General features: G+C 45.1%; 1 protein-coding gene and 1 non-coding gene across 2 annotated transcripts; one reads left to right on the top strand and one right to left on the bottom strand.

Annotated features, from left to right (window-relative positions):
* Window positions 1-893: 893 nt before the first annotated feature.
* Window positions 894-27,478, top strand: HHIPL2 (HHIP like 2). Its single transcript, XM_021677269.2, has 9 exons — window positions 894-1,274; window positions 5,604-6,256; window positions 7,620-7,763; window positions 9,746-10,077; window positions 11,162-11,288; window positions 16,619-16,764; window positions 22,215-22,296; window positions 25,939-26,021; window positions 26,855-27,478. The coding sequence occupies exons 1-9, from the start codon at window positions 954-956 to the stop codon at window positions 27,139-27,141; spliced, it is 2,175 nt and encodes a 724-aa protein (XP_021532944.2). The 5' UTR covers window positions 894-953; the 3' UTR covers window positions 27,142-27,478.
* Window positions 27,479-33,809: 6,331 nt separating this feature from the next.
* TRNAT-UGU (transfer RNA threonine (anticodon UGU)) lies at window positions 33,810-33,882 on the bottom strand. The gene has a single exon. It is a non-coding gene; the product is annotated as a tRNA-Thr (tRNA).
* Between the last annotated feature and the right edge of the window lie 27,066 nt (window positions 33,883-60,948).

The raw sequence follows: 60,948 nt of genomic DNA, 5'->3' as shown, positions 1-60,948 counted from the left end.
ACAGGTGTGCACCACCATGCCTGGTTAATTCTCTTTTTATAATTGTAGAGATGGGGTCTCACAATGTTTCTAGTCTGGTCTCAACCTCCTGGGCTCAAGTGATCCTCCTGCCTCAGGCTCCCAAAGTGCTGGGATTACAGGCACGAGCCACCACACCCAGTCCCTACTGCCATATTGATCCTGGACTTTTCAGCCTCCATGACTGTGACCAATACATTTCTATTATTTGTAAGTTACACTCTGTGGTGTTTTGTTACAGCAGCATGGACTAAGACCCCTCCTCCTTCTTTTCCTTCACTGTGTCCTCCCTCTTTCCCCTCCTTGGTCCTTACTATGGATGCAAGATTCATGAAATGCCCTCTCTTCCTACCATTCCAAATACACACCTTGCCAGATCGGAGGGGCTATGCAGCATACTCTGCCTCCTGCCATGGTCCCTCCGTGTCCCCCACCCCCTTGGTGCCCTTCAGCACTGTAGGAACGCTTGAAGCTTTCCTTCCAGGGAGTATGAAGTCTGGGATGATGTAATATATGGTGTTCTCATGGTGACTCTGGGCCCTCAGCCTGTGAAGAAGCAGTAAAAAAGTGTAAATTTCCGGGCCTCCCCACACACAGCAGGAATTCTCTGCAGTTTTAAGGAATCGAAGCACCTCTGCCATTGACACCACTGCACTTTTGGCTAAGCAAACGTGTGACCCCATAACACTAGCAGCCTAGAGTGGGGCTTCATGTTTAGATGGGTTGAGGAAGGGGGAAGGGACACCTCTCAGTGTTTTCAAAGGGAGCCCACAGAAGGGACACTGCTCAGAAACCACCTCAGCGGGAGAGGAGGGAAAGAGGAGGAAGGAAGGGAAAACGGGGTGGAGTGGGGGGAGGAAGAGAGGGAGGACCTTGGGCAGAGCGGGTAAGCCAACCTGAGCAAACACAGCAGCCCGAGTGTTCCCAAGGCCAAAATGCTGAGAACGTCCACTCCTAGTCTGCGTGGTGGTCTGCGTTACTGGGCCCCCTGGCTCTCTTCTGGCATTCTCTGCCTCTGCCTCACATTCTTGTTGGGCCAGGTGGGCTTGCTGCAGGGACACCCCCAGTGCCTGGATTATGGGCCCCCTTTCCGGCCCCTTCTGCACCTTGAGTTTTGTTCTGACTATGAGTCCTTCGGCTGCTGTGACCAGCACAAGGACCGCCGCATCGCTGCCCGGTATTGGGACATCATGGAATACTTCGATCTGAAGAGACATGAGCTGTGTGGAGATTACATTAAAGACATCCTTTGCCAGGTAGTAAAAGTGCCTGCCAGTCCCAGGGTTTTGTGTGCTGGGCTGCATGGTGTGGGTCCTGAGGGGAGGGGTGATTTGGGAGCCCAGCCCTTTAGAAATTCACGTGCCGGGTGCTTCACTTTGGAGCTGCCAGCTTTGGACAGGCACACTGATGTGAAGGTGTGCTGAATCTGATCTCTATGGGTTCCCCAAAGCTCTCCCTCTGGGATTCTGCTGGCCCTGATTCTTCCCCAGCCTCCAGGAGAATGAGAGGGATATTCTTCCTGGAGTTCTCAGAGTAGCCATTATTTGCCACGCTCCCTCTGCGGTGCATGGAAAATAATTATTTGCATCCTCTGCCATGCTCAGTTAGGCACTTATCCCCATGGCATTTACCAAATGCATAAGCGGGGGGTGGTAGCATCTGCTGGGGTTCAGTCCTTTCTCATCTGGGTGACTTGTGCCAGATCATCTCTGGTGTGACAGTGGCAGCGGCAGGGGTTGGGGACTCTCCCCAGAGTTCTGCCTGCCTAACACTCTAGAGCTGGGAGAGAGAGATACAAGCTGCTGAGTAGCAGTGACTCACAGTTTCTGCTTCTCCTGGCTGCTCAACAGCCAAAATCCACATCCCTGGGAGGCATCGTTTTGGTTGAGCTCAGCCTGAAAACAAGATGGGCGCAGGCTGCACACACAGACTTTGTAGGAAGAGGGTGTTTGGGGGTGAATGGGGAGAGGTCAGCATTTGGAAAGCTGATGAAAGAGGTGGCATGGGGAGGACCCCTCTAATGATGATGGGGAGGAGAGACAGGAAGTCCAGGCAGCCTTTTGATCTGACACCCTCCTGGGCTTCTCAGCGCAATGCCTTGGTTATCCACAGGCATCTCCTCATGACTCCTGGTGCCACTGTTCCTGAACTTGCTGACCACCGTAACTCCCACACAGGGTGCGGAGTGGTTAACCAAGCTTCCCAGAGGCCAGGAGAGCCTGGCTCAGAAGGTTCAGCCACCTGGGTGGCACTGCCTGGGGCTGTACTCTCAGGTACCACCCCTCTACTGTTTCCTGGAGAATTAACTCTAGGATACCCATTAGGGTAGAAGCTGAGCTTTTATGAACAGCACTGAGAATGTTTATTTCTGAGATCTACCCCGGTAAAATCGTCTACACCTGACAGAATGTTTATTTCTGAGATCTCCCCCGGTAAAATCGTCTACACCTGACAGAATGTTTATTTCTGAGATCTCCCCCGGTAAAATCGTCTACACCTGACCCTTCCCTCCTGAGTGAGGCTTCAGAAAGTCAAAGTCAGCAGCTCTGTTGTTTTAGGGATTTGAGGAATAAGAACACTTTCAGCCAAACAATCTTTCACGTGTTTATTTGTTCACATTCTAATCCTTTAAATGGTATGCAAACTCCTACACAATCTGCCCCCCACCTCCTTCTTCTCCAACTTCTTCCCCTCCCACCATTCCTCTCACTCTGCTGCAGCCACACTGGCTTTTGCACTTGCTGGTGGCTCTGAGTAGAACACTTTCCACACTTGCCTATGTGGCTTGCTCCTTTATCTAGGTCTCTTCCTTTCTTGACAATCCTGTGTTAAATAGCACCCCTAACCATCTTGAAATACGCTCAATTTATTTACTTTACTTTTCTCCATAGCATTTATCCTCAACTGACAATCTGTAGAGTTTTCTTATTTTCTTTTTTTAATTTTCTGTCTTCACCACTAGATTATATGCTCCATGGGGGGGGGGTGCAGTCTATAATAATGTTTATCAAATAATAAATAAATAAATATCAAATGATAAATATTATCAAATAATAAATAAAGGTCTTCTTTCTTCCTTGACACTTGTAGAATCCTTGCTGGGTACAATGATTCTGCAGGTAGTTGTTACGATCCTCATTTTACTGGTGAGGGTTCAAGAGTTTTAGTTGACTTACCCAAGGTAAAACAGTCCTGGGGCATAGAGCTAGACGCTTAGGCTCCAAGTCTTGTGCCCTTTAGATTACACCGTGCTAAAGTATAGGAACAGCAGCACTGACTTGTTTACAACAGTTTTCTGAGCTCCCCCAAATATGCTCCATTAGAAGACAGATTTTGTGCATTTCACTCACTGCTGCATCCCAGTCAACGCAGAGAACAGTGCCTGGCATGTAAGAGAGACTCAACAGGACAGTCACAGAGGACTCTTTTTTTTTTTTTGAGACAGAGTCTTGCTCTGTTGCCCAGGATCGAGTACAGTGGCACATCTTGGCTCACTGCAACCTCTGCCTCCCAGGTTCAAGGGATTCTCCTGCCTCAGCCTCCCGAGTACCTGGGACTACAGGTGTGCACCACCATTCCTGGCTAATTTTTCTGTATTTTTAGTAGTGACAGGGTTTTACCATGTTGGCCAGGCCGGTTTCGAACTCCTGACCTCAGGTGATCTACCCGCCTCAGTCCTTCAAACTGCTGAGATTACAGGTGTGAGCCACTGCACCTGGCTAGAGACTCTATGGGCTTTGATTTTTCTTCCCTTTAAAGTGGGAAGTATCTGCTTAGTTACTGAGCTAATTGAGTAGAAGCAACTTTGCAAACTCTAAATGGCTGCATGATAGTGTGCCATATTGTGGTTGTCTTTCCACAGCCCCCTTCTATTCTCTAGTATTGCATCCTTATTTCAGTCTCCCCTCTCTCTATTTCCCACTCTCTGAGAGTGCACAGAATCAGTGAGGGGACACTTCAGAGTGGGTCATGTTGCCTCGATAGCTGCTGTGATAAGTGTCTTAAATGGAAACAGCCGTAGGGGAGCCTCCGTGAATCTCTGGGCTCCTTCTTCTCCTCTGCGCAATGACTGAAAGCTGGCTCTGAAATCTACAGTTAGGGGAAATAAGAGAACAGGGAACTCCCATATACATGAAAAATGCTGCTGGTCCTTTTGTGAAGTGATGGGAGCACAGAGGTGAAGGAGATGACTCTGCACAGGCTGGCTGGCTCAGGAGAGTCCTTAGTGATCAGAAGGGGGCTCCTGAGCTGGTGGGTGAACTCTGCTCTAATGCATGGCTCCAAACAACACCCTTTGAATTGGATTTTGTTTTCTTCTTTTCCTTTTTTTTTAAGACGAAGCTTCACTCTTGTTACCCAGGCTGGAGTGCAATGGCGTGATCTCGGCTCACTGCAACCTCTGCCTCCCAGGTTCAAGCGATTCCGCTGTCTCAGCCTCCTGAGTATCTGGGATTATAGGCGCCCGCCAGAACATCCAGCTAATTTTTGTATTTTTAGTAGAGACGGTGTTTTATCATATTGGTCAGGCTGATCTCAAACTCCTGACTTCAGGTGATCTGCCTGCCTCGGCCTCCCAAAGTGCTGGGTGGGATTATAGGCATGAGCCACTGTGCCTAGCCTTGAACTGGACTTTCTTACCTTCTTAATCTCAGTTGCCTCTTTCATCACTACTGGGAGTCACTCGTCTACTCACAATACTCTATTTTCCTCCTAAAAAATGTTATAGTCTAGGGAGGTCCGAGTAGCAGATACTCCTTTGGGCAAATAGTCCTCATATGTCTGCGTAAGGAACAGCCATATATCCCTATTGCCACAATTCAAATGTGTATAGGTTCCAGCATAGTACTTTGCATATATTAAACACTGAAATATTTTAAATAAATAATTGAAGAAATTGCTAGCCACTTAATCTTTGACAGTGATACATCCAATGTCCATTTTGATAATTGTATTTTTCATTGTAAAATATTCCAAAAATATGGAAAAGCACAGAAAAAATAAATAATACTGTATGTCCAACAACCAGATTTGAACAAATGTGAATTTTTTTTTACAAATTGTATCAGATTTGTATAAAGAAATAAAATCTTGGTAGATACAGCATCCATAAGAAAAGGAGGCTGGGCTGGCGCAGTGGCTCTGTCTGTAATCCCAGCACTTTGAGAGATGGAGGAGGCAGGAGAATCACTTGAGCCAGGGAGTTTGAGATCAGCCTGAGCAACATGGTGAGGCTGTCTCTATGAAAAACAAAACAAAAATTAAAAAATAAAAAGAGTGAGAAATTTAGTAACATCCTTTTGAAAAAAAACATTCATGCATCATTTAATAAAACTTTAAATGTCAAAAACTAAGCTGAAATGTTAGAGACAGTGAATATGAGAGATTATCCCCCCTTTCTGACTTCCAGGAGCATAAACTGGGCAGAAAATCACCGAGAAGAGATTTAGCAGCCGTTGGTAACAAAAACTCCAGAATCCTGATTTTCTTCCCCCAGGGCCATTTTTCCTTTCTGCTTGCTTAAAACTTGAGAGAAGCGCGGGTGTGGCAGGTCTGATGCTGAGCCTGAGCTCCGCGTTCTTTTCTAGGAGTGCTCGCCCTACGCAGCCCACCTCTATGACGCCGAGAACCCTCAGACGCCCCTCCGGAATCTCCCCGGCCTCTGCTCTGATTACTGCTCCGCCTTCCATTCTAACTGCCACTCCGCCATCTCCCTGCTGACCAGCGACCGCGGCCTCCAGGAGTCCCCTGGAACTGATGGCGCCCGCTTCTGCCACCTCCTGGACCTTCCTGACAAGGACTATTGCTTCCCCAACGTCCTGAGGAACGACTATCTCAACCGCAACCTGGGCGTGGTGGCCCAGGACCCCCGCGGCTGCCTGCAGCTCTGCCTGAGCGAGGTGGCCAACGGGCTCAGGAACCCTGTCTCCATGGTCCATGCTGGGGACGGCACCCATCGCTTCTTTGTTGCCGAGCAGGTAGGAGTGGTGTGGGTCTATCTCCCTGATGGCAGTCGCCTGGAGCAACCCTTTCTGGACCTCAAGAACGTCGTGTTGACCACCCCGTGGATCGGGGATGAGAGAGGCTTCTTGGGGTTGGCTTTTCACCCCAAATTCCGCCACAACCGCAAGTTCTACATTTATTATTCGTGCCTGGACAAGAAGAAGGTAGAAAAGATCCGGATTAGTGAGATGAAGGCTTCTCGGGCCGATCCCAACAAAGCTGACCTGAAATCAGAGAGGTGAGACATACTCACGGGAGCCTGCAGCTGTGCTGTGTTCCGAAATAATGCCAGCCAGGCCCGTGAGACAGCAGAGGGGAATTTACTGGTTTTATAGCTCTAGCTGCAACTGTTGAGAAAGGAGTCACTGCTGATTGTGGGAGGCCCAGGTTAGAGTCTTGAGTCAAGGCTGTTTAATGGGGTGTAGCCGTCACCTTACAGTTACCCTAAGTAAAGCCATACTTGCCTGTCTTTACAAAGGGTAAGCAAGGACGAGCAGCCATAGGAATCTGAGAAAAGATGATAGTATCAACCTATGAAACATAATAGTAGCTTGTGATTATTATGCGGCCATTAGATCCCAGGCCCTTTACTTTGAATGTGGGATTTCTCATTCTCACTGGAAGCAGTGATACAAGGCCATAAGCTGTTGGATGCATGGCCAGGTGAGGACTGTTTTAACTGATCCAAAGCTCGTTCTGTTTCCACTCTACCACTCTGCTTTTTTTTTTTCTCCTTCTCCTTTCTCTTGACTCTTTTCTCATTGTAGACAGGTTGGATTGCAAAAAGCGTAAAGAATTGATAGATTTACCCTCTTAAGTTGCTCGAAGGAAGGGATGGAACGTCCTGATAGGGCAGATAGTAAAGGCAAGCCCTAGAAAAGGACGGTTGTTACCCTGGCCGGGTCCACAACTCATTAAGTCATGGCATGAAAGAAAAATTAGCTGGTCATGGTGGCTCATGCCTGTAATCACAACACTTTGGGAAGCCAAGGCAGGCGGATCACTTGAGGTCAGGAGTTCAAGACCAGCCTGGCCAACGTGGCGAAACCCAGTCTCTACCAAAAATTAACCGGGCGTGGTGGCACATGCCTGTAGTCCCCAGCTACTCAGGAGGCTGAGGCTGGAGAATCGCATGAACCCAGGAGGCAGAGGTTGCAGTGAGCCGAGATTGCGCCACTGCATTCCAACCTGGGCTACAGAGCAAGGCTCAAAAAGTCATCCAGGCATGATGGCAGCCCGTGCCTGTAATCCCAGCTACTAGGAAGGCTGAGGCAAGAGAATTGGTTGAACCTGGATGCAGAGGTTGCAGTGAGCTGTGATTGTACCATTGCACTCCAGCTTGGGTGCAGAGTGAGACTCTGTCTCAAAAAAAAAAAAAAGAAAAAAAAAAACGAGCCATGAAAGAGTTATACCAGGAAATAAGGGGCATCTCAGAGCCCCAAAGCTACCTACTTTGTGATCCTTGAAAACTCAGAAGCAGGTCTTGCTGCCTTGGCAAATTTTGGTGGCTTGGACTAGTCATTTTTGGGTATCTCAAGAGGATGCCCAAAAACCATGCTTTGTGTCAAAGCCTAATGCATGGTTTCTTTTTTCTCTTCCAGGGTCATCTTGGAGATCGAAGAACCAGCCTCAAACCATAATGGTGGACAACTTCTTTTTGGCCTGGATGGCTATATGTACATATTCACTGGGGACGGGGGACAGGCTGGTGATCCCTTTGGCATGTTTGGAAATGCTCAGAACAAGTAAGCTGGATGGGGGCTGGGCCCCTGTCCCTTTAGAGTGAGACCCTGCTATGACGTTTTTGCAGGGATGGCATCAAACTCAAATCACATACTGCAAGATGTGGTCCACTCCGATGGGACAATGGGAGGAATATTTGGTTTTCTGTTGCATAACTTTCACACATAGTATATTTTGGTAGTTAATCTCACTGATGCTCAATATAACCGTCAGAATGTTATGTAAAGGAGAATTCAGGATTTTAAATATATATTAGCAGGTCATTATTTACCACACTAATCATTTAATTCAATTCAACTCAATAATATTATTGAACACTGTGTTCCAGGCACTGTGCTAGGCCCTGGAGACACATGAGAAATTAAATACTGAGAGCCAACATGTATTGGGTGCTTGCAGCTTGTCAGACACTGGTCTAAATACTTTACATGTGTTTGAGAAGGTAATTCTAAAAACCTTCAAGGGCAAGAATTTATATCTATTTTGTTAATTGATGTATTACCAGCACTTAGGACAGTGCCTGGCACAAGGGAACTGACCCATAATTACACATGGAATGAATGAATCCAATGAAGTATACATATAATAATATCTATTTTACAGACAAGAAAATGGAGGCACAGAGGTCATACAGTGACTAAGTGGAAAAAAACAAATCCCCACCCACATGATACGGCACCAGAGCCCAGCGATGCTGAGTTGCCTAAATAAAGGTCATGTGGTCCTTCTGCTCTTTGCACCCAGTAAGCACTTGGCTCCTAGTATTCCTAGTAATAAAAATATTGAGATTATAATAATACAAAGCTAGGTGGGCGTGGTGGCTCATGCCTGAAATCCCAGCACTTTGGGAGGCTGAGGCGGGTGGATCACCCGAGGTTGGGAGTTCGAGACCAGCCTGATCAACATAGAGAACTCCTGTCTCTACTAAAAATACAAAATTAACTGGGCATGATGGCGCAGGCCTGTAATCCCAACTACTCGGGAGGCTGAGGCAGAAGAATTGCTTGAATCCGGGAGGCGGAGGTTGTGGTAAACAGAGATAGCGCCATTGCACTCCAGCCTGGGTGACAAGAGTGAAACTCCATCTCAAAATAAATAAATAAATAAATAATAAAACAAAACTAACATTTGTCAAATACCTACGGTGATTCAAGAATTGCATTAAACGCTATATACACAAAACACTTAACCCTTACATCACAACCACACTGCAAGGTAAATAATATTTATCTAGCTATATATTTTAAATAGAGATGGGGTCTCACTGTATTGCCCAGGCTGTTCTTGAACTCCTGGCCTCAAGCTATCCTACCTCAGCCTCCCAAAATGTGGGATTACAGGCATGAGCCACATTCCTGGCCAATATATTAAATATAATAGCAGCCTTTGATTATTGTGTGTCCGTTAGATCCCAGATCCTTGACTTGAGTGTGGAATTTCTCATCCTCGCAGGACGTGGTGGCACAAGGCTATCAGTTACTTTCCTCTGCCTTTCAAATGAGGAAAGTCAGCCCCAGAGACCATAGTCACGGGCAGAGCCTCTCAAAAGCTTCTGTTCTATTCTTTTAACTGGCCATGTTGTTAAATAAAGAACAAACAATATAACCAGGTTCTTTAAAAAAATTTGTCATATTGTCCCAAGTCAGAGAGAAGCCATCCTCATCATTAAAATAAGAATAGAAGCTGCAACTTGCTCAGGGTCCCATGGGCCAGGATCACATCAAACTTTGCCTAGTAGTTCTCTTTAGCCAAACATGGGGCAGTCTTCAATATCTTGTATAGTTTTAAAAGAAAATCTTCAAGCTCATTCTTGCTGGTACAAAAAAAAAAAAAAAAGAAGAAGAAGGAAAATAAGTCACATCTTCCCATGTGATCTCCAGCAGTCTCTTGGCATCAAGTATGAGTCGGCCCTTCTGGGTGGACTCTTCAGTCCTGTGGCTTTCCTCGTTTACCTGATTCTGTTTCTGGGCCTTCTTTCTTTCAGAAGTTCCCTGCTGGGAAAAGTTTTAAGGATCGATGTGAACAGGGCGGGCTCAGATGGTAAGCGGTACCGAGTCCCCTTGGACAATCCGTTTGTTTCTGAGCCAGGGGCCCACCCCGCCATCTATGCCTATGGGGTCAGGAACATGTGGCGCTGTGCTGTGGACCGAGGGGACCCCGTCACGCACCAGGGCCGAGGCCGGATATTCTGTGGGGATGTGGGCCAGAACAGGTTTGAAGAGGTTGACCTCATTGTGAAAGGCGGAAACTATGGCTGGAGAGCAAAGGAAGGATTTGCGTGTTACGACAAAAAACTTTGTCACAATGCCTCTTTGGGTAAGAAAGAAGCTCTGTGGCTGATTTCTTGGATGAGTTGAGTGGGTTGGAGGTGGAGGTGGGGAATAAAACCTGAATGTCCTGCCCTGCAGGTCACTTATGTAATGCCTTGTTTGTGTCCTGTGGCATAGCACTTCTCCAAGTGGTCCTCCAGCCACTCACTGGCAGCAGAGACATCTGGGCAGTGACTGTTTTAAAAAAGTGAACTCCCAGACTCTGCCTCAGACCTAAAGAATTTGAAATTTGGGTGGATTGGAGGAATGAGATTGACCCAGGAATCTGTATTTTAAATAAGTTACCCACATTAATTTTAGGCATATTATTATTATTTTGAGACAGAGTTTCGCTCTTGTTACCCAGGCTGGAGTGCAATGGCACGATCTCGGCTCACCGCAACCTCCGCCTCCTGGGTTCAAGCAATTCTCCTGCCTCAGCCTCCCAAGTAGCTGGGACTACAAGCACGTGCCACCACGCCCAGCTAATTTTTGTATTTTTAGAAGAGACGGGGTTTCACCATGTTGGCTGGGATGGTCTCGATCTCCTGACCTCGTGATCTGCCTGCCTCAGCTACCCAAAGTGCTGGGATTACAGGCATGAGCCACCATATCCAACCGAGGGCACTTTTTAAACACTAATAATCGAGGCATGCTTGAAACTCCACCTGGCTCAAAATTCTAGTGTTCTGACTCTATCACTACTTCTTAGTCTTTTTTTTGTCCTCTAAGTTACAAAACAGTCTTACAGACTGTGACATTTTCCATATCCTTAAACCTGGATATCTGCCATATCAACCTACAGGGAAAACTTAGCTGTGTGGATTTCCAGGTCACTACCTCATAGATGGAGGGAATTTTTGGCTTCCTCTCTGCCTGCAGATAGCGGTTAAGTAGGAAGCTTGCAAATATTGTGGCTAGTCTATTGAGAACAATAAACATGATTCACTTGATTGCCTGTCCTACTGAAGACCAGGAGATAGAGTGTTCTTCACTGAATTAGGCAACTGCGTTAAAAAATCGCCTTCTTCCTCCTTGAAGCTTTCGGTTTTAGGCCACAGCATTCACTCTCTTTCCTCTCTCCTGGACAGATGATGTTCTGCCAATCTATGCTTATGGCCACGCGGTGGGGAAGTCAGTCACTGGAGGTTATGTCTATCGGGGTTGTGAATCCCCGAACCTCAATGGCCTGTATATCTTTGGAGACTTCATGAGTGGGTAAGGAAGGACTGATGTCCCTTCTCCCTCTTTTTATTTTACTGAGGTGTAACTTACATATGGTGAAATACAATCACGTAAGAGCACAGTTGTATGATGTTTTACAAATGTATGCACTCGTGTTGTCACCAACCATATCAAGATGTAGAACACGTCCAGCACCCTAGAAGGCTTCTTCTTGCCTATTGCCCCCTCTCTGTCTCTCTCTTTCTCTCTCTGTCTCTCCCTTTCTCTGTCTCTCTCTCACATACCAGGGGCTCATTTTAAAGGAGCAGGGGCCCAGCTTCCATCTAGCTTACTTGTTCTGAGCATTTCCAAACATGCCAAAAGGATCTCCAGCCTGTCCCTCATCCCCAGTGAATATGTACATATAGCCATCCAGGCCAAAAAGAAGACACACACACACACACACACACACACACACACACACACACACACCCCCCAGCCAGAGATAAGCATGCTCACCACAGCTTAGTTTTGCTTCTGGAACTTCATATATAAAGGGAATCATTATAGTATGTACTCTTCTTTTTCTGCTTGGTTTTTTAAATTCAGTAATGTCTGCGGGATTCCTCAATGTTGTTCCATGTATCAGTAATTTGTCTTTTTTATTGCTTTGTAATATTCAATTGTATGAATACACCACAATTTATTCATCTATTCTCTGTGTTACTGATGAACATTTTGGCTATTCCCAGTTATAACCATGTGGTGAATAACATGGCTACTGTGTTTTATAGTTTTCAGTGTAGAGATCTTGTATATTTACTTATCTCATAGTGTTTGACGTTATAGTAAATGTTATTTTGTAAAATTTCAGTTTCTGATTGTTAATTCATAGTATATAGAATTTTTTTTATATTGAGCTTATATCTGGCAACCTTCCTGAACTCCTTGTTCATTCTGATTGCTTTTTTGTAGATTCTACTGGATTTTCTATGTGAAAGGTCATTTTATTAGAAGATCTGTGAATATAGACACTTTTACTTTCTTTTTTTTAAATTGGAAGTCTGTTCTTATTTTTTAACTGGCTTATTGCTCTATCTTAATCTCAGTTCAGTGTTGAATAGAAATGGGGAAAGCATTCCTTTTCACCATTGTATTAGTGTGATGTTACTGTGTGACATCATACCAATATGATGTCAGCTGCAGGTGTTTTCTACACACCCTTTATCAGGCTGGGGATGTTGTCTTTTATTTCTAGTCCTTGGAGAATTTGTATTTGATATTGATGTTGAGTTTTGTCAAATGCTTCTTTTCATCTTTTACTGAATCATGTGGGTTTAAAAAAATTTTAGTTTCTTAATATGGTGAATTTTATTGATTGATTTAAAAATTGTTAGAGAAGTCTTGCATTTTGAGGATAAATACCACTTGGTCATAATGCATTATCTTATTATGTTTTGAAATAAGATTTTGCTCTGTAACCCAGGCTGGACTGCAATGGCATGATTATAGCTCACTACAGCCTCAAACTCTTGGGCTCAAGTGATCCTCCCATCTCAGCCACCCAAGTAGCTGGTGGCACCCAGCTAATTAAAAAAAAAAATTTTTTTTGTAGAGATGGAGTCTTACTATGTTGCCCAGGCTGGCCTTGAACTCCTGGCTTCAAGCTATCCTCCCACCTTGCTCCCAAAGTGCTGGGATTACAGGCATGAGCCACTGCCCTGGCCCCATCCTTTTTATATATGGAAGGATTTGATTTGCTGACATGCTGTTTGAAATTTTAAAATATATGTTCATGAATTAATAGTGAGCTATAGTTTTTCTTCCTTGTAATGTATTTGTCAGACTTTGGAATCAGGGTAGACAGGCTTTATAGAATGAGTGCTCCTGTTCAATTATCTGGAAGAATTTGTGTAAAATAGGTATTATTTCTTCCTTATGTGTTCTTCCTTCCAAGGAAAACCATCTGGGCCTGAAGTTTTCTATGTGAAAAGACTTTTAATTACAAATTTAATTTCTTTATTAGATTTAATTGTTTAGTTTATCTGTTTCTTTCTGAGTGAGCTTTGGTAGTCTGTGCCTTTCAAGGTACTTGTCCAGTTCACCTATGTTGTCAAGGGTATTGGCATTCAGTTGTTCATAATATTCCTTCATTATTCTTTTAATATCTATAGAAACTATGGTGATGTTGCTTGTCTTATTCTAGATACAGTTGGTTAGAGGTTTGTCCATTTTATTGGTCTTCTATAAGAACCAGCTTTTGTGTTCATTGATTTTTTTCCTGTTATTTTAATGTTTTTTAAATTTCATTGATTTATTCTCTTTTTCCTTCCTTCTGCTTGATTCGGGTTTAATTTGCTCTTCTGTTTCTAGTTTCTCAAGATGGAAGCTGAGGTAATTGATCTGAGACTTTCATCTTTTCTAATATATGTGTTTAGTGCTATAAATTTCCCCCCAAGTACTACTTTAGCAGCATCCTGTAAGTGTTGATTTATTGTTTTCATTTTTATTCAGTTAAAAACATTTTCTAATTTACCTTTTGATTTCGTTGTTCCATGAGTTATTTCAAAGTGTGCTATTTAGTTTCCAAATATCTAAAGATTTTCCAGAGATCTTCCTGTGACTGATTTCTATTTTCTATTTACTGTGGTCCTAGAACATACCATATATGGCTTGGAGGACTATCTTGGATTTTCTGGGTGGGTCCTAAATGAAATCACAAGAGTGTTTAGAAGAGAAAGGTAGGGGGAAATTTGAAGCTGGGAGAGATAGAAGGTGACGTGACAACAAAGGCAGAGGGAGAAAAGGTGACAAGATGAGGGCCTTGAGTCAAGACGTAGGGACAGCCTTCAGAAGCTGGAAAGAGTAAGGAAGCCGACTGTCCTCCAGAGTGTCTGGAGGGAGCACAGTCCTGCCAACACCTTGATCTTGGCTCAGTGAAGACCATTTCAGAGTTCTGGCATCCAAAACTATAAAAGAGTAAGTGTATGTTGTTTTAAGCCACAAGGTTGTGGTAATTTGTAGTTGTGGTAAGTTGTTATAGTGGCAATAAGAATGTTACCATTCCTAATGCTCTCAATTCCTTTGGGCAGATGCATGTTTCTATCTGATATCATTTTTCTTCTGTCTGAAGAACTTCCTGTAACATTTCTTGTTGATAGGGTCTATAGTGATGAATTATTTTCTCATTTGCACTCTTTATTTTGCCTTCAGTTTTGAAAGATATTTTCACTGGGTATAGAAGTCTATGTTAACATGTTTTTTTCTTTGATTCTTTAGAGGTTGCCCCACTATTTTCTGGCGTGCATCATTTCCAAGAGAAATTGGCTGTCAGACTTCTGTTTGTTTCCTCATATGTAATATGCCATTTTTCCCCCTATGACCACTTTTTAAGATTTTCTCTTTATCATTAGTTTTGTGCAATTTCATTAAGATATGCCTTAGTTTGGTGTTCTTCAGATTTCCTGTGCTTGGAGTTTGTTGAAGTTATTGGATCTGTGAATTTATAGTTTTCATGAAATTTGAAACATTTTTGGCCATTATATCTTCAAATATGTTTTCCTCTGTCTCCCACCCCTTCTCGCCTTTTATTCGGAGGCTCTAATTACATGTATATTGGGCTGCTTAAAGTTGTTCCACAGTTCACTGATGATCTATTTATGTTAAAGAATTTATCTGTGTTTAATTTTGGGTAGTTTCCATTGCTATGTCTTTAGTTCATGAATCTTTTCTTTTGTAATGTCTAGCCAGCCATTCATCCCACTGAGTGTGTGTGTGTAGTCTCAATGTATTTTTTCACCTCTAGAAACTTGATTTGAGTCTGTTTTGCATCTCTCATATCTCTATATAACTTTTTGAACGTATGGAATATAGTTAAGAATCATTGTTTGAATGTTCTTGTGTGCTAATTTTAAGATCTTTATCAGTTCTGTGTCAGTTTCAATGGACAGATTTTACTCTTTATTATGGGTTATATTCTCCTTTTTTACTTGCCTCATAATTTTTGATTGATGCCAGAAATCATTAATTTAACTCGGTAGGTGCTGGATATTTTTGTATTACTATAAATGACTTTGAATTTGTCTTGGAGACATAGTTATCTGGAAGTAGTGCCATTCTTTCAGGTCTTGCTATTAATATTTGCTAAATAGAATCAAGGTAGTGCTTTTTCTAGAGCTTTCTATTCCTCACTACTGAATTCCACCTATGCCCTGTGATATTCCTGATCCCAAGTAAGTACCAAGTATTTTCTTCTCATTCTTTCCTTTGTTTTAAAATACTTTCTCACATGTACCTGCTGTCGAGTATACTGATGATTACTTCAGGGGAACCTTTTGCAGCTCTCCAGCATTCATTCTCTGTGCAGTTTCCTTCTCTCCAGTATCTGTTCTGCAATCTCTTACTGCATTGGTCTTCCTGGACTCTCAGCAATGTCTTTTCAGCTCAAGGAGACTGCTGGGCTTTGCCTGTATTTTCCCTCCCTGTGCTGGAAACTCTCAAGGTAGTATGTTGGAACAACCATAGGGTTCACCTTGTTTGTTTCTTATCTCTCAGAGAACACACTACTATACTGCCTGAACTTCAGAATCTTTTAAGCCATTATTATTCTATCTTGTGCAGGTTTTGGACTGTTTAAGATGGGAGAGTAAATCTGGTCCCTGTTAGAAAAGGTGTTCGATTTTCATGCTCATTCTTGGTTATGGAGATGGAGTGAAGTTACTGCTATTGATTTCTATTCAGGTCCTTTATCATCACTTACTAGATCTCTGGGATTTTGGTTTTCTTTATGGTTTTTTTCCCTACAACCTCCACTCACCACCCTGCCCCTATACACACATCATTTGGTTAAAATGCAGTGATTCTTTTTTTTTTTTTTTTTTGAGATAGAGTCTCACTCTGTTACCCAGGTTGGAGTTCAGTGGTGCAATCTTGGCTCACTGCAACCTCTGCCTTCCGGATTCAAGCGATTCTCCTGCCTCAGCCTCCCAAGCACCTGGGACTACAGGTGCACACCAGCACACCTGGCTAATTTTTGTATTTTCAGTAGAGACGGGGTTTTGCAGTGTTGGCCAGGCTGGTCTTGAACTTCTGAGCTCAAGTGATCTGCCTGCCTTGGCCTCCCAAAGTGCTGGGATTACAGGTGTGAGTCACTGGGCCTGACCCGAACTTGTTTTATGGTAGAATATGAACTTCCACATCTAGGGCAAGTGGACAATTGAAGTAGCTCTGAAGCAGCTTTTTGGGTGCTTGGAGGGAGGCTAGTTATTCATCTCTTAATGGGGGACTCAGTCCTTGTACTCAGGCATCCCTGATTCTAGGAGAAAAAGTATTCTGCAGAGTGGATATATGGATTCCTAAAACATAAGGTTTTATTTTTCATCTAGTCGACTTATGGCTTTGCAGGAAGATAGAAAAACCAGGAAATGGAAGAAGCAGGATCTTTGCCTGGGCAGCACCACATCCTGTGCCTTCCCAGGGCTGATAAGCACCCATAGCAAGTTCATCATCTCCTTTGCTGAAGATGAAGCAGGTAACAAATGTACACAGTTGTTTGATTTCTGCTTACTGGAACTTGGATAATCACAGGCATCAAGTGAACGTTTATTTTAAATAGTAATTATCACTTCTACTATGATCATTATCATTTAGTCATCTTTTATAATGTACTGGATACTGTTCTAAGCGCTTCACATTTTTCACCTTATTTTGTAATCACAACACCCCCATGATGTAATTATGTTTTATTTATTTCTTTTTTTTTTGAGACAGAGTCTCGTTCTGTCACCCAGGATGGAGAGCAGTGGTGTGATCTTCGCTCACTTCAATCTTTCCTTCCAGAGTTCAAGCAACTCTCCTGCGTCAGCCTCCCAAGTAGCTAGGCTTACAGGCGGGCACCACCATGCCCGGTTAATTTTTGTATTTTTAGTAGAGATGGGGTTTTGCTGTGTTGGTCAGGCTGGTCTCAAATTCCTGACCTCAGGTGATCCACCCACCTCAGCCTCCCAGAGGGCTGGGATTACAGGCATCAGCCACCGCGCCCAGCCCCATGATATAATTATAATGCTCATTTCACCAATGAAGGAACAGACTGAATATGCCAACCTGCTCCTTCCTGGTTGAACTACACATCTCATTGTGAGGGAAAGATCTATTCTGAACCGCAGTTTTAGGAATGTGAAAAGGGTCAACAGTGGGCCAGACTAAATAAGCAGTGGTGTTTATTCTGCTGGTGCTGTCTTGGAAAGGGACCTCTGGTGGGACTCTCGCTGGTTGGGCCGGGCTCTTTCCTGACCTTGCCAAGAGTTTGTGAGCAAAGGAGGATTTTTTTTTTTTTTAGAAATCTGAGAAAAAGGTAGATATCTGGGTAGGAGGTTACTCAATAGACAGACGAGGCACATGTTAAGGGCATCCATGAAGCATGATGTGCACATGTACACATGAGAGAGAGACAGAAAGACTCAGCTCTAATACAGTTCTGATTTTTTTTTTTTTTAATGAAGTCTTGCTTTGTGGTCCAGGCTGGAGTGCAGTGAGGCAATCTTGGCTCACTGCAACCTCCACCTCCTGGGTTCAAGCGATTCTCCTGCCTCAGCCTCCCCAGTAGCTGGGATTACAGGGGCATGCCATCATGCCCAGCTAATTTTTTTTTTTTTGTATTTTTAGTAGAGACAAGGTTTCACTGTGTCGGCCAGGCTAGTTTCGAACTCCTGACCTCAGGTGATCCGCCTGCCTCAGTCTTCCAAAGTGCTGGGATTACAGGCGTGAGCCACTGTGCCTGGCCTCCAAAATTTTTATAATCAGAAAACTGATTTTTAGCTCCAGCTTTACATAAGTTATGTTTCACTCAGAAAGAGAAAAATATTCAAATTTTAAATATTTTTTTGTTTTGTTTCATGTGAGGACAGTGAACTTTTCAGTATTTGGCACTAGATATAGTCATGTTTAGAGGCAGAGAGAATAAAGTGACTTCTCAGGGTCCCTTCCACATCTAGATTTTCTATAGGTGGAAAAAAAATAATAATTAAACAACAGAAAACAAAAACAAGACAAAACACACACACACACACACACACACACACACACACACACACACACCCCAAAAGAAAAAAGAACAAAAGGAAAAAAAAAGATTCTCTATAGGTGTAAGCCAGAGTCTCGAAGGGTTCTGAAGCATTTGGTTTCTTTCTCCTCTGGGCCATGGGGTGGCTGCAGGGACTTTCACTTGAGTGGGACATAAAGAGACCCAGTCACCTCCCAGACCCTTTCCTTTCAGCTAGCTGATGAACGGACAGTTTGAGATGAATGTTTTATAGGAGCAAAGGAAACTTCAAAAATGTTGGAAAGTTCAAGTATTTTTAACAGGAAAATGTCTATGTGAGTTCCAACTTGGAAGTTCAAACATATGAAAAAGGAGAGAAACCACAGGCGGGCAGCATGATGCCCAGTGGAGAGTGGTGACGTGAAAGCTGCAGGCGGTGGTGGGGCCTCTCCTCTGCTGGATGCCCCCAAGGGTGGAACCCAAGAGGGTGGACCCCAGAGGCAGGCCTGCCAAGGGGTCCTAGGTTGCTATCTTCTGTGGCTTGTTCCTCTTCAGGAGGCCACAGAAATCCTGGCTTTGGTGGCTTGGTTCGTTGTGCTTGTAGACATCTCCCAGTAGAAAACAGGCAGTTAAAAAAACAGTCATGGTACATCTGGCAAACAAAACGGCGCCCTTGGTTGAATTTTATGAAGTAGACTTGCAAAGTTTCCCAAGGCTTTGCCCAAGGGCAGCCCTGAGGCTAGTGAGGCTGTTCCTGAGGCAAGTTATTTTTTTTTTCCAGAGTTGCTTGCTCTTGTGTTTTGCATAAACCGATTCATATTTTCTGCTGTTGGCATATTCTTTTCCTGTTAGAGGCATTTTTAGATCTGAACATTATTTCATTTTTTTTTAAATTTATTTTTTTGAGACGGAGTCTGCTCTGTTGCCAGGCTGGAGTGCAGTGGTGCTATCTTGGCTCACTGCAACCTCTGCCTTCCGGGTTCAAGCGATTCTCCTGCTTCAGCCTCCTGAGTAGCTGGGATTATAGGCGTGCGCCACCATGCCCAGCTAATTTTTGTATTTTTAGTAGAAATGAGGTTTCACCATGTTGGCCAGGATGGTCTTGATCTCTTGACCTCATGATCCTCCTGCCTTGGCCTCCCAAAGTGCTGGGATTACAGGCGTAAGCCATTATGCCTGGCTAATTTCATTATTTTATTGCCAATTTCATTATTTTATTATCAGTCCACTGGCTTTAGGTAAGTCACCTTTTACTTGGAACTTGAGTTCTGCCTCACCTCTGGCTACAGTTCACCTCCTGAGTCCTGAGAGTAGTTGATAGCTGGTATGAATTGCTGCTGAGCGAATGGCTGGGGTGGAGCCACCCATGCTGAGGTTTGATTGATGGGATTTCTGAAAGTCAGTCACTGAAGCACATTCCCAAGAGGGCTGGTCAAATGAATTATGTTTGCAGTCGGTTTGTATAGCATGGCATATATTAGTTTTTTGTTTTTCTCCCCTAAGACATATATTAGAAATATCAGTTGGATGCTTCAGATGAAATTCATCTCTAGCATTGTTTTCTCCTAAAAATACAGTGGGAAGTTTATGGAATGTGGAAGACATACAATTTACACAAACTGCAGTCCCATATAGGCAGGGTTTTCAATTTTCTTTTTAGACTGGGAAGGCCTTTGCATGGTTTCGAGGGTCCCCTGCTTGAGAGTGACCTGTGTACATGTGGACCTTTGGTAAACACCACATTTATCTAATGGTAGAATCACTCTGGATGGTGCCTGGGGTTTCCATTCAGACAGAGCAAACTGACTCTAAGGGAGGGTGTGTCCTAATTCATTAGACCTCTTACATGGGGAAGATTATAAATCTAATTTGCCAGTACACAAGCCATAGACTGTTAGGCAGCTGCTACCCTGTGCAGGAGCCATGCAAAGACCATGAGGCTCACACTTGGCACAAGACAAACACTGGTCTCTGTTCTCCACTAAAAGCAGTTGTTTAGAGCCATCGTGTGGTGGCTCATGCCTGTAATCCTACTGCTTTGGGAGGCGGAGGTGGGAGGATTGCTTGAGCCCAGGAGGCTGAGGCTACAGTGAGCTGTGACTGTGCCGCTGCAAACCAGTCAGTAACAAAGCAAGACCTTGTCTCAAAAAAAAAAAAATTCAGTTGTTAAGTAACTCAGAGCTGTATAAAGCTCTATGCTTCTCAGAATTGCAATTTAATAAACATTTCCTTTCATAACATTGAGGAAGAGTTGTGTAAGGCACATAACAGCAAGTGAATTTAATTTAGTGTAATGGCACCAACGTCGGGCCAGAGATGAGAAAGTAGTAATAACTATGATTATCAAACACTTTCTTTGTCTTTCTTTCTTTTTTTCTTTTTCTTTTTCTTTTTTTTTTTTTTTTTGAGACAGAGTCTTGTTGCTCTGTTGCCCAGGCTGGAGTGCACTGGCACGGTCTTGGCTCACTGCAACATCCACCTCCCGGGTTCAAGTGATTCTTGTGTCTCAGCCTCCCGAGTATCTGGGATTACAGGCATGTGCCACCATGCCCAGATAATTTTTTTTTTTTTTTTTTTGAGACGGAGTTTCACTCTTGTTGCCCAGGCTGGAGTGCAGTGGCGCGATCTCAGCTTACTGTAACCTCCGCCTCCTAGGTTCAAGTGATTTTCCTGCCTCAGTCTCCTGAGTAGCTGGGATTACAGGCATGTGCCACCACACCTGGCTAATTCTTTTGTATTTTTAGTAGTTCACCATGTTGGTCAGGCTGGTCTCGAACTTCTGACATTGTGATCCGCCTGCCTCGACCTCCCAAAGTGTTGGAATTACAGGCGTGAGCCACCGTGCCCAGCCCAATTATCTAACACTGTCTTTTTCTTCTTTTTTTTTTTTTTTGAGATGGAATTTTGCTCTTGTTGCCCAGGCTGAAGTGCAATGGCACAATCTCAGCTCACTGCAACCTCCACCTCCCAGGTTCAAGGGATTCTCCTACCTCAGCCTTCTGAGTAGCTGGGGTTACAGGCATGCGCCACCATACCCGGCTAATTTTTCGTGTTTTTAGTAGAGACAGGGTTTCTCCATGTTGATCAGGCTGGTCTCGAACTCCCAACCTCAGGTAATCCACCTGCCTTGGCCTTCCAAAGTGCTGGGATTACAGGCGTGAGCCACTGCGCCTGACCTTATCTAACACTTTCTAATGGAATACCTAACAGTCATTTGAGCATTGTGATCTCTGTTTTACAAGTGAATAAATATCTTGAGGGCTGTGCAGGGGAAGAGGTCTCCCAAGATAGCATAGAGAGGAATTGATGTTATCAGAATTCAAGCCAGACTTCTGGGACTCTCCAGTGGGGCTCGTGACTTCATAGCATACTGTCCTTCATAGATAACTAGAAAGCAAGGTGGAATGAGGTAGTTACTAGGAGAAAATAACATTTCCCAGAGTTCCAGCTGGGAGAAATGGGAAGGAGCAGGGTGCTGTCTAAGAGTGTCTTAGTCTGTTTTCACACTGCTGATAAAAACATACCTGAAACTGGGTAATTTATAAAGAAAAAGAGGTTAAGTGGACTCATAGTTCCATGTGGCTGGGCATGGTGGAAAATGAAAGTCACATCTTACATGGTGACAGACGAGAGAAAATGAGAGCCAAGCAAAAGGGGTCTCCTGCAAACAGGAGAAACCTGTTTGGTTTGATAAATAAGCATACACGAGAAATTACCTCTGCTCCTCCATACACTGAGCTAGTCTTTGGGGTTCAAAGATGCACTTCTCAAGAAGTTCACAGGCCAGCGAAGCTGATGCCTGTCAGGTTTCTGGGATTCCGTTCTTGGGGCTTGCTGGATTTTAGGGCCATAAACTCATTTTGACTGTTTTCTGTGCATCTGGCTCTGTGTCTCAGCGCTGCCTAATGTCCCATTATTGCTTGTCTATTTCTGTTGCCTAGGGGAGCTGTATTTCCTGGCGACCTCTTACCCAAGTGCCTATGCGCCACATGGATCTATTTACAAATTTGTTGACCCCTCAAGGTGAGATTTGATGTCATTTTCTTCTCAAATGCATTTTTTCTCATTTCTTTTTTTCTTTTTTTTTTGAGATGGAGTCTCACTCTGTAGGCCAGGCTGCAGTGCAGTGGTGTGATCTCGGCTCACTGCAACCTCCGCCTCCCAAGTTCAAGCAATTTCCCTGCCTCAGCCTCCTGAGTAGCTGGGACTACGGGCCCCTGCCACCACTCCTGGCTAATTTTTGTATTTTTTTTTTTTAGTAGAGATGGGGTTTCACTATGTTGGCCAGACTGGTCTCGAACTCTTGACCTTGTGATCCACCTGCCTCGGCCTCCCAAAGTGCTGGGATTACAGGCGTGAGCCACCATGTCTGGCCATTTTTTTCTCATTTCTTGACTCAATGGCAAGCCATAAAAACAGTTCTCACTGTCCCTCAAATTACCAAAAATTATCAATGAAGCAAACCCACATTCTAGATGAAAAGCAGTTTGGACAAATAATGGTGTAGGACAACGCGTCTATAGAAATTATGAAATATTTGGGAAATTGTCTCTTTGCAGTTGGACATGAAGACCTTGAGCCTTTCTAGGGTTGGTTTAGGTCTGTGACTTTTTTTGTTTTGTTTTTTGAGATGGAGTTTCGCTCTTGTTGCCCAGGTTGGAGTTCAGTGGCATGATCTTGGCTCACCACAACCTCTGCCTCCCAGGTTCAAGCGATTCTCCTGCCTCAGCCTCCTGAGTAGCTGGGATTACAGGCATGCGTCACCACGCCAAGCTAATTTTGTGTTTTTAGTAGAGATAGGGTTTCCCCGTGTTGGTCAGGCTGGTCCTGAACTCCTGAACTCAGGTGATCCGCCTGCCTCAGCCTCCCAAAGTGTTAGGATTACAGGTGTGAGCCACCGTGCCTGGCTCTTTTTTTTTTTTTTTTTTTTTGAAAAAAATATGCTTCTGGAAGTGAGGTCATCTAGCAATATGTGTATACCTCTGACCACCTGAGTAAGTACTGCTCCCCTGTCCCCTGGGCTTGGTGCAGATCTCTAGGTCTTTGGCAAATATGTTTAACTGGCAGGTTCCTCAGTAGCTCCACCTGATCTTTTCTGGAGTTTAGTGTTTATTCACTTGCTGGGCTCTATGCTGTTTCTGTCTGCTTCCTTGCCCATCTCTCTCAGAGCTGACCAACCTGCAGCAGCGTGGGCAAAAGCTGCAGTATCACTTCCCATTTGAGAGGTTGTTGAATCTGGGTCAGGCTATCTGCCCCAGGGAAGGTGATGCATTGTATCCATCCTGAGGAGTCTAGGCAGTGCACTAGATTTTTTTTTTTTTTTTTAAGACAGAGTTTCGCTGTCTCCCAGGCTGGACTGCAGTGGCGTGATCTCGGCTCACTGCAACCTCTGCCTCCTGGGTTCAAGCTATTCTTGTGCCTCAGCCTCCCAAATCACTGGGATTACAGGCATGCAGCACTACACCTAGCTAATTTTTGTATTTTTAGTAGAGACCGGGTTTTGCCATGTTGCCCAGGATGGTCTCAAACTCCTAGGCTCAAGCGATCCACCTGCCTCGACCTCCCAAAGTGCTGAGATTACAGGCGTGAGCCACTGTGCACCCTGCCCCAATGCTCTAGATTTATCTAAAAATTTTTGCCAAAACAAGAAAATCTCCCCATGAATTAGCTTACCGATAGACCTGTAGAGGAAAACTTCCCCGAGGCTTATGTTACCCATATCTGGATTGGCATTCAGTAGACATGAGGCATTTATAGGTCCAGCCACTGGTTAGCGTTCAGGGGCCAGCTCTAGCTCAGCTTCCATTTGGCCACAGGGCTCTCAGTTTGTATGTTCTCGGAAGTTCTTGGAAGAGGCTCAGTCCTTGAGGCTGTGCCCGGGGTGCTTTGCGGATGGTGGAGCATGGATAGCCAAGGAGTGAATTTAATACTGGGCTGTTTCCACTGTTGGGTCTGCTTTTGTGCACATCTCCTGGGCTCAGGGGATGGAGCAGGCTCAGCGTCTTTAAAGTGCTTCTGATGTGGAAGATGCCTTGGTGGGGAGTTCTGTTTCCACTAACAGGCTTCCTGTGCGAATCCATTTTTCTTTCCTTTGGCAGTTTTCTGATTTGGTTGGGAGATAATTTAACTCCCCACTTTCACAAGAACAGCTGTGAGAAGCCACACAGAAAGCACCCATAAAGCATTTTCACACTGAAGACAACCTTACTTGTTCACCTTTTTTTTTTAAGTTGACATTTATGGAGTTTTTCCTGTGTGCCAGGCACTGTGCTAAGTGCCATGCATGCGAGCTTTCATTTAATGCTGACAGAATTCCAACCAGGCTGGTTAAAATCCTCACTCTATGGAGAAAGAAACTGAAGCCTAGGTAAGTTAAATTACTTGCCCCAGGTACAGCTAGTAAGAGGAGCCTGGAATAGGAACTCAGTTCTCTTTGTGGACTGGTCATTTCAGCACTATCCCCTCTGTTCCATTATAACTACATTGAATCCCTAAAGCTTCTGTAAGTGGACCAGATTCTGCTCTGATTACTTATTCAGCCTGTCTTTGCACTAAATGCACCAATCCCAGCATTCTGAGGGCACCTGATTAATTATGTACCCTTTTCCCCCTCCCGTCTTTTCCTCCTACCCTTCCTTTAGGGGTAACTAAATACAATGGTTGAGAACATGGGCTTGAGCCTGGGCTTGGAATCTTGGCTTTGTCACTATGTGGCCTTGGGCCTGTTTCTTAGCCTGTGTGAGCCTCAGTTTCCCCTCTGTAAAATGAGGATAATAATAGTACTTACTTCACAGGGTTGGTTAGGAAGACTCAGTGAGTTAATATTTGCAAAGTATTTAGAATGCTGCCTAAGCACTACATAAGTGTTTGTTAAATAAATACAATTACCTTTTTTTTTTCCCACCTGGACTTGGGAGGATGGTGGTGAGGGATAGAGTTGGAGCAAGGCAGAGAAGGCAATGGGGACTGGCTGGGAAGTTCCAGCTCTGGTCTCTATAGCGGAAGTACTCTCTGTCCTCAAAGTCCCTTTTATTTCAGAAGATGCATCCAGGGGACAAGCAGTATAAGAATGTGTGTGTTATTAGGCAGAGAAGCTGGCATTGCCCAAGAGCTGTGCCTTGAGTTTCTGAAGACATTTTCTTTAAAGGAAATCACCAGCATCACTGTCAGAAGCAGCAGCAGAATCATCCTCATCATCCTCGTCTGCTGAGCTCTTGTTATGTGCTGGGCACTGTTCCAAGTGTTTTTTTTTAACTCTCATTCTTTATCAATCGCTTACTGTGTGTCAGGTACACAGCTCTCATTTAATCTTCACATCTCCCTGCAAGATGGGTACTATTAGTTTTTGCATTTTATAGATGTGGAGACTGAGAATTAGCAAGTTTTTTTGCTGCTGGTTACCAGAATGTGAACCCGTGACTGCCGCCACACCCATACTCCTAACTCCCTCTCTGCACTGTCTCTCAAAGGCCTGAGGTGCCCTGTGACGTCTGTGCCCTTTTACCTCTCCTTCTGAACTCATAGCGTATTTCCTATTACATCTACCCCATCCGCATGGATAAGTAAAAGTTGACCCCAGTTCTTGCAAATATACACCCTCTGGTGACCTTGATTTTCTAGTTGCATCTGCAGAGTCTTGCATCCTCACGCTTTCTGTGTTTTTAGGCGAGCACCCCCAGGCAAGTGCAAATACAAGCCAGTGCCGGTGAGAACCAAGAGTAAGCGGATCCCATTCAGACCACTCGCCAGTAAGTCCATCTTTGAGTTTTAGGGTCAGGCCTTGGGCGGAGGCCAAGGCAGCGCCCTCAGCAAGCAAGCTATAATTCCCACGGTAGAGTCTTAGTTTCCCCCTGAGGGGTGGTCTTTTAAATGAGGACTGTTATTTTGGCCCAGTCTATACATCTCTTCTGTGTAACAGAGGAGTTATGAGTGTGAGGATACCTGTTTCTACTGTGACCAGTTTCCTCTAGTCATTCATTCATTCATCTGTTGATTCATTCATTTAATCGTTCATGTATTCATTCATTTGGCATCATTCATTTCATACTTACTTTGTGGTAGGAACTGTGCCGATCCCTAGGGATGCAGCAGTGAACGCTTAAAGTCTCGGATGTGTAGGAATTCGGAGTTAAATAGGAGTGGGGATGGGAAGTGCAGGCAAATAAAGAAATAAATGTAGCACTAAGGTTCTGGTATGGAAGGATGTTCAGGGAACTGAGAGGACACCTAAAATGAGGAATGCTTCCTTGGGGTAGGGTGGGGAGTCAGGGAAGACTTACAGAGGAAGGTTACTATCTTTTTTTTTTTTTTTAAATTTTTTTCTTTCTTTTTAATTTGTGCACTTTATTCAAGGAAGGATACTATCTTAAGGAAACTATTACAGAACCATGTATCACTGGAGTGACCCTTTTAAAAACAAGTGATATATTTAGATCAAGGGCAGTTAGGGAATTAAAAAGTATTAATAAAAGGAATTTATATTAAAGAACTCTATTGCAGTTATAGGTTTCCTGACTGGTGCTTCTCTTATAGCTGCTTTCTGGGACTTATATTTTTCACTAAATAAATGCTTATTTCTCAGAGACAGTTTTGGACTTGCTAAAGGAGCAATCAGAGAAAGCTGCTAGAAAATCTTCCAATGCAGCCTTAGCTTCCAGCCCATCCCAGGGTTTGTCTGAGAAAGGCTCCTCCAAGAAGCTGGCTTCTCGGGCAAGCGGCAAGGAAACATTGCGAGGGCTGGGTACAAAGAAGAAAGCCAGCGTGGGGCCTCAGGGCCCCCAGGGCAACAGGAGGAAGAGCCCGAAAAGCCACGGTGGCAGGATGAGGCCATCAGCAGAGCAGAGGCGAGCTGGCAGAAGTCTTCCTTGACCTGTTGGTTAAGGTGGCCGACAGGGCGACGTGAGAGAGGAGAGCCACCTCATCAAATGAAAGTCACTGCTGAATAAACACCTTAGAAGTCTGGAAAGCCAGGGTGGAGGTGGGGCAGGGTGGTTTTCCTCTCCTTGGGAAAACTTGCTGTCTACTGAGTGCACAAATTCACCTTCTCTGTACGCAGTGCTTCTACAGGAGACCATATCCCAGATCGCCGGTGCACCTGGGTTATTGTGTGTACTAGTCTATAAGCCTGCTTGGAATCACACTGGATATTTCCATTTTGTCTTATAAATGCCTACAACCTGAGATAATAAATCAACATTTGCTCAAACTGACACATATCCTTTGATATCCTGGATGTTTGTTTGACATTAGGAAATCTAGCATGGTATACCACACTTGCTTAAGAAGCATATTTCACCCTCCTGCCTCATCCCAGTTCTAAGAGGAAGCCTGTGACAAGCTTTCAAGGAAAGACTGTTTAACTGTGTTATCTCCTTTCCCCAGCCCAAAGGTCTTGAAGTGAACAAGAGCAAGTTCAGTTCTATACCTCCAGCACTTCCTGTCGTAATTGCCTGACAGGTTCTTCCTGTATAGTGCACAGGCAAAACCAATTCACGGAGAGCACAGTATTGCAGTAGAGATAGAGTTTAATAACACAAAGCCTGCCAAGTAGAAGGACTGGAATTATTACTCAAATCAGTCTCAGAGAACTCAGAGGCTGGAGTTTTTATGGATAGTTTGGTAGGAGAGGGGCTAGGGAATGTATGCTGCTGCTTGGTTGAGGATGAAATCATAGCGGTGTGAGGAACAGTCCTTGTGCGCTGAGTCTGCCTCTGAATTGGGGCCACAGGACCTGTTGAGTCATGAATCACAAATCTGGATAGGGTTAGTTGGTTGCCAGAATGCAACCATCTGAAAAACATCTCAAAAGACCAATCTTAGGTGCTACAATAGTGATGTTATCTATAGGAGCAATTGGAGAAGTCACAAATCTTGTGACCTCTGACCACATGACTCCTGAGCAGAAACTCTGCCAACATTTTAGCAGAATTCAGACCCCTCCCATAATCTAGTGGCCTTTCATCAGTTTTACAAAGGCAGCTTCAGTCCCTGAGCAAGGAGGGAGTTAATTTTAGGGAGGGACTATTATCATTCTTCCTTCAAAGTTAAACTATAAACTAAATTCCTTCCATGGTTAGCTTGGCATATGTCAGGAATGAGTGAGGACAGCCAGCCCGTGAGGCTAGGAGCAAGAGGGAGTCTGCCATGCCAGGCTTCTCTCACCATCATCATCTTTGCAAAGGAAGTTTCACTGTTTGGCTTATCATGCACATAGTGTAATAAACTTAACTACATTTTATTTGAATACCTGCTATGTGCCAAGCTTATAACTTATCTTGAAACCTCAAAGCCCTGCTCTCTCTGTTGCCATATAACCTCCATTGAAGATGAGAAAAGTGAAGCTTTGTGAGGTTAAGTGACTGGATCACAGTGCAGTGAGGGAACAGGGAACAGTTCAGCTGGACTAGAACCAATGCCCCTTTGCAATCTGCTGTGCACCTGCCTTCATGGAGGCCCTCAATGAAGGATTGTGACTTTTGAACAATGTATTTGAGGGATGAAGAACTAAGAGAGGAAATGGTCCCTATTTTCATGAAGTTCTTCATATTATGCAAAACATCCAGAAGAGTGTAGGCAATTTGGTTTAAGGGAACAAAAGCATAAAATACCAGGGTTATTAACTTTTTTTAAAAAATATATATTTTATTGCATTTTAGGTTTTGGGGTACAAGTGAAGAACATGCAAGATTGTTGCATAGGTACATACATGGCAATGTGGTTTGCTACCTTCCTCCCCATCACCTATATCTGGCATTTCTCCCCATGTTATCCCTCCCTAACTCCCCACCCCCGACTGTCCCTCCCCTATTTCCCCCCAACAGACCCCAGTGTGTAGTGCTCCCCTCCCTGTGTCCGTGTGTTCTCATTGTTCAACACCTGCCTATGAGTGAGAACATGTAGTGTTTGATTTTCTGTTCTTGTGTCAGTTTGCTGAGAATGATGGTTTCCAGGTTCATCCATGTCCCTACAAAGGACACGAACTCATTGTTTTTTATGGCTGCATAATATTCCATGGTGTATATGTGCCACATTTTCCCTGTCCAGTCTATCATCGATGAGCATTTGGGTTGGTTCCAAGTCTTTGCTATTGTAAACAGTGCTGCAATGAACATTCGTGTGCATGTGTCCTTATAATAGAACAATTTATAATCCTTTGGATATATACCCAGTAATGGGATTGCTGGGTCAAATGGAATTTCTATTTCTAGGTCCTTGAGGAATTGCCACACTGTCTTCCACAATGGTTGAACTAATTTACACTCCCACCAACAGTGTAAAAGTGTTCCTATTTCTCCACATCCTCTCCAGCATCTGTTGTCTCCAGATTTTTTAATGATTGCCATTCTAATTGGTGTGAGATGGTATCTCAATGTAGTTTTGATCTGCATTTCTCTAATGACCAGTGATGATAAGCATTTTGTCATATGTTTGTTGGCCTCATATATGTGTTCTTTTGTAAAGTGTCTGTTCATATCCTTCGCCCACTTTTGAATGGGCTTGTTTTTTTCTTGTAAATCTGTTTTAGTTCTTTGAAGATTCTGGATATCAGCCCTTTGTCAGATGGGTAGATTGCAAAAATTTTTTCCCATTCCATTGGTTGTCGATTCACTCTAATTACTGTTTCTTTTGCTGTGCAGAAGCTTTGGAGTTTGATTAGGTTCCATTTGTCTATTTTGGCTTTTGTTGCCAATGTTTTTGGTGTTTTAGTCATGAAGTCCTTGCCTATGCCTATGTCCTGAATGGTTTTGCCTAGATTTTCTTCTAGGGGTTTTATGGTGTTAGGTCTTATGTTTAAGTCTTTAATCCATCTGGAGTTAATTTTAGTGTAAGGTGTCAGGAAGGGGTCCAGTTTCTGCTTTCTGCACATAGCTATCCAGTTTTCCCAACACCATTTATTAAACAGGGAATCCTTTCCCCATTGCTTGTTTTTGTCAGGTTTGTCAAAGATCAGATGGTTGTAGATGTGTGGTGTTGCCTCCGAGGCCTCTGTTCTGTTCCATTGGTCTATATCTCTGTTTTGGTACCAGTACCATGCTGTTTTGATTACTGTAGCCTTGTAGTATAGTTTGATGTCCGGTAGTATGATGCCTCCAGCTTTGTTCTTTTTGCTTAGAATTGACTTGGGTATGTGGGCTCTCTTTTGGTTCCATATGAAGTTTAAGGTGGTTTTTTCCAGTTCTGTGAAGAAGGTCATTGGTAGCTTGATGGGGATAGTGTTGAATCTGTAAATTACTTTGGTCAGTATGGCCATTTTCATGATAATGATTCTTCCTAACCATGAGCATGGAATGTTTCTCCATCTGTTTGTGTCCTCTCTTATTTTGTTGAGCAGTGGTTTGTAGTTCTCCTTGAAGAGGTCCTTTACATTCTTTGTCTTCCTAGATATTTTATTTTCTTTGTAGCAATTGTGAATGGCAGTTTGTTCTTGGTTTGGCTGTCTTTAAGTCTGTTATTGGTGTATAGGAATGCTTGTGAGTTTTGCACATTGATTTTGTATACTGAGACTGCTGAAGTTGCTTATCAGTTTCAGGAGATTTTGGGCTGAGGGGTTATTAACTTTTAAGGTCATATGATCACTGTTTTAGATGGGGTTGGACATACTCTGGATAGATATATTTTTTAAAAGACTTCCATAGAAGCAGGTGCTATCTTTTTACTTTAGGTAACCTTACCTAACAGGAATCCATCAAACCTCTCTGCTTCTTTTTCTCTTGTTCTGTCTTTATGGAAGATGCTAAACACTAGTCATTGTTTTCTGCAGATCATTTTTTTGGTCATCTTTAAGTCTTCTTCCTTCATCTTTCTCATACAGTTTTTCCCTTGCCTACCTTTGTAGCTCTTATGAATACTCTCTAGGATTGAAATAAACTTCAGATTCTAACCAACTTGATATTTCACACTTTTAGCTTCTTTTCGGATGAAGACAGTAACATAAAGATGGAGGGGATTAACTCAGCATTATTTGTACAAAGAGCTGAAAACCCCAGGCCAGTTCAAGGAGATTGGATCTAACTTCTGGACTAAATGTTTGAGCCCACTCTGCTTTCTTAGATCATATGGTCTTTCTTCAAACACATGTGGCAAAAATATAATCTGGACTGGAAGTGTTTGAGCTGGGGTAAGTGCTCAAAATTCATGTATCAAAGGACTGCACACACCATATTCAAGGCATTTGGAACACTGTTTTGCATTGGAGGGTAGTGGTGGGTCTAGAACAGGAAACTGAATGGGATCTCTGAAACGTTGGAAAGGTGGGGAAGAGACAGAATTTTTCTGTAGCAAGTGGCTTTATTTTCTAAAAAGATGCCTGGTGATGCCGGTGAGCCTTCCTGGAAGGGTCTGGGACTCTCAGAAAACAATCTCTAGGGCATAGAAAAGCCAAAATGTATTCCTCTTCCTTACAGCCTAAGGTTTTGAAAAGTTTGGAAAGTTGAAAAATACTCACAGGCAGGTACTTGCTCTATCAGCTGGTGTCGGGGAAGGGGGAGGAATGATGACAACTGGCAATGACTGGAGGGAGGAGGGATTAGAGTGCTTCCAAAACTTCTCTTTCTTACTACTTTGTTACTTGATGACTGAGTAACTCAGAGTAGGTAGTCCTGATGCTGAGTTATTCAAGGATCTCAAATGGCTTTGCCAAGAGGCATTCAGTGTGTTAGTAAAGGGCCAGTATGTCCTCAGGGCACTGTGAGCACTTCACCTCCACAGCATTCCTAGCAGCAGATATCCTGACCACAGGCAGCCAAAACACCTAACAAAGTGTGAGGGTGTTGAGTGTGTTTTCCTAGAGCTGAAATATTGCAAGCCAGACCAGAAAGTTTTACAGTTGCATCACTCCCAAAGTGAACTCAGTTTAAGAAACACTTTCCCCGTAGTGAATCACACCCGTAATCCCAGCACTTTGGGAGGTCAGGCCACAGAGGGCAGATAACTTGAAGCCAGGAGTTCAAGACCAGTCTGGCCAACATGGTGAAATTCCATGACTACTAAAAATACAAAAAATTAGCTGAGCATGGTGGTGGGCGTCTGTAATCCCAGCTACTCAGGAGGCTGAGGCAGGAGAATTGCTTGAACCTGGGAGGCTGTGGTTTCAGTGAGCCGAGACAGTGCCACTGCACTCCACCCTGGGTGACAGAGGGAGCCTCCCTTTCAAAAAAAAAAAAAAAAAAAAGGGAAATACATTCCCTTGCTTTGTAGAGCTTGTTCTGAAAAGATTTAATTTTCTCTAAACAAAGGCTGAGCTTACTGCTTGTCGGCACTGTACTGGCTCCGGGGAAATCCAGAGATGAAAAAGACTTTCTCTGGCTATTACAGTTTACTTAGTGTGAGCCAGGTTACGAATTAACTTAAAGGCAAGGTCAGAGGACTCTGGCTCCCTAACCTGCACCATCTGACAGAAGGATAATGAGAGCTGCAGATGAGAGCCACAAATGTGATCTAAAATTTTCTAGTAGCCACATTAAAAAACAGATACAGTTAATTGTAATTATATTATATTTTATATAATCCAATATATCCAAAATATTATTTCAACATGTAAAATTAAAAAATTACTAGTGAGATGGCTTGCATCCTGTTTTGGTTCCAAGTCTTTAAAATCCCATGTGTATTTACTCTTTCAGATCATCTCCATTTGGACTAGCCACATTTCAGGCACCCAGCGGTCACATGAGGCTTGTGGTTTCCTTACACACAGTCCTTTATCAAGCTCTGATCCTCAGATCTGGGAAAAGAAATCCTGGGTTGGAAAAAATTCATGCGTTCAGAAAAAATGCTCTTGGCACTTTCTCTGGTGACTCTGTAGTCACGCGGCATTGAGGAACTCAGGGAAAAAAATCGAGAGTCAGAAAGGCTGCAAACACTGGATCCCCAAACAGCCCGGGGCTATTTATTTTTGGGAGTCGCCTCGGAAGGGGCAGGACCTTGGAGCCAGGCCGGGCTGTGGGGCCTTGGCTGCCACGTGTCAGCCACAAAACCGGCTTGCGTCTGGGCCACGCTGGCCGTGCTCTCGGCCAGGCAGGGCGTGGAGAAGCGCAGCTGCCGGCCTCGGGGAAGGCGATGGGGAGCGGTGCCACAGCGCCGCCCGCCGGCCGCATGCCGTAACTGCAGGCGCGGCGCTGCCTCGGCCCGTTATGCTCGCCAGCTGCCCAGTTCACGGCCAGGGCCGCCGCCTCCACTTCGTTTTAATTCAGGGAACGGTGCTTGTGTGCAGGGCGTTGCATACAAGCCCGTGGAGTTTCAAGCCTCCATTTCCGGTGCTCCGGCCTGCAGGTCCGGGTAATACTGGGGCTGCCGGGCCAGTTTCCCCTCCTCCTGCCCTTGCCTGATTCTTGTTGGGTGGGGGGGTGAGGGGGGGAGTCCAGGATTTTCTCTTCCGGGTCACTTCTAAGGCACATTAAGGATGCTCATCATCTGCATTTCAGGGGAACTAATGTTTAACTCTGCAGAAATAACGTTTTCGGAAATCACATTTTCCGTTTTGCAGTCTCTATTCTGTATTTAAATACTTTGAATTAGAATAAAAACAAGTTAATACGAGGCCCCAGCGAGGATCGAACTCGCGACCCCTGGTTTACAAGACCAGTGCTCTAACCACTGAGCTATGGAGCCCACGTGCAACCAAGCTTCCTAGAATTCTCAGATCTTACCAACAACACTGCTTTACCTGGCGATCTGAGAATTTGACCCCATGCATCTATTATCAATGGTAATTATAAAGACTGTGAAATGCCAAAGAAAAATGCTTACATGATAAGTGGAAAACACTGAAGCCTCAAATCGTATGTTTGTGATGACAATACACTAAATCATACCTAAATTATTCATACAGAGGGGCTGGGAGGGAAAGCGCAAAAATGAAATCGTGTTCTGGTCATATTATCAGTGGTATGTTTCCTCTTAATTAATCTTTCAATCTTGCTTCCTTGATAAATTGTATCAAGTTTGGTATTTTCAGGGAGGTGGGAAGTTATGGGGGTGTCTTTGTTCTCATAAACTAAGTTATTAATTTTGGATGAATTAATTGTGTCAACACATATTTATTGAGTACTCAAATAATGCTAGATGAGGCAGAGTGAACAAGCAAAGCTCTGCCTCTGCTTTTTTTTGAGTCGGAGTCTCGCATTGTTGCCTGGGCTGGAGTGCAGTGGAGCTATCTCGGCTCACTGCAACCTCCGCCTCCTAGTTTCAAGAGATTCTCCTGCCTCAGCTTTCCGAGTAGCTGGGATTACAGGCGCTCGCCGCCAGCTTTTTTTTTTGTATTTTTAGTAGAGATGGGGTTTCACTATGTGGGCCAGGCTGGCCTTGAGCTCCTGACCTCGCGATCCACTCGCCTTGGCCTCTCAGAGTGCTGGGATTACAGGCGTGAGCCACTGCACCCGGCCCCTGCTCTTTTTTTAATGGTTGGGATCATTATGCTTCATTCCCTTTTGGTTAATGAACCATTTACTGAAGGAATGAAGTCATGGCCACAACATGATCCGTTACCGCGTGAAAGAGAGAATGAAGATCTTGCTCACCAAGTGGGCTGCAGCCTCTCTCCCTCATCTCCAAGTGTCTGCTTACATCCACTCTCTCAATGAGAGCTGTCCTGATCCCCTAAAGCGACACCATCCTCCTCATCCTGCTCTTTTTACTCCATACTGCTTAAACTTCTTTTGCAGTAGATAATGTGGTTATTGTTTTTTATTCTTCGTCTCTCTCTCCCTGTCAGAATACCAGCTCTTCGAGGGCAGGGGCTTTGATCTGTTTTATTCACTGTTGTCTTCCCAACACTTAGAATAGTGTCTGGCTCATAGTAGATGCTCAACAAATGTTGAAATAAATGACATCTCTGATGATGTTCATTTAGTAAATTAAGAGAAAAGAGAAATCGGGGCAGTGCTTTGGGAGCTGTCTTCTCGTTTTGCCTTACTTTCTGCTGCCTCTGTGTCCACGTTGGAATTTTGCACCACCCTTCGTTTCTGCAGCGTCTCTGGTTCCCTCCTTGTCCTGCTTCCCCAGCCCATTGCTCTGAGATTTACTGCCTAATGCATGGCTCTCCTCTCTCCTCAGCTCTGGAACCTTCAGTGCCTTCTCACTGTACTCAGGGTCAAGGTCGAACTCCTCAGTCAATTTCATCTTTCATATACAAACTTTCCCTCCCTCTCAGCTACCCGCAGGTACCTTCATCTCTCATCTCATGTGGTTCCTTCCACCTAACATCTAAGCCTGATTTTAATGTCTTATGTTGTCTTGGGAAGGGCCTTAGAGAGCTGGCTTATTTTCCATCACAGAGGTGATTTTCAGGAGTGCATTAGTTTGCTGGGGTTGCTGTAACGAAGTTCCTCACACTAGGTGACGTAAGCAACAGAACTGTATTATCTTCTGGTTCTGGAGGCTGGAAGTATGAAATCAAGGTGTTGATAGGGTTGGTTCCTTCTGAGGGCAGTGAAGGAAGGATCTCCTTGGCTTGTAGATGGCCATTTTCTCCTCGTGTCTCCTCACCTCCATCATCTTCCCTGTATGTATAGCTGTGTATCCAAATTTCTCCTTTTTATAAGGACACCAGTCATATTGTGTTAGGGCCCACCCTACTCACCTCACTTTAACTTGATTACCTCTGAAAAGAAAGACTCTTTCCAAATAAGATCACATTCTTAGGTACTGGGGGTTAGGACTTCAACAATGAATTTTGGGGAGACATACTTCAACCTGTAACAAAGAGGTCAGGCATTCAGTTAAGGCAGAAGTAGGACCACAGCTTGAATTTCCCTTCTTCCATTTCCTTGGCCTGGTACAGCACCCCCCATCCCTCTTCCCAGTACTGATGCAAGTGATCTGGCAGCAGGAGGTGGCATTTGACAGACAAATGGAACCTCCCCTCTTTTTAATTCTAATTTCTAATTCTAATTTTCTAAGAAAAAGGACACAAAGTTAAATGATAAGATGAAATAAAGATACAGAAAGTAGATATCCTATAAAAACTGTAAAGTGGAGGTGATATTTTGGCCTGTTTCAGAGCATTTTGAGGGATTCAACAGAATAGTGAACTTGAACGTACTAGGAAACCGTAAAGTGCCAGAAACTAACATGGAAGGAAATGTTCTCCAAAGGTTGAGCATTTACTTCTGGTCTATGGTCGACCCTGAGCAGAAAACCATGCGGAGAGATTCCAGCTTCTGGCGCTGCCGGGAGGAAAGCATCTCAGGGTCCAGTTTTGTCCCAGCCACATCCCTCAGCTGTTTTTTGTGTTAAAGGGACTTCTTTTTGCTTTAAGAAGATAGTTTCCTTTGCTCTCTCACCTCCTTCACCCTCATTCTCTCCTTTGTCCCTTGTCTACATCCTCTCCCCTTCCCCACTGAATCCCTGGTATCCCTGAGGTGGTGAAGAAGCAGGAGACAGCCCGGGACGGCTCTCCTGCCCACTTGGTGGAGGGGCTTTCTGGCTCTCCTCTGAATCATTGTCCCACGTGCATCCTTTTCTCCTGGGAGCAGACCTTCTACTGTACTGTCCAAAGTCAGACTCAAGGTCGGAGGGTATGAGGATGTAAGGGCCAGAGGGAACCTTTGAGCGTATCTAGTGCCAGAAAAAAGCTGCGACTTCATGAGAAGAAGGAACTTGCATTCCATCATGTGTGAAATGATGTGCTGGGAACATTTTTAATCTTTTTACTAGCTAATTTGAAATATACAATACATTATTGATAATTATAGTCACCTTACTATGCCGTCAAACTCTAGAATTTATTCCTTCTATCTAACTGTATGTTTGTACCCACTGACCAACTATATTAGTCTGTCCTGATGCTGCTGTAAAGAACTGCCCGAGACTTGGTAATTTACAAAGGAAAGAGACGTAATTGACTCACAGTTCCAGAGAACTAGGGAGGTCTCAGGAACTTACAATCATGGCAGAAGAGGAAGCAAACAAGCAAACACGTCCTTCTTCACATGGCAGCAGGAAGGAGGAGTGCCGAGCAAAAGGGGGAAAAGTCCCTTATAAAACTATCAGATCTCATGAGAACTCACTCACTATTACAAGAATAGCATGAGGGTAACCACCCTCATGATTCAGTGACCGCCCACAAGGTCCCTCCCCCAACATGTGGGGATTACAGTTCAGATTACAACTCAAATGATATTTGGGTGGGGACACGAAACCAGGCCATATCACCAACCTCTCTTCACCTCCCCCAACCCTGTCGGGGTTCCCAGCCTCTGAAAATTACCTAACTTTTGAAGCTCTTGTTCTTCATCTGGGAAGTGGGGCTAGGAGGGTACACACTTTGAGGGTGTAATGTGCTGCTGGGTGCAAAGAGGTCAGCACAGGGCCAGCCTCGCCTTCCTTCATGGACTGCACACCTGGAGCTGTGTGGCTGGGTCTGCTTTCCTGCCTGCCTTTCGATTACGGTAGAGGAGCTTTACCTGTCCCCAAAGACAGCCCTCTCTTCCCCGTAAGGACCCCTGCGGGACCCACTATGCCCTTTATCCCTTCCATGTCTCTCTAGTGGAAAATAAAATTAAAAAAAAAAACTGCCCCCAACTCCAGTGAGTTGTCCCTACACATTCACTCTGACCTTTACCCTTCACACATTCCGCTTGCCCCATCTGTCTTCTGGCTGTACCGCTCCACCGAATGACCCTCATTGGCACCAGGCAAGCTCTGTGTGGGTGAAGCCTTGGTATCTTGGCAGCACTTGAAGCCAATGACTGCTTTTCCTCTTGAAACTCTCTCTTCCACTGCCTTCCTGACCCATATGTACCCCGAGGGCCTGCCCACCTCCCAGGAACCCACTTCTCAGCTTTGCAAACTCACCTTCCATGAGAGCAGGGGGTGAGCACACAGGGTCCTGGGCGCCAGTGTGCCATGTCTCAGTTTTGGTTTTACTTTTGCCAGTTTTGGAATTAAGTGGTCAGCCAGTCCAGACGTGGCCTCTGCTCTTGCCAAACATACAGGCTAGTGGGGAAAGAGACATTATTCAAATAGTAGGTGGACTGTGGGGACCGGCGCTAATGCAGGGGAACAGGCAGTACGGTCAACTCAACTTCCTCATTTATAAAATGGGAATGATGATGATAATCACTATAATATCATCTCATATGGGGACTTGTGAAGAATACATGAAATGATGTGTGTAAACACTTTACACAGAGCCTGGCATCTGGAGAGTAGTAAGTGGTATACATTACTTTTATTGTTAGTTGTATCTTAGAGTGCTGCATGAAGCTCTCCTGTTGTAGAAATAGGGGTGACAGGCATAGAAAAGGGTGAAGAACATGGGGCTCATTACGCCAAAGCTTCTCTCAGGCACCTGCTGAGTGAGACATTATCGCTCTCCTTTGGGAGCTGAAATAGAAGCCAGTGAGTCATGTTCAGAAAGGGGAGATTCTCTCACCTCCGGAAGAACCACAGATTAGAATTAACCTTATTAAACTCAGACAGGGCAAGCATTCAACGAGGCCAAGGAGAAGATAATCTTTCAGTGAACACAGCTGTCTTCTGTCATGTACCCTGATCTTTGAGGCTTTTGGTGGAAGTTTCCAACACACATGTACCACAGGAGCGTGGGATGTGGTTTCAATACTTTTTGGTGGTAGAATGAGATGCTGGGAATGGTCAGTTCAGGGACTGCAGGACAGCTGAGACAGAGAGAAAGTTCAAGGAAATTAATCAAGGCTTTTGGGACAGGCTTATGAGAAAGAGAAATTAGCCACCCCCCAGAATGGATCCCAGTGGGCCAAGTAAGGGAGAAAAGATGGCCTCTGATCCTAGGAAAGTTCAGACCTAAGTTAGAAAAACAACCAAAGGATCTCACTGTCATCCAGCCTCATGGGTGTTGAGTCTGGCTGTCTATTAGAGTCACCTGAGGGTTTTTAAAAATACCAGCCTGAGCCCCGGAGGTTCTAGTTTAAATGATTTGGGATGGGGCTTAAGCATTCCATTTGAAAACTGTATTAGGTCGTTCTCACATTGCTGTAAAAAAAAAAACACCTGAGACTAGGTTATCTATAAAGAAAAGAGGTTTTGTTGGCTCATAGATCTGCAGGCTGTACAGCAAGCATAATGCTGGCATCTGCTTAGCCTCTGGGGAGGCCTCAGGAAATTTACAGTTATGGTAGAAGGCAAAGGGGGAGCAGATATGTCTTACATGGCAGAAGCAGGAGCAACAGAGAAAGAGGGGAGGTGCCACACACTTTTAAACAACCAGATCTCGTGAGATCTCACTCACTGTCTTGAGGACATCATGAAGGTGGAAATCTGCCCCTACGATCCAATAACCTCCCACCAGGCCCCACCTCCAACATTGGGGAGTACAATTCGACATGAGACACCACATAACTCCGCCCCTGGCACCCCCCAATCTTATCTCCTTCTCACATTTCAAAATACAATCATGCCTTCCCAACAGTCTCCCAAATTCTTAACTCATTCTCATATTAACTCAGAATTCCAAAGTTCAGAGTCCCATCTGAGACAAGGCAAGTTTCTTCCACTTATGAGCCTGTAAAATAAAAAAAGTTATTTACTTCTAAGATACAATGAGGATACTAGTATTGGGTAAACATTCCCATTTCAAAAGGGAGAAATCTGCCATAAGAGAGGGGCTACAGGCCCCATGCAAGTCCAAAACCCAGCAGGGCAGTCATTAAATCTTAAAGCTCCAAAATATTCTCTTTTGACTCCATGACTCACATGCAGGTCACATTGGTGTAAGGGGTGGTCTCCTCAGGTCTTGGGCAGCTCTGCCCCTGTGGCTTTGCAGGGTTCCATCCCCATGGTTGTTCTCACAGGCTGGCATTGAGTTTGGCTTTTCCAGGCACATGGTGTAAGCTGTTGGTGCTCTAACAGTCTCGCGTCTGGAGGACAGTGGCCCTCTTTATGCAGCTCCACTTAGCAGTGCCCCAGTGAGGACTCTTTGTGGAGGTTCCAACTCAACATTTCTCCTTCATACTGCCCTCACAGAGGTTGTCCATGAGGGCTCTGCCTTTGGAGCAGGCTTCTGCCTGGACATCTGGGATTTTCCATATATCCCCTGAAATCCACATGGAGGCTCCTAAGCCTCAGTCCTTACACTCTGTGTGCCTGCAGGCTTAACATCACATGAAAATTGCCAAGGCTTATGACTTGCACCCTCTGAAAGCAGTGGCCTGAGTTATACCCCTTTGAGCCATTGCTGGAGCTGGAGTGGCTGGGATCTAGGGAGCTGTGTCTTGAGGCTGCATAGGGCAGTGGAGCCCTGCAGCCTAGCCCACAAAAGCATTCTTTCCTTGTAGGTCTCTGGGCATAGGATGGGAGGGGCTCCTGCGAAGGTCTCTGAAATGCTTTTGAGTCTTTTTTCTCCATTGGCTATTAGCACTTGGATCCTTTATACTTATGCAAATTTCTGCAGCCTGCTTAAATTCCTCCCCTGAAAATGGGCTTCTCTTTTCTACCAAACTTTGGAAAGTTTGCAAATTTTCTAAACTTTTATGCTCTGTTTCCCCTTTAAATATCAGTTCCAACTCAGGTCATTTCCTTGCTCACACATATGAGCATAGGCTGTTAGAAGCAACTGGGTCATTTCTTGAACACTTTGCTGCTTAGAAATTTATTCTGCCAGATATCCTAAATTACCACTCTCAAATTCCAAGTCCCCAGATCTCTAGAGCAGGGGCATAATGCAGCTAAGTTGTTTGCTAAGGCATAGCCAAAGTGACTTTAACTCCAGTTCCCAGTAAGCTTCTCATTTCCATCTGAGACATCTTCAGCCTAGACTTCGTTGTCCATATCACTTATCAGCATTGTAATCACAACCATTAAACAACTCTCTAGGTTGTTCCAAACCTTCCCTCAACTTCCTGTCTTTTTTGAGCCCTCCACATTCTTCCAACCCCTGCCTATTTCACAGTTCCAAAGTTGCTTTCACATTTTCGGGTATTTTTATAGCAATATCTCACTCCTCGTACCAATATTCCAGATTAGACTATTCTCACATTGCCATAAACAAACACCCAAGATTGGGTAATTTATAAAGAAAAGAGGTTTAATTGGCTCATGGTTCCACAGACTGTACAAGAAGCACAATGTTGGCATCTGCTTGGCTTTTGGGAAGGCCTTGGGAAACTTACAATCATGGGAGAAGGCAAAGGGGGAGCAGATATGTCTTCATGGCAGGAGCAGGAGCAAGAGAGAAATAGAGGGGGTGTGCCACATACTTTTAAACAACCAGATGTCATGAGAACTCAGTGTCTTGAGGATAGTATCAAGGACGAAATCTGCCGCCACGATCCAATCACCTCCCACCAGGCCCCACCTCCAACACTGGGGAATACATGAGATTTGGGTGGGAACACAGATCCAAAACACGTCAAAAAGCTAACCAAGTGATTTTAATGTGCAACCAGAGTTGGGTACCATTGCTATGACAAACTTCTTTTCTTATATATGAATAAGAAAAGACTTCAGGAGCTTAAGTAACTGACCCCAAATAAAGGCCATACAGTCAATCACTGGCCAAGACTCTGGCCTGCTCTATTCCCCTACTGGAAAACTTCCACAGCAGTCATGCTTTGGATCAATTGCTTACGGAGGATAGCTACAGTCTTTATGTCTTTAAATCTAAATCTAGATAAATTATTTGAATAGTGCTAGCATACTCTGGCAGGACTTTTGAGAATGAGGACTGTTCCAGAACTATCTGTGATATGTGGTCTCAGGATCTGGAGGTGGTGACAGACTCAGATTTTAGAGTCAGGAAAGCCTGGTTTCAAATGGTAGTTCAGCCACTGACAGCTCTGCATCCTTGGCCAAGTTACTTGGCATCTCTGAAATTCAGTTTCTTTGTAATGAGAATGCTCTGTCAACACAGATTGGTTTCTTGGTTGTGAAGATTAAAAAAGATAAGGCCATAAAAGTCTTGGCACATAATTCGTGCCTTTTAGGACGCCAGTGACTTATCCATCAGCTGCTGGTGCAATTTAACCTTTTAAATGATAGCAGTAGTAGTAATTATTACTGCTGTTGTTCTTCTTATATTCCATGTATTTGCCTTCCAGATAGATGATTCTTAACCAAAGGTGATTTTGTACCCCCAGGAAACATTTGGCAAAGTCTAGAGGTATTTTGATTATTATAATAGGGGTGGAGGTTTGGGGACAGTGGTGGGTGCCAGGGGCATCTTGTGGGTAGAGGCCAAGGATGCCACTAAATGCTCACAATGCACAGGAAGCCTCCTGACAACAGAGACCTATGTGACCCAGTGGTGCCAAGGTCAAGAGACTTTGCTGTAGGTATCTGTAAGGAATTGGGAGCTTGAGGGTCAGAGCCATTGGGTGGTAACAGAATGGTAATTCTCAATTCTTGCCCTTGTGTGGCAAGGGGGCAATGTGTTTAGGGGGTTGCGAACAGCCCATCTCTACTCTGGAACGACTTTCCAACTCTTTATATATAAGTTGCTGTGGCAACCTGTAAGTAATAACTGAGGTTTATACTCTTTAGAGGTGCTGTGAGGATAATCTTGCACCCAAAGTCTAGAAACACTGGCATGAAAGGCTAAAAACAGACAAGACGGTTGCATCAGATCCCACAGGAAGGCTGTCTTTCTCCACGCTTGTGTTTTGGGCACCTGGGGGTTGCATTCGCCTCCTCTCTCATGAGCTCATCACTTATAAATTACAGCCTCTAAACTTGGGAAGTATGAAACAGTTGCCAAGTGGAGAACTTGCTCAACTTTCTTGCTGAAGCCCTGTGTGTTCACTTATTTATATTAAAAATAAAAGGAGAGCAATCCTGCTAGGCAAGCTCTGCTGTGTGAGAAGGGAAGAATGCATGTAGGACTTCTTGAGAGCACAAAACATTTTCGTGTCTGTCCAGATCACCATAGTTGTTGAACGTGGCTGCTGTTGAGCGAGTGGTCAGTAGGTGGCGCTACGTCATCGCTGAGAGGACGCTTCTGCCCTAGACCTGAGTTATTGTCAGTGTTAGAGCGCACACGTCCCGGAGTGAAAAATATAGTAACAGGAAAGATTTAGTTCTTAAAATAAGGCAGCAGCTCAGTGAAGCAAATACTACCACGGCAGGTACATTTTCTTTCTTGAACTGATGGAAAAGGGCATTTACTGCCTACAGGCTTCTGGCTACAGAAATCAAACAATCAAAATATTCAATTAAATGAAACCACGCAGCAGGCCTGGCCCCAGAAGAGAATGAGAACCAGCTGGGCTCAGCCGTATGTCTGGGATCCGGTACCGACGTTCCTCTGTACCGACACGTCCAGAGCGAATGTCGAGTCACGAGTCACCCAGGCACGGTTTTCTCTGTCCAGTGAAGGCTTTGGGTGCTGAGATGTGCAATTGTAACATGTAGTATGGAGACCCTTTTAGTGATCCAGCTGGCTCTTCTTAAATTATCGGAGACCCGGCCATACATGTAGGTGAGGACAGCACCTTTCCCATCTACGTGAGAAGGTAGGAGAGTGACGATTCTGTGAGGCGCTGGAATAGGAGTGTTTGTCATGGTGATGGGGGCCAGTCACAGGCTCACCCGTCCCTTTGGGAGAGTCTCTGCCTCGATTGTAAGGGGATTTGGAATCACTGGATCAGATGCAAATTCACCATCACGTTGCCACTTTTTCCCACATTCTATAGCCCCCACTGTGAAAGCTCCAGTGCGTCATTGCTTTAGAAAGAAGAGGGAGGTGCAGGGTGGGTGGGGGGCTCTGAATCCAGTAGTCCAGTATCCCAGCTCTGCTACCAGTGAGCCCTGTGACCTTGCAAATGCCATTTGCTTAAGCCTCAAAGCTCTCCTCGGTAAAATATGCATAAAATGGGCAGGAGGGCTGCCAATGAGCTGTTTGAAATTAGTTCACATCTCTTGGAAGCTTAGAAAGCTTACAAATAAAGTGGCCAGGCAACTATACGTGATCTTGGAAAAACTGTTGAACCCAGAGGGAGGCCTCGAAAATAGAGATGGGCAAATGCCATTCCCACCATGCGAATCCCTTCCTCATTTTTGCTTGTGGCTGACCAGATTATAATTTATTCTGCTTAATACATTCTTGCAATTTTTTCAGCTTGACTTGTAATACTGTAATGATGGCTATCAGGGTTGGAACAGCAAGCATGGTACCAGCACTTTAGGAAGATTAGCTTCCTCTATTTAACGCTCACGACTACCTGCAAGGTAAGTATTATCACCCCAGAGCACAGATGAGGAAATGAAGGCAAATCCCTGCGGAAAGCCCTGGGTGGGTGGGCGGGAGAGTAGGGACCCTGACTCGGGTTTATCTGAGAAAACAGGTGCGCAGGAAACTCAGCTGCTCCACGTGAGATGCAGAAGTTCTGCCGTTTTTTTCTCAGATTATAAAGTGTTAGAGGCTGCTCTGGAAAAGAGGCGCAATGAATTCTTGTTCAATCATTAACGATGCTTCAGAGGGCATACAGGCCTATGCGCACATCCCTCGATGTAGGTACAGAGCGTTATTTTTATCCTGAGTTACATACATTCATCATGTTATGAATAGCATGGACTCAACTGGGTGTCCCACAGAGTGACTCTTCTAAAGACCAGTTAGGAAATTTGCCGCAAGTAAGGGGGACGTGAGCCTGCTTCCCGGTCTAGGCCTGAGTGATGCCCCCATCTTCCTCCATTTGGGTTAGAACAGTCTAGAAGCCAGACCCCAGCCACTGGGATACCGCACCTGGGCTTTCTGGACCAGCGCCTCTTTAGGGCTGAACACTCACCTTCCTGCAGCACAGAGCAGTGGGCAGTCTCTAGTGCCCTTCTGAGGTCAGACTGTTGGGGTGAAAATGGTTCTTCAAATGACTCTGATTTCCAGCTTGTTAGCACCTCACTGTCTCCCTTATAGTCCTCATACCTTGTCACAACAGACGCTTCCTGGAACAGTCTCTGATTGTGGAATGGAAAGTACCTTTGTCATCTTTGCCTGTCTCCTAACAGGTTTATCCCTTGTCATTCTATGTCAGTTTCAGGCAGGGTGGCAGGAGAAGGGAAGTTGTTGAGGGCCCACCTTGCTTCAGGTACTTATTGGGTGCCTTATATACATTATTTCACTTACTACTCAAAACCACCCTGTCAGGCAGCTGTAGTTAGCTCTGACTTAGAGATGTGTCTTCCAGGGAGACCTCGTCTCTAGTCATGCCACTTGCAAATGTTGCACCTGGGATTTAAAGCTCAGATCTGAGCTCTTCCTAGTACATCTTACTCTTGAAATGTATGCCTTAACACCTTTATTTAATCATCTTTTCTGCAAAAAGAACTGTGCTAGGCAACCTAGAGTGAGGCAAGGAAGTGTAGACCATGGTTCTCACCCTTAGGGAGCTCCAGAATAATTGTGGGAGAAAGATTCACACAGATGGAAGTTAATGAATAACGTGAAGAAATGTCACCCGTGTCCGGTGAGAAGAGATGATGCGTGCTACAGGACTTCAGCTGAGGAAGGGATGCCTGTGTGGTCAGAGGAGGCTCCTGGAAAAGGTGGGAAATGAATTCCTTGTTGAAACATGAATAAGATTTGGGTGGGGTCAGAGATGGGAAACATTACCCTGGCAGTGAACCCACCTGGTGTGTTCTGAGAACAGAGCAGCTTCGTGATGGGAATAGGGGTGGAAGAGCAATCCAGTTGGGGTGGGAGCCTTCATGCTAGGTTCTGGAATTTGGACTTGGTTCTGAAGGCAGTGGGGGAACTACCAGCATTTTTTTGAATGGGGTGGGGAGTAGGTAATGATTTGAGAAGAGCAGAACGTTAAGAAATACTAACGAGGACTGGTGAAGAGAGGGACTAGGGAGGGAGGAAGAAGGAAGGGGACTCAGGAAGCTGACCATTTGTCCGTCCTGTAAGTGCCAAGTAATATGCTAAGAAACTGTGTCACCTGTCATCTCTTATCCTCAGCCAGTCCCTGTGCAACATCTGTATCATCCCAGGTTGATAACACGTTCTTGTGTCATTACTATCCAACAAATCTGTTTTCTCTTCTTCCTGGGAACACAGCTAGACCAAATATTCCAGGTTCTTTGGGTGTGGCCGTGGGTATCCCTTCCAGGCCTGGCTTACACAATCTCGCTGGGCAATCTCTCCTCCTCTTCCCCTGTCTGCTGGATGTTGATGAGCAAGGTGACAGTTGTGGCTAGCTGCTGGGGACTTGTCTTTGCCCTGCTTCATTCTCTGGACTCCAATAGGGACCTCAGGCCCTTGGCTTAGCAGAGAAGGGACAGGAGGCAGCAGAGACCAGGGTCTGGACATCAGTGTTGGTAGCTTCAAGGGGAGCACTGGAGTCTCTCATGGGCTGATCCACGGACCGTGTGTGCCACCGTATCTGTACTCAGGGTATTTGGAGACGGGAATTATGGAGAGAGACTGCTCATCTTTATCCTCTGGGCAGATAGGGGCTCAGTGTGATTGTGGTTTGAAAATTAAAGCAAACATGTTTTATCATTTTTTTTTTTTTGAGACAAAGTCTTGCTCTGTCGCCTAGGCCAGAGTGCAGTGGGACGATCTCAGCTCACTGCAACCTCTGAGCTTTGGCAGCTGAACTCCATGTTGCCAAAGCCAATGGCTGATGCTCAGTCTTCACTCCACTGGGGCCCTGGGCTCGGCTGATTCTTCTTGGGATGTTATTTCTGCTTTGCTTCTGGGAAAGTGCACTCCTGATTTTCTTCTAACTTTCAGGCAGCAACTCCTTCTGTCTCCAGGCTGTCTTTTTGTTTTTTTTGTTTTTTTTGGGACAGAGTCATGCTCTGTTGCCCATGCTGGAGTGCCGTGGCACGATCTCGGCTCACTGCAACCTCTGCCTCCCTGGTTCAAGTGATTCTCCTGCCTCATCCTCCTAAGTAGCTGGGACTGCAAGCATGTACCACCACACCTGGATAATTTTTGTGTTTTTATTAGAGATGGGGTTTCACCATTTTGGCCAGGCTGGTATCAAACTCCTGGCCTCCAGTGATCCGCCCACCTTGGCCTCCCAAAGTGCTAGGATTACAGGCACGAGCCACCGCGCCCAGCCCAGGCTGCCTTTTCATTCTCCTCCAAGTCTCCAAATGGCAGGTCCTCTGCTTCTTTTTTTCCTCCAGGTTCTCTTATTGAATGTGCTCATGTTGACTCAGAGCATTCGACATCTGTGTGAAACACTATAAACTCCTACAACTGTAAGAAAAAGAAAAGAAAACAGAGGCCTCTGTGCTATGATCTCCTAAGCCTGTTGTATTTTGTTCATAGCACCTTCACCCCCTGACTTGATATTGTATGTTTATTTTTTGACTTATTATGTGAGTTACCCCATCCATGGGGGCAGGGGCTCTGTCCTGCCCATTGCTGCAGCCCCCCGACCTGGGCAATGCCCGCATAGGGTGGGCACTCAGTCTGTTCTTGTGGGACATGTGAAAGGACAGAGCAGGGCTCCTGATGAGGAATGTGAGTCAAGGGAGAAGCTGTTTTGGGAAACTGGGGACTGATCCCGTGTTGGGCCTGCTGAGCTGTAGGACTCCCAGGTGGAGGTGTCCCAGATGCCACTGGACATTCCAGGCTGCAGCCTGGGAGAGGCCTGAGTTGGAGATATGAGTCCTCGTCAAGGTGCTGCTGGGCCGGGCATGGTGGCTCACACCTATAATCCCAGCACTGTGGGAGGCTGAGGCGGGTGGATCACATAAGGTCAGGAGTTGGAGACCAGCCTGGCCAACCTGGTAAAACCCCATCTCTACTGAAAACACAAACATTAGCCAGGTGTGGTGGCATGTGCCTGTAATCCCAGCTACTCAGGAGGCTGAGGCAGGAGAATTGCTTGAACCTGGGAGGCAGAGGTTGCAGCGAGTTGAGATTATGCCACTGTACTGCACCCTGATTGACAGAGCAAGGCTTCATGTCAAAAAAAAAAAAAAAAAAAGAAAAGTTGTTGCTGAAGCCAAAGGCTGGGTGAGCCCCTAGGACCCAGGAGATCAGCAGCTGGGGTGTGAAGCTGGGGAAATGTGGTGTGGGTTGGGGCTGAGGAGCAACTGGGAGCACAGAGATGTTGTCTTGTTTGGGAAAGAAGGCAAGAGCTTCAGAAAAGATGGGCTGGCTAGCAGTTTGAAACACTGTAGAAAAGTCAAATAAAATGCACTGAATTTGGTAATTAGGTCATTGATGAATGCAGCTGAGTGGAGGCAGAACTGATGATATTTCAGGAGCTTCGATATTGGAGCATTACAGGCTATTGTGACAGGGGTTGATAAGGGAAGGAATGCAAGGTAGAGGATGGCAGTTTAAGGGGGCAGTAGCATGTGTGGTAGGAAAGGTGTTGGGTCCCTTAATGTTGGGGAGGCCAAGGTACAGGTGACACCCTGCTCCTCAAAGCTTCATTCATACTGGGATTTTCTCATTAAGCCAATGTGTACCTCGTCTATTGAATTCCTACTATATGCCATATCCATTGCAAGACATTGTGGATGGTGCAAAGAGGAAAAAAAAATGGTGATCTCTGTCCACAGGAAGACGTGAAAATGCCCAACATCTTTTGTAAGCCCTTTGCTTTGCAAATCCTTTCTCACATGTGATCTGAGAGATGAGTTTTATCATTATCATAGTTTTTGTCTGGGCACAGCAGCTCATGCCTGTAATCCCATTGTTTTGGGAGGCCAAGGTGGGAGGATTGGTTGAACCCAGAAGTTTGAGGCTCCAGTGAGTCATGATGGCACCACTATACTCCAGCCTGTTCAGCAGAGCAAGATCCTGCCTGTCTTTCTAGAAAATCAAGAAAAACCTAAAAAAAAAAACAAAAAAAAAACTTAGCTTCTATAGTTGAGGTTAAGTAAACTGCTCAAGTTTGTTCAGGAGTAGAGGTTGGGCTAACAAGTTGAGGAGGGGAAAGCGTTGGAGGGAGGAAGCAAGATTGGGGAAGTCAGAACGAGGGGTGGGTAACTCGAGCCCAGGAAAGGGGGCCTCTGCAAGGGAGAGTGGTTGGTCTTCTCAGATGTGGTAGTAGGGAAAGGAGGGGGGTAAAGTGGAGGAAATGGGGACAACATTCATTCTTGTGGCCCCAAATCATGGTGAAATGTGAGGTGAGATGGTAGGCTTTATGAGAGTGTGAGAGTTTTAGGGAGGGCAAGGCAGGTTTGACCCTGGCACTGCGGGCAGTGGGAAGGCCTTAGCAGAGCCACAGGGAGAGTCTGGTGGCACTTGAGTGCCTGGATTCCCAGATTCTTGGTAACTCTGGAGGAGGGCTGGGGGAGCAGAGTTTGGGACTGCAAATGGGCACTGTGTTCTTCCCTTTTTCTTGATTATTAGGTCTGATGGTGAAGACATTGGGTCTTTCTCATTTTGAAAAATTATGTGTTGTTTTGTGCAGTGGATTAAGTACAAAATAATTTTTGTAAGGGATTCAATTTATGGTCTCCTAGCTACCTTTTAAAAACAGGCTCTGGTGATGAGAAGCCCAGAGAGCCACTTTTTCCTGCTTTTCATCCCAAGTTTTCCTTCATTCATTCCACACTATTTATTGACTTCACACTCAATGTCAGAGATGATGCTGTGGGAAACATACAAATGAATCAGACACTGTTTCTGTCCTCAGGAAGCTTCAAGCTGTGATTTGAACTCAAAAGTATTAAGTGCTAAAAGAGAGGAAAAAATGAAGTGAGATGGAGGGGATGGTCACGTCCACTGGGTAACTGGAAAAACTTTATGGAGAGGTGGGCCTTGAAAGAGTTTCGTTTTGGCCATGAAGAGGAAAGTGTGGTCTAGGCGCACTCAGTAGGTGTTTATTGAATGAATGAATGAAAGCTAAATGTGATGTCACCTAGTGAGGTGATCGGAAAGGAGGAGCAAGTCCAGATAATGATAACAACAAAATTGTAACACATGTCATGCCCTAGGCTCTGTTCGAACATACTTTTATATATTGTTAACTTGATCCTCGTGACAGTTCTGTGACACAGGGGCCATGATTTCTAAGTTTATGGATAAGGAAACCAGCCCAGAGAGGATAAGTAACTTGTCCAAATGTTCATAGCTTGTGAGTGGTGAGCAGAGATTCAGCTCTAGGCCATGTTGTTGGAAGACTGATGCCAAGGAGTAAGCATCCTTCTTAGACTTCTGCCTGCTGTCATCAGCCTGATCCACCAACCTGAATGCACAAGCCCTCATCTCCATTTTGATCTCATCACATGCATCCTCTCCCTCGTTCAGGCCTCCCATGCCTATGCTCACTCTCTTTCCGAGGCTGGTGATGGCATTGGGAGGCTGCAGGTGGCACCAGGGACCTCATGGTCAGAATCCCAGGGGAGCACAGGCTGTTTCTGGGTGGCTCACTGCAGACTGAGGCAGTGAGTAGTAATTACAAATAACTGCAGCAACAGGTCTCAGTTTAACCTTGCTTGTTTCCAGAGTTCTGCGTTTTTGATTTTGTAGACTTTGTAGCATGATATTAATGCCAAAATAATTTGGATAAATATAAGCTCCGCAAACTCCTTGGCCTACGGTCAAGTCTTTCCTTTTCCACATCTAGTGTTTTATGTGCACTGATGAATAGGCCAATCTGTGTGTTGGTATTAATAAGATTCACCACAACGATGAAAATGCTTCCATGTTTCTGCAGGTCAGAACTTGGGAATGGGGTGCTGAAGCGACAGGAACAACACTGATGTGTATCCAAGGACTTGGGTCTGGGAAAGGAAAGGGAACCTAAGAGGGTCCCATGTATTTGGAATATAACATAACAGCCTATGCTGAACCTGTGTCAAGGCACAAGGACCTTCTGACATCTAAGATCCGGTAACATCACTCCATTTGGCTTCATGGTTGGGCTTTAACAGTGATCACCAACACGAGGACCCACCATATGCCAGGGATAGGGCAAGATAGTGGAGCGCTATCAATGCCTGAGGCTTGGACCCTGCCTGGGGGAACCCAGCTTCGCAGAAAAGATAGATGGATAAAAGTATGACTCATGCTGCCATGTGCAAGGGCTGTCCCAGAGGTGGGTATAGGGTTCTATAGTTGAGGTTAAGTAAACTGCTCAAGTTTGTTCAGGAGTAGAGGTTGGACTAACAAGTTGAGGAGGGGAAAGCGTTGGAGGGAGGAAGCAAGATTGGGGAAGTCAGAACGAGGGTGCTCGGGAACACAGATGAGGGGGCACTAGGAGGGAGGGAAGACTGAGATGGCTGCAGAGAGGAGCTCGCCATTGAAGGATCATGATATGGTTTGAATATTTGTCCCCTCCGAATCTCATGTTGAAATGTGATCTCCAGTGTTGGAGGTGGGACGTAGTGGGAGGTGTTGGGTCATGGAGGTGGCTTTCTCATGAATGGTTTAGTGCCATCCCCATGGTGATGAGTGAGGTTTTGCTCTATTAGTTCATGCAAGAGCTGGTTGTCTGGCACCTCCTCCTCTCTGTCTTATTCTCTCTCTCTCTTGCCTTGTGACACTCCTGCTTTCCCTTCACCTTCTGTCGTGATTGTAAGCATCCTGAGGCCCTCACCAGAAGCAGATGCTGGGCATTGGGCTTCTTGCACTGCCTGCAAAACCATGAGCCCAGATAAGCCCTTTTTCTTTGTAAGTTGCTCAGCCTCAGACGTTCCTTTATAGCAATGCAAAATGGACTAACACAGATGGGTCAATGTGATTGTTGTGTTGTGTTAGTGGATTTACTGTTTAGTTTGAAGGGTCTGCTTGGGACAGTATGATGTTCTACATGTGAAGTGATTGGGGGAAAGGCAGATACTCATACACAGATTTATCACAATTTTTGTAGTCTGAATGCCACAGTTTCCTCATGACTCTTGCCACTTTCCCCCACTCAACCTCCATGGGCCAAGGGTCAGGTGATCCTAGTGTTTTATTCCTCGTCCTGTGGTGCAGAGGGCTGGACTCAGGCGTGAGTGACCCAAGGAAGCTGGGGCCCTTGTCTCCAGAGTCTTGCCTAGAGCTTGGTTTCCACCTCCCTGGAATGGCTATGAGGAAGTTGGTGAGGGGGTCCCTTAAGAGTCCCCGGCTACCTCCATCCTGGTCTCTCAACTCTAGTAGGACTGGCATTGCTCTAGACCCTGGGATATTACTAAGAGTCAAAGAATGCAGCTGGAGAGAGCTGGGAGGGGGAACAAAGATGCGCAGAGGGGGCTTTTGATGCCGAACCTTGGTAACATTAACCCTCATTTTCAAAGCTCCTTTCCCCCCCACTCATCCACCTCTCCAGGTCGACACACTTGTGCTGTGCATCTGACTCAGCACCAGGATTAAGTGTGCCCTGGATTTAGGGCATAGAGGTGAAGGTGAGCCGTCTGACATTCTCATCTGCACGAAGGGATAAACTGTCCTTGAATCTAATCCGCAAATGAAAGTGTAAAGCTGTTAGGCGGGCCTCTAGACAGGACTTTATTGGACAAAAGTGTCTATAGGGCTCTTCATACCTGATAGATAGTTTTGGAAAGACTGAGTGTGCATATTAATTCCCTTCCCCTACAAAATAAAAGCCACTCGCCAGCAGTATTGGCTTGTTTCACAAAAGTCCAGGATCCATACGGATGAATAGAAGTGATGGTCATAGAATTCAATTTTGGGCTGAACTACAGGCTTGGGCAGGCTGTGCCCTCCTCTGACGGTAGTTTGCTCTCTGGCTTAACGGCTCTGGTCCTTTGTTCCTTTCTTTGCCAATTGGCGATGGATATCTTTAGTCTGCTTTTTTTTTTTTTTTTAAACAAGGGCACGCAAAATTAATAAGGTGGCTGAAAATTTCTCTGCAGCTACAAATTGGCCCAGGAATCTCTATGTAGTGTCAATTCCTATGTCGGGCATAGAATCAGACAAAACCTAAAAAGCGCTTGGCCATTTACCCTTCTACTTCTATTTTTGGCTTCAGTGCCTTCCAGAGAAGCAAGTGCTGAGGAATGTCAGCAGGGATATGCGTGGCAAAGGCTCAGGCAGCGCCTAGTGTTCGGGGTCCATGTCTAGGAAAATGTGAGGGTTGAGATGAGCAGTCCTTTTATGCAGTAGTTTTGGGGAAGAAAATTGATTTTGGATTCTCTTTTTTTGGTGATGGTTTTCCTAAAGGGAAATGATGGCTGAATTTACGGACTCCAGAGGAAGAGATTATTTGAGTAGCTGTGGCATCTAACTGATATATTCTCTTTATTTTAAAGCATCATTTTTTCAATGGCAAATCATTTTTTAAATGGTAAATCACTCCTGAGCGATGTTCTGTAATAAGGATTCTGTGATCATGGTGGCCTGGGAAGCCTGAAAAGTGTAGTAGCTCTTAGAGATTTACAGCCCATGTTAGCAGATTGAAGACTCTGAGAAGTCCTGCAGAGAATAAATAGGTTTACATTTGTTTAACCAAGTACTTCCCAAACTTATTTGACTACGAAACTCTTTTAATGCATGTTACACCTACACTTTAGAACCTGGGTTAAAGTGAAGAGGGGTAGCATTTACTGAGCTGCTTCCATTTCAGGAACTCTGCCAGATGCTTTACAGACATTATCTTCCTCGTTCTTCTATTAGCTTTCTAAGCTATGTATTTTCATCCCATTTTAAAGATAAAGAAACTGAGGTTTAGCAAGGTCAAGGAGCTTGTTCAAGGTTACCCAGCTAGCAAGTGGTGGAGCTGAGATTTGAACCTTGGTAAAGGTGTGACTTCAAATCACATTCCCTTTTCACCATGTCACCCTTCATAATGCCTCTCCCATTTTTAACCAAGGAGGCAGGAAGGGGTGGGTGGGAAACGCTAAGGGACTTAATTTGAGGGCCAGGCAGGTGCAAATTCGTTACATTTTTTTTTCTTCCCTGTGGATGCAGTCAAGATCATCCAGCTTGTAGGAATCTCTCTCTGCCAAGAGAAATGCTTGAAAGGTAGCCAGGCCCCATAAATTCGAGAATGGTTGTGATGAAGAGCCAGCTGCCCTTGGGCCTGGAACATGGTGATGTTTAGATGGATTAACAGAGGCCCACGGCCTTTATTATGATCCTTCCACTTTGAGTAATTCTTTCATCAAGTTGTCCCCCTTCTCATCTGTTGCAGCTCTGGTGGGTTATGAAATGTGTCCCACAGAAGACCCTGAATAGTTAGAGCAACCCTGAGCAAAAACAGCAGAGCTGGAGGCATCACGCTGCCCATATGACAGAACAGTTTGCCACAGAAACCAGCAGGATAAAAATGTCTGGTGAAGCATCTGATGCCCTGTGGCTGCCCCTGGTTTGTTTTCACCCACCCTCAGGTACCCTACATGAGAGCTGCCTCTGCCTAAGGGCCCTCAGGGCTTGGAGGCTGGTCTAGGGCTCATGGAGCTGGGGTTCTCAGGCTTGTGGCCTGTGAGATGAGGATACCACCACTCACAAGAAGTCAGGATCGGAGGCCTGGCTATAGTGCAGGGAGCTCTCCATCCTTCTGACTCCCTCCCAGCCTGTTGTTGGCCTTCTGGTGTTATGAAGGGCCTTTGCCACCAAACTTGGCTTCATCTCACAGTTTAAAATGCTTCCTTCATGTGGCCTGCTATAAAAGCCTACCTTAAATGAGAGGTTTCACAGAGAACAGTCAGGGGGTGAAAAGCATCCTTTGTGATTTCTCTCTGTGCTCTGAAAAGCAGGGCAGGACCACACACCTCTGGCTGAATGATCCTGGTCTCAGGAGAGATTTGAAGAATTGAGTAGAAAGACTGTGGCCTTGATCAATACATGCAATTCATCTAAGATGCTTGTTGTGCTGGTTGGGACTCAGAGACCAATAAAATAAAGATGAACAAAATAAAATACTCCTGTTCTCAAGGAGATTAGCCTTCCGGGAGGACACATACGAGCACGTGTAGCAAATGTTTTATGAGAGGGACTTTCAAATTGGGAAGGCAGAGGGTGGTCAGTGAGACCAGGGAGTGAGGGTCTGAGAAGGTGTCACAGCTGATGGAAGTGGGAACTCTTGTTGGACAAAGGCGCAGGGAGGGAGAGAAGGGCATTCCAGGCAGAGGTAATGGAGCGTGCAAAGCGATTATGAGATTTCCATGGCTGGTGAGAATTGGAGAGGAGCTTCCCCTAGATGGGAAACACTAGCTACTGGATGCAGGCTGGCAGCGGGGACTGGAAAGGAGAAAGGAAGGCCACAGGTCATGAACTAAGGGGTAGGGGAGAGCACCTCAGCACATCCAAATACCTTTACTACCACAGATGTCACCTGGAGTCACCCTAGGAGAACCAGGTTATCTTTGGGAGAGTATCCTGGGCTAGGTTTTGTGTGTGGGGTAGGAGATTTAAAATTTCATCCTTAATCTCTTTTCCTGGAATGACACTTGGGAAGGGTCGATGGGGTCTCTGCTCAGCCTTTCACAAAGCCAGGCACTGGCTCATGCAACTGGACACTGGCATGATGACTCACCATCCTGACCAGGCAGCTTGGAGGGGGTGGCAGGATCCTTACTTCTTTTTTTTTGAGACAGAGTTTCGCTCTTGTTACCCAGGCTGGAGTGCAATGGCGCGATCTCGGCTCACCACAACCTCCGCCTCCTGGGTTCAGGCAATTCTCCCACCTCAGCCTCCTGAGCAGCTGGGATTACAGGCACGCACCACCATGCCCAGCTAATTTTTTGTATTTTTAGTAGAGACGGGGTTTCACCATGTTGACCAGGATGGTCTCGATCTCTTGACCTCGTGATCCACCCGCCTCAGCCTCCCAAAGTGCTGGGATTACAGGCGTGAGCCACCGCGCCCGGCCCAGGATCCTTCTTCCTGAACCTTTGGGTCAGATAAGTGAGCCCTTTTCTCAGCTGTGGTTGAGTGGCCTTCCTGCTGGGATCTGAATACCAGCTCTATCCCAGCCTCAGGTTGCAGACTGTGCTGGAGAATGTCCCCATTGTGTGGGGGAAAGGCATTCTGTGGAGCTGTCAGGGCCTGAATATATACAGCGACCCACGCTGTAATATGTCCAGAGTTGCTATCAAAAAGAAAACCAGAGAGATCTCCAGTTCTGCCAAGATGTCACACCTCATAGATTTAAAGTGACTTGCTGACCTCCATACTACTCACTGGGGGCACATCCGTCTTCCACTTATATAATCCTCCAGTCTCTCATTGACATTCCAGCTGGGTGAAGCTCTGCTGATAAATACTGGGCCTAAGCCCGTGGGTCACATGAGAAGCTCTGCCTACCGTACAAGGCCTCTGCATCTTCAGAGCAGAATGCATGAGGACTTTGTTTGCTTTTTTCTATTTGTCTTAGTCACTCCCAGCGATTTTCATCAGGGTTTCTGTGGAATAATAACAGTAGAAAAATGTTATACAAGAGAACCAGGGGATGGTGATGACAAATATCAGCTCTGTGGCCTAATGGATTCCTCCATGTGCTTTGAATAGAGGCTGTTCGTCAAAGCCTCCTAGAAGGGAGGGACTTTTGAACTAGTTGGGGTGAGCAGGTGTTTCCGATGGGTGGAACTGGGGGCTGAGATAGATTAAAAATGACTAAGTGAGTAGAGCAAATGAGCACATGGGCCTGTGAGTAAAGGGTGGGAGAGAGGAAAGGTCTTGGGTACCATATGGCTGTGCAGAAAGGAGACTGGAAATAAACATCACAGGTGAGGTCCAGGCTCTTCATGTTACCCCAGGGGCTTCGGGAGAGCGGGTGTAGGGAAGGAGGTAGTTTTTCCTTTAGAGCTCCTCTTCAAAGCCCCTAGAAGTCAGGCTATAGTGTAAGAGGAGGGCCATGAACCTTTAGAAAGATCCACCTGGGGGCTTGACCCAAAGCAGTGTTCTATGAACCAAGCTTTTCTTTTTCTCCTCCTTCCCTCTCCCTCCTCTTCTACTCTGCTCCCACTCTTTCTGGCACTCCTGCATAACTCCAGGTTTGGGAGAAAAATCTGCACTTTGTTCCCACCCCTAAACATGAGGTTTTGTTACTTCAATGCTGAGTTTCTGATGTGAGCAACTTAAGGTTTCTGGTGATGGGCTAGTGAGCGCGCACTCCTCTACTCTGGCTAGGAGAGGTGGTGAGGATGGGTTAGAGGCTCTCTTCTCTGTCCTTTCTCTTCCAAGCTATCAGTCTCTAGTTATGAAGGGCTGGGGGAGTCCAGGAGCTGAGGAGCAGCCACAGCCATTGCTGGAAGGGGGTGATGTGAAGGTCACTGACTACCGGGAGACAGGCCAGGTGTGTCACATGCAGCATTGAGTCAGGCTTTTGTCCCACTCCCTGTGAAGCGGGTGAGAAGCTGTGATGTGAAAGTAGAATCCCGGGGTGCACAGGGCTCTGGGTTGTCTGTGATCTGTCCTTGCTTGGATCATCATGGTGTTGGCCACCTGGCTGTCTGAAAGGCAGGCCCAGGTGCCTCTAGCACCTTGCTTCCTGTTAGGGTTTGACCAAGGAAAGCTGTTCCACAGCCCCTGATTAGAATAATTCACTGCTCTCTCTCTACAAGATTAAATCAAGAGCCCAGGTTGTGTATCCAGTGGGGTGATCGATCACCCAAATTCTCCACTTGCTTTCACCTTCTGCTTTTTCAAACACACACTCAGATGAACAAACTTGAAAAACCAACAAAAGACGAAAAAGGAGGCAGCCTGGGTGCAAATCATAAGCACTCAGAATAAAAGTGGTTTTCTTCTCTGTCTTGACTGCCAGTGCCCTTCCTCCCCACCCTCTTTCCACATTAAAGGGACTGTATTGAAAGCTGAATTTTCCCTGTAGGAAGCTGGAGTCCCACTTTTGAGATGGTTTTGTGAGAAAGCTGGGAAAAGGCGATCCGGTCTAGGCTAGGGGAATACCAACTTGGGGGCAGCAGAGACAGAATTGGTTCCTTTGCTTCCCACTGGGAATGGGGGGACAAGGGAGGGGAGGAAAAGAAAGCTAATAAGTAAGTATGTGGCTGGGAGAGGAGGGGCTTCAGTCCCTCCGCTTAAAATAAGGCCCTCGGACAAATGGGCCTTCCTGCCCTTGACCTTGGCCCTTCCGTTCTGTTCATTTCTACCATTCTGCCCTTTAAAAGTACAATTGATAATTGGGATGTTTTAAAATTTTTTTAGTGCTGGGCAAGTCCTGGTTACCTTGTCCTTGTTACAGCTTTGGACGCAGGAATACAGGATTTATGCAAGGGAGCTATATTATTTAACATAACAACTGAAAAATATTCCAGAAACATTTTATATTAATAGCAAATCCCTTAAACATATCTTAACTCCCCGGAAAGTCTTCTGTTAGAGTCATAAAACTTCTAGGAATCACTTGTCTCCATCCATCACTAAGCAGTCTGTTAAAATGGTTTTGATGCAAATCTGATCTCTTCCCTGTGACATGGTATCGTTGGGGCAGGAGAAACTGTTTATTTCTACCATGGCTGGGTGCTTCATGTCTTCATATTTCTTATCTTAGTTCCTCTGCCCAGTCTGTACCCTACCCCCATGCAGGTCAGTTTTTTCCGTACGGTACAGGTGTGGAAAATGAGGCTCAGTATGTGGGCGACCTGTCCAGTTTAATCAGGGTTAAGGGACAGGAGTTAAAAAGGTTCAGTGCTGGGATCTGAGCCCAGACCAGCCTTACTTGGAAGGTTTTGTTCTTTTCACCACCCCATGCCATCTTCCTACGGCTTTGGTTCCTGTTTTAAAGGTCACAAACACAAAACATTCCATCTTTTCAGGTCAGGTGTGCCAATGTTCCAGGCTTGGCATTGGACTCTTGGCCTCTGCGGATGCCTTCGAGGTGAGGCCGTGATTTGGGTAAATGCCCCCCTGCCTCTCACAGCTGCGGGCTAAGTTGGGTTGAGAGGGCAGGTGGCACAGAAGGTGGATAATTGATTTTCTTTTTATGAATATTCATTTGAGGTTACTTCTCCATCTGCTCTCTTGCAATTTCAAAATGGCCACTGAGTGCTGAACAGGAGCAAACTTGTCCCTCTCCTTCTAGGTCACTCCTCGACCACTGGAGGATCAGGGCTGACCCTGAACAGAGAGGGCTGGGCCAATGGTCTGGGCTTGGGGCTTTTCCAGATTGCATATTTTTAATTGTATTGAGTTCTTTGGAGCCATGTGATGAATTGATTCCTAGGTGGCCATCTGCACAGAAATGCAGGGCTGCTTGTAGAAGGAACTGGGAGGTGGCGATACCCGAGTTTTGCAGCTGAGCCATTGGGCAGCTCTCAGAAGGGAAGGGCTCATAGGGTCACTGATAATAGTCTATGATGGAGAGAAAGAACCATAAAGTGTAGAGGGCTCATTAGTTTTGATGGATCTGGCTCAAATAATATAACATTTTAGTCCCTTGTGTAAAATCCAGGCTAAGTACTAAATAGAAATGTCTTTTTGGACCCACTGTAGTTGCCTCTTGAGGGAGGGAAGATCTGGTGACCCTTTCACTATGGTTCAGGAGTTCAAAAGTGAATAAGTTTATGTAAAAGCCATGTCTGTGCCATAGAAAAGGCTGTGTATCTGTTATTCAATCCACAAGAACTGAATATTGTGTGACTCTTTTCCATATGTATGAAATCTGACAGTTAAAAAATATATATTTTATATATATATGTAGTAGAGATAGGCTCTTGCTATGTTTTTCAGGCTGCTCTTGAACTCATGGGCTCAAGCAATCCTCCCATCTTGGCCTCCCAAAGTGCTGAGATTACAGGCATGAGGCACTGCACCCAGCAGAAATGTGATCATTGCTATTTCTAATAATGACCCCTCAAGACAGAAATACCTTAAATGGGCCTCTGTATCACCACAGATGGACAAATTATGTTTATTAAAGTTTTAATGTAAAATGCATTTGATATAGTGCCAAATCTTTGAAAATTGTTACTCTTTGTGTTGTATGTTTAGGAATACTCTAAATGTTGAGCTAATCAGTATAATTTTGGCCATGATGAATAATATGTAGCTTATTTTATGTTTTCATTTAACATTATTCATTTATTCATTATAATTAACTCATTCTTTCTTACATAGTGCCTGGCACATAGTACAATCAATAACTTTAAATTTTATTATTATTTTTTGTTTTGAGACAGAATCTCACTCACTCTGTTGCCCAGGCTGGAATAGTGGTGGGATCTCAGCTCACTGCAACCTCTGCCTCTTGGGCTTAAGTGATTCTCCTGCTTCAGCCTCCCAAGTAGCTGGGATTATAGACATGTGCCACCATACCTGGCTGATTTTTTGTATTTTTAGTAGAGACAGGGTTTTACCATGTTGGCCAGGCTGGTCTCAAACTCCTGGCCTCAAGTTATCCACCTGCTTCAGTCTTCCAAAGTGCTGGGATTACAGGCGTGAGCCGCGGCTCCCGGCCTAGATTTTATTATTTTGACAAAAGCATGAATTGAGCAAGAGTCTCGGCACTATGATTAGGCGCAGGAGTGCTGAGTAGGACTCAGCGCTGGGGTGGAACTTAGGTCTAGTATGAGCGACAGGCAAGAAAACCATGCAATGAATGCCTCAGTGGAGGCCACAGAAGAGGAACACCTTTCCCAGACCTGAGGGGCTCAGGGAATCTGAAGGACCAATAGGTATCATCTAGGCAAATGGAAGGGGTGGCTGAGGGAGTGTCATCTGCCTGAAGGTGAGAAAGAGAGTATTATATTCCAAAAAAGTGGTGACTCTGCTGGAGAGAGACCACTGCCCTCTGTTTCTAAACGACCCTGTTGTAGCCCCATCCTTTCCTTTAGAGGAACTGTGTCTACACCAGTGTTTTTCAACTGGGGAAATTCTGCTGCTTTCTCCCCCTTTCCACCCCTTCCCTCTGGGGAAATGGGGCAATATCTGGAGACATCTTT

This window comes from Aotus nancymaae, unplaced genomic scaffold (assembly GCF_030222135.1).
Source record: "Aotus nancymaae isolate 86718 unplaced genomic scaffold, 86718_ANA_hifiasm-v0.15.2.pri h1tg000032l_0, whole genome shotgun sequence".
Classification (NCBI taxonomy): Eukaryota; Metazoa; Chordata; class Mammalia; order Primates; family Aotidae; genus Aotus; species Aotus nancymaae.
This window is presented reverse-complemented; position numbering and strand designations above follow the sequence as displayed.

Bases quoted from the DNA above. Each gene is read 5' to 3' on its own strand.
- HHIPL2 (XM_021677269.2), top strand. From the start codon at position 954: ATGCTGAGAACGTCCACTCCTAGTCTGCGTGGTGGTCTGCGTTACTGG. The intron at 1,275-5,603 runs GTAGTAAAAGTG...GTTCTTTTCTAG, and splicing joins TTAAAGACATCCTTTGCCAG to GAGTGCTCGCCCTACGCAGC. The intron at 6,257-7,619 runs GTGAGACATACT...TTTCTCTTCCAG, and splicing joins GCTGACCTGAAATCAGAGAG to GGTCATCTTGGAGATCGAAG.